Source organism: Magnolia sinica, chromosome 19, assembly GCF_029962835.1.
Source record: "Magnolia sinica isolate HGM2019 chromosome 19, MsV1, whole genome shotgun sequence".
NCBI classification, from domain to species: domain Eukaryota; kingdom Viridiplantae; phylum Streptophyta; class Magnoliopsida; order Magnoliales; family Magnoliaceae; genus Magnolia; species Magnolia sinica.
The window spans coordinates 5,693,909-5,765,513 of NC_080591.1; the positions used below are offsets into that span (position 1 = coordinate 5,693,909).

General features: G+C 41.4%; 4 protein-coding genes across 7 annotated transcripts; 2 read left to right on the top strand and 2 right to left on the bottom strand.

Moving 5' to 3' along the window:
- Window positions 1–880: 880 nt before the first annotated feature.
- LOC131235206 (nuclear matrix constituent protein 1-like) lies at window positions 881–16,481 on the bottom strand. Of its 2 annotated transcripts, none has more exons than XM_058232350.1 (8): window positions 15,762–16,481; window positions 5,723–5,932; window positions 5,316–5,569; window positions 4,907–5,177; window positions 4,742–4,825; window positions 2,301–4,387; window positions 1,947–2,205; window positions 881–1,422 (listed from the first exon to the last, which is right to left on the bottom strand). In XM_058232350.1, exons 1-8 carry the CDS (start codon window positions 16,071–16,073, stop codon window positions 1,195–1,197), a joined length of 3,705 nt encoding a protein of 1,234 aa, XP_058088333.1. In that variant the 5' UTR covers window positions 16,074–16,481; the 3' UTR covers window positions 881–1,194. The 2 variants fall into 2 exon arrangements, with proteins under 2 accessions (XP_058088333.1, XP_058088332.1); XM_058232349.1 differs by having other exon boundaries at window positions 881–1,446.
- A 14,534-nt stretch (window positions 16,482–31,015) lies between these two features.
- Window positions 31,016–40,754, top strand: LOC131235402 (alpha-soluble NSF attachment protein-like). Of its 2 annotated transcripts, none has more exons than XM_058232578.1 (9): window positions 31,016–31,614; window positions 33,844–33,893; window positions 34,029–34,101; window positions 35,017–35,096; window positions 37,833–37,993; window positions 39,193–39,352; window positions 39,449–39,496; window positions 39,673–39,804; window positions 40,315–40,428. In XM_058232578.1, exons 1-8 carry the CDS (start codon window positions 31,137–31,139, stop codon window positions 39,787–39,789), a joined length of 1,167 nt encoding a protein of 388 aa, XP_058088561.1. In that variant the 5' UTR covers window positions 31,016–31,136; the 3' UTR covers window positions 39,790–39,804; window positions 40,315–40,428. The 2 variants fall into 2 exon arrangements, with proteins under 2 accessions (XP_058088561.1, XP_058088560.1); XM_058232577.1 differs by having other exon boundaries at window positions 31,020–31,614; window positions 39,673–39,759; window positions 40,315–40,754.
- Window positions 40,755–43,532: 2,778 nt separating this feature from the next.
- On the top strand, window positions 43,533–56,653 carry LOC131234413 (uncharacterized). 2 transcript variants are annotated; one of them, XR_009165706.1, is made up of 8 exons: window positions 43,533–43,825; window positions 44,006–44,237; window positions 46,535–46,658; window positions 46,949–47,298; window positions 48,804–50,124; window positions 53,283–53,485; window positions 53,883–54,199; window positions 56,288–56,653. XR_009165706.1 is itself a non-coding variant. In XM_058231266.1 (7 exons), the coding sequence occupies exons 1-7, from the start codon at window positions 43,710–43,712 to the stop codon at window positions 53,964–53,966; spliced, it is 2,430 nt and encodes an 809-aa protein (XP_058087249.1). In that variant the 5' UTR covers window positions 43,533–43,709; the 3' UTR covers window positions 53,967–54,245. The 2 variants fall into 2 exon arrangements, 1 of the variants encoding a protein (XP_058087249.1); XM_058231266.1 differs by lacking the exon at window positions 56,288–56,653 and having other exon boundaries at window positions 53,883–54,245.
- Window positions 56,654–58,357: 1,704 nt separating this feature from the next.
- LOC131235092 (single-stranded DNA-binding protein, mitochondrial) lies at window positions 58,358–69,613 on the bottom strand. The gene is made up of 4 exons (XM_058232207.1): window positions 69,334–69,613; window positions 69,018–69,244; window positions 61,738–61,838; window positions 58,358–58,883 (listed from the first exon to the last, which is right to left on the bottom strand). The coding sequence occupies exons 1-4, from the start codon at window positions 69,568–69,570 to the stop codon at window positions 58,804–58,806; spliced, it is 645 nt and encodes a 214-aa protein (XP_058088190.1). The 5' UTR covers window positions 69,571–69,613; the 3' UTR covers window positions 58,358–58,803.
- Between the last annotated feature and the right edge of the window lie 1,992 nt (window positions 69,614–71,605).

Genomic DNA, 71,605 nt, shown 5'->3' on the forward strand with positions numbered 1-71,605 from the left:
TAATGTGTAAGGTAACTATAAGACACCATTAGTTCCGTGGCTGAATCCGGTGTTACAATGCGCATGCACGAAATGAATGGGATGAGAGGTTTGTTTATAGAGATGGGTTGCTGGGCTCATAGCCTAACTACCAGGCCACTGGACTACGGAAATTGCAAAGATGTCTCTTGGAAAATGATAAGAATGGAATTGTATTTAGTTTGGACCGACTCTTAAACTAACACAACGTTAGTGTAATCCGGTGCAATTTAACTGGCTGATTTGAGATCCTCTTCCAAGCTTTGGCTACCTGCCATCATGATGATGGCACATGTATTTTTCATTATATTTGATAAACAAACAGGCCCTAAGAGGAAGAAAAAAGTAATGAAATTAACAAGTGTTCAAAAACTAAAGAGTTGAATTTAAAAGAAGAGATTATTAAAAGGAAAAACCAATCAATTATTAGAAATAATTGGACATGGGATTTTTCAATTAAAAAGCCAGTCATTCAGAGCGTGAATCAATTTTTGAATGCTGCCCAGTCATGCTGAGTCTTCCGAGTTGACCAGCCAGCCAACACCACAATCCTTGCTGCATGGCTCCTCTTTTTCATTGTGGCTCATGAAATCTTGTTGAGTTGGTTTTTACTCACTCAGTTTACAGCTATGGTACAACTTCCATTCATCTCATCACCACACATGGATGGACCATTCTTTGAAACTCATTTACAACAATTTCCATTAATCAACTGCTTCCCACAGTTTCCATACATCACAGCGAAAATCACGCTACCGTATATCAAGTGGGCCACACGTGGGCAGACATGAGGAAAAAAAAAAAAAAAAATCATCCAAATCAATTTAAACAGAAAAAGAAATAGATGAATAAAAGAAAACAGTGGGAACCATCCATTTACTACGAGAAACCAAGCCGAGGAAGTAAAGAGTACAAAACGATAAAACAACAAATCCAAAAGATCGAAAATTACAGCAACCATCCCCCCTTCTATATCCCCTTAAAAATAAAAAAAAACACAAGTTTTCCATCCAAGACACTCCCTTCCAAATTAGAAATTACAATGGAAAACATCATCAGATGCCTCCCTAACAGACAGAAGCCACCTAAAAAAACAGAGAGAAAGAAGAAGAAGAAACACATGCAGTTGAGAGACTCCCACCCATCAATTAAAGGGCATGGTCCCCATCTAAAATTTCACGTTGTGAAGAATTTCCACAGCTTCTTCCCTATCGAAGCAGCGTGTTCCTCGTTGTCATTGTCGGGGTCCTCTTCTTCATCCCCATCTTCAGCACCACTTTCAGTGCGGTACCCGTCGCTTTCATCAGATCCTGCCTCGTCCATCCTCTCAGCTTCCACATCCTCTCGATCCAACATTACATCCCCGGTGCTGTTGGTTTCCATGCCGAGCTCCCCCCTATCAAGCTGTGACAGACACAACCCACCTCCCTGGCGTCAGATGATGGCTTAAGTTAATATATTAGGGGCGCGTTTGGATGTACAATTGGACTAAATTGCGATTATTTGCATAAGAGAAAGTAGAAATAATCAAATTGTGGTGTTCATAGCACTCATACAATGATTTTCACTCCAAATTGCAATTAACTTCAGAAAGAATTGCAATCTAGGAATTTGCTTCTGAATCCAAACACTACCTAGCACTAGTAATCTCGGCTGGTGTTCACATAACACAATGGAAATTTGGATATGGTTCGTAGGAATCCTGAATCACCAATTAACGGTTAGGATCAGCCCATCAAGAAATTTGGGATGAACTGTCCACCCACTGAGTCCGGTTATTGGGAAAAAAATGGAACTAGACCATAAGCCCCACTTGCACAATCGTAAAACCCAAGGATGCCATTAACATCACTGTCAATGCAAATGCAGGATATTGACTGTGGAAATTATCATCAGAACATCCAGAAGGAAAGGGAGAAGGATTTTACTCTGATACGCTCCCGCGAGGAGAACTCCTGAACTTCCACAATGCTCTTCATTGTCGTTTTCTGCAGCATGTACATGCTATTTTCGGTCTCACTAGCAACTCCAGCAGAAGGCACCATGGCGGGTTGATTGTTTGGAGCAACTTCCTCCGAATTCCCGCCACCTTTAGAATCCCCATTTTCAGGAACTGCCGATGATAACAGGTGATCCTCTTTCTCAATTTCTGCAGTCCGACCAGGCGAGGCTTGGGCTGCAGCAGCACTGATCGACATTCAGATGAAATATGAGATATGAATTGCCAATTGCATGCTTAGAAATGCAAATATGCTGACAAGAATACAAAAATTATTACTTACACTGTTGATCTTCTGAAGTTGTACCGTTTTGCCCCTGGAGTTTGTGCTCCTGCGGCAACAGTTTGCCGCCTCTTTCGGCGCCCGCCTGTTGTGACACTATCCGAACGGGCTTCACTATCATCAGCATCCTGCTCACTTGCTGTGGTTCTAGAAGTGTGAGCATATTGCCGCTTACGTCCACCGTATCTGCTTCTTCCATCTGCAGCATGAAGAGAATCTCCCTGACTATCCTCATTGATCTGAACAAGATCATCGGGTTTGCCATTTGGCTGTTCATCCTTGTTCGGTTCTGTGGCCTCTCCAAGGAAAGCCTTGGCTTCTTCGACCACTCGCTTCACAGAACGTGTGGTTCTGAGCTTACCACCTTTCTTGCCAGGCTTGCGCCTGCTATATTTTGGTGCCTCAGGCTGGGAGTCAGGGTTTTCGGGTGAGGCAGACATCTCCGAAACTCCTTGTGCCTTAGCAACATTGCTCTGTTCATTGATGGACAGAGCAGGTTCCCCCTCCTCTCTAATGCTGATATCGACAGAATCGTTCGCTGCCCCAAAGGATGGTTCCGGCTCATCTGCAGCCTCATCCAGTCTCTCCGAGAATGCCTCTTTTTTGTTGACTTCCACAGCAAGTGGAGATGACCCACCAGCCTGAGCTTGGGAAGCATCCTCAGATTTCTTTCCAGGGGAGAAATTAAATATCTTTGTCGTGCATTTCCGAAGCCAAGACATGCGAACGCCAGGAGCAGCAGAATTCAAATCCGTTCCCCCAGGTGATATGTCAGGGTTTGGCTTTTCAGTACTCTTCTTCAGATAGTCTTCAGCCAGCCTCGGCAGAATAGCAGGGCCAATGTCCTCGAGTTCAGGCAAAGATTGGACCTCAGGGAGAACCAATTCTCCACAACTTGGACAATTCTTGCGCTGCTCAACAAGAGCAAGGAACCGCCGTCTTTCCTTGATAAGCTCTTCGCGTTGACCATTAAGGTTCCCACTTAGAGCACGGAGCTCATCAATGTCATTCCGTATCTCAAGCTGGTCTTGATCAAGCTGCTTTCGGCTATTGGTAATTGTCTGCTTTTCTCTTTCAATCCTTTGCCGCTCCAGCTGCATTTCCTCCATTTCCCTTTGAGCTTGTTCCCTTAAGGAAATAATCCGAGTATGTTCTCTTTCTCTCTCCTCCTCAAACACCCTCTCTTTCTCCCGTAGACGTTTCTCCATCTCATCCTGCCTATTCAGCATAACAGACTCCAGTTCTTGTTTCTGGATCTCAAAATCACGAAGCATATCGTCGTGCTCTCCTCGGGCCTTTTCAAATTGTTCTGTTCGCTCATGCTGCATGGTGCCCTCAAATGCTTCTCTCTCCAATCTGAGAGCTTCAAGCTCACTCTGAATCTGACGTGTCATCTCTATCTTCTCACTTCTCAATCTTTCCTCTTCTTCATGCTTCCATTTTTCCAACTTCTCCTTCTCACAATTGATCTGATTTAGCTCTTTTGTTGTCTCGGCTCTTTTCGTGTCCAGCACTTCCCATTCTCTCTCAAAATGCTCCCTTTCCTGCTTCAGTTCCTCTCTTTCCTTTGCTAGCAATTCCCTCTCACTGTTGTAATGATCAATTTCCTCTTTCAACTTTGACTGTAGGGAGAGAAGTTGATTCCTCTCTTCTTCAGTTACTTGGAGATTTTCCTGCTCGGCAATTATTCGCTGTTTTTCTTCCTCCACCGTAGCCATATCCTTGTCGAGTTCAGCCCTAAGATTAAGCACCTTTAGTTTATCATCCTCTAACTGTTTCTTATCCTTCTCCAAGTTCTTCTCTTCAGCTTTGAGTGATTTTTCCCTCTCCTTCAAAGCTTTCGATTTAGATTCATAGTCCTTCTCTTTCTCCTTTAATTTCTCTAACTTCTTTTCTAAATTCTGCTCTCTTTTAACAACATTTCCCTCCATGCGATTGACTTCATCTTGCTTCTGCTCCACCGCATCCCGCTGGCTTTTCAGCTCTTCATCCACTGATTTTCTCTTTTGGTCCATTTCCAACTCAAACTCACGTTTTTCGGACTCCAGAACAGCATTGTGTTCATCAATGATCTGCTGAATCTCCATCTGCCAGACACCGACGCAAAAAAGAAGAAAAAGAAAAAGGATCAGACTACTTAAAAGAACTTCAAAGGAAATAGCAAGTTTAACTCACAATGGAGCACATTGAAAATGAATTTTGCTGGCAAGGCCCCCACTTAAGCGAGTCAGACTGATTCAGCCCTGCCTTGGCAAGTCCTGACTCAATTCAGTACTGAATGAGTTGAGTCGGTCTGAATCACCAAATCTCTTAGCCAAGCACTCGAGACATACAAACCCCAAGCATTCCCACCGTGGGGGCATTCTAGCAATTATACAACACAAGAAACTACGGAAACATTAGACAGGAATCATCCAAATCACATGCATAGGGCCACTCACTCTTTCTCTTGCATGGAGCTTCTGTTCGAATGCAAGTAATTCCTGCTCTTTCACTTCTAGTTTCTTTTTCCGAGCAACAGCTTCCTGCACCCAAAAGAAAGACATGGTCGGATGAGATCATGAATGGGTGACAAATCTAACAGGTCTAGAATTAGAGAAACCCACCTCTTCTTTATGAGTTAAGGCAGATGATCTCGTTCTTATATCCGTTTCCTTCTCTTTCAAACCTGTATTAGCCATCTCAATCTTCTTCTGTGCCTCTTCAAGATCCTTCTCTTTCTGATTAAGGACCTTATCCTTCTCATTTGCCTTCTCCTCTCTGTGGTTGAGAAGTCTCTGGCTCTCGTAAAGCCTCGCTTGACCGTCCTGAAGTTTTCTTTCCCACTCTCGAAGTTCTTCCCTTTGTTTGGAAAAGGTATCCTCATGTGCTTCTCTCCTGAATGACGTAATTTACAATTTCAATCAGCAATGTAAAGAAAGGAAAAGGAAAGCTGCGCCACCTGAAGGAAATTATGGAAAGAAAATACTTTGGGGTATGGAATTTGGAGACGTTGGAAACAAGCCTAAAACATACTCTGATTTTAAGGAGAGCCGCTCCCTACAAAGTAAACTTTCACGAGCCTCCAACTCTTGTAGCTTCCTTTCCACCTCTGAACTCTTTCGATTCGCTTCTGCCAGTCTGGCATCAGCAGAATGCAGCCTTGAATCCACCTCCAACGATTTCTCTTCCACACTAGCAACCAAGGCATGAGCTTCAACCAATTTCTTATCCGAATTGAACTTGATTTCTGCATATTGTGCACGCATCTCATGCAAAGCCTTTTCAAGCTGCAGCAATTATTATTATAAGGAAATGAGAACTACATAGCATCAGAAACAAGATGCATAAAAAAAATCAAGTTCAGATAAAATAACAGCCATCATGCTCTTAAGGGAACCTGCAAAGAATAAATGAAACACCAACTATGCAAAATATCTTACATCCACAACACATTGCTTTTCCACCCCCAAGGCCTCCTTCAGATTTTCCTCTCGCTTTTCTACTTCAGATATGGCGATAAAATGTTTGGACTGCTCTCGTTTGAGGGTCTCCTCTGCCTCTGCCACCATCTCCCTGAGGTCGTTGTACTTGGATGTCCATTCCTTCTTCTCAATCAACAGAAGGCCCATGTTGTATTGGTATTCATGAAGCTGCCCATAAAAAGCAAGTGAGATAAGGTGGGAAAAAACAAACACTTGGATCGAGAGCAAACCTTGGCTGCAAAAGGCAATTGAAAAAGTCAAGTACACACATGTTCATGATCACTCCAAACAGATGTAAATTTATGTATGACATATATAGTATATGACAGGTCAGGGTATGCAATAAAGCCCAGTATAACCATGTTGATGACAAGACTGAACCGACAAACTAATGTGTTCAATAAGCCTTAATGGCTAAAGTTACTACTTGCCCAATGCCAAATTAACAAATGAGTTATCTTTCAAAAATAAAAAAATAAAAAAAATCATAACTTATGAACTTGGCAACTAAAAAAGAAAAAAAAAAAAATTACAGGTCCACAATACACAAAGTTCACAAAAATCAAGGGTTTTGGAAAGGTTCCTGCCTACTGCAAAAAATCCATTTATCTAGCCATTGATCAGAGATGGGAACAATCATCCAATCAAAGTGATTTTGAGAGGGATAGGCAAGAGAACCCCACATGATGAAAGGTCCAAATCATGACAATTAGTATAATCAATATGGACCATCACGTTTCGAAATCAGCCATAATTCACTGAAAGTAATTTCAATAGGGATGGGCAATAGGTGGGTCCCACATAATGGACAATGATCAGACCATTTTCTGGAACAATAACTATGATTCATCCAATTTCTAGCCGTTGATTCAATGGCTAGAATCACCCAATCAAAGTAACTTTTTGGACGGATCAATAATGGAAGGTCGGCTGAGCAGCTCCGCATGATTGAGGATCCAAATCGTTGACAAGACCTTCTCTAGTACATTAAATATGGATTGTACATGTTCCATCGATTGATCGGATGGTTAGGACCATCTTAACAAAGTGATTTTTGAAGGGACGAGTTATCAAAGGAGGGTCCACATCATGGATGGTCCAGATCGACAAATGGGCATTTATTATAATCAATAAGGACCATCCATTTTCCTACCCATTTGTCAGATTGTCATGATCATCCCATCTACGTGGTTTTTGAGAGGGATGAGCAATCAATGGTGGCCCCGAACAATACTATATCGAAATCAATGATCAGCACTCCTCTATTACAATCAATATGGACCATCCATTTTCTTTGAAATTTATTGAATGGTTAGCATCATATGATCCAAGTGTCCTTTTAAGATGGATGAGTAATCAAAGGCAGACCAAACATGATGAACGATCCCTATCAATTATTTAAAAAATCCCATATTACAATAATTATGGATCCCTAGCCATTGATTAAATGGATTGGGTCGTCTGATAAAAACAAATGGTGTGTGTGTGTGGGTGTGGGTGTGGGGGGGAATGAAAGGTGTACACTACATTCTAAGATATCCAAATCAATGGCCTTTCCTAGAATAACCAATGCAAATCATCGAGATTCCAAAATATTGCTCATATTGCAGCTATTATATGATCAAAGTAGTTTCTGAAATAGATGGAAAATCAATGGTGGGCCCCACATGACAGGCAATAATAAAGCCTTCTTTTTTCCCTAGCAAGAAAATGTGCACCATCCATTTCCCAGCCATATTGATTGAATGGTTAGGATCATCCTTCTAAGTGACCTTTTAGGACCAAGTTATTCCAAAACGGTTATCTAAAGGCCGTTACATAACAGTAATGGTGGTAACCATTACGCATTATGGGGTCGTAAAGGCCGTTACAGAAAAAATGACCCATAACGGTCTATTATGGGGCTGAAATAGGTTTTTTTCAGAAAATAAAAATAAAAAAGTCGTAACAGCCATTACAGCTCATGTTGTAACGATAACAGCTAGGAATACCTTATTCAGGATGGATTGACAATGGACAGAGGGCACCACATTATGGACTATCCAAATCAGTGATACAACCACTTCTAGTATAATAAATATCTAGCATAATAAATATGGACACGATCCATTTCCTACCCATTGATCAGATGGTTGGGATCGTCATATGATAGTAAGTTTTCAGAGGTATGGGCAATCAAAGGTGGGCCCAAGCCATGGACAGTTAAAATCAATGACTGGACCTTTTCCAGTATAATTAAATGGAACGTGCATTCCTATAGCTATTAATCAATTGGTTAAGATCATACAATCAAATGTAGGCTCGTTATGATGGATGATCACAGTCAATAATCGGACTCTCTATTATAAATTTATAACCAATATGGACCATCCATTTTCCATCCACTGATTGGATGGTAAGAATAATTGAATCAAAGTGGTTCCTGCTATGGATGGAAATCAAAAGTGTGAAGCATGATGGAGAGCACATATGCAAGATTGGACTTTTTCTATATTATATTTGATCTGAACCATCTTCAATTTTGATGACCAATGATGGAATGGTTCGGATCATCCAATCTCAACTGATTCTAAAGAACTTGAGACCAATGTAAACTTGTCTCCCAAAATACAAAATTGATAAGGCTACCTAGGAAAAAAACTGTAAGATCATGTTTCCTTTTTTTTCTTTTTTGGAAAGATAATGATATTTTATCAGAGAGAGCACTGAAAAAAGCGCAAAAAGCCACAACCCAAACAAAAGAGAAAATCACAATCCTCAAGAGCCTTTATACAAGAGGCCCATTCCATTACATGAAGCTTTGCCCTACTAAACACCTCCGATGCCGAGCCACTCATATTCTAAAAGCATCGACCATTCCTTTCCGCGCAAAGAGCCCAAAGGGCTACCATCAAAGCCAATCTCTAAATAAACCTTCCTTCTTAGCCCAACCCTACACCATGCCATGTCAAAAGGAGATCACCAATTGTTCCTAGCATCACCCACCGCACTTTAAATAGACCTAGAAAGCTAGCTCACACCTTCTAAGCAAAAGGGTAGTGTATAATGAGATGGTCGATTGACACCGAATTTGCCAAGCACAGCCACAAACTTTAGGGATCACCATTGACCTTTTTTGAAGATTGTCAATAGTCAGTACCCTCTTTCTCCCAACTAACCAAATGCAACTACTTTTGGAGGGGCACCATAGAAACAAACATAGGACTGCTGAACGCATCTCGCCCTCACGGAACAAGACTGGAGCATCTTATAGAAACAGCGGACCAAGATGCACCCCAATTTGTCCTTATTCCACCCCATCCAATCATGCTCCCCCAAAGATGGAAAGCAACTCTGGAGGTGCCCTTGAAGCCTCACAAACTCCTCTATTTAGATACCAATTAATGAAATTCCCAAACCATGAATGTGCTAATTTTATGCATCAAAACATCCCTATACTTAATCAACTCAAAAAGAACATGCACAAGATTCTTCTTCAGAACTTCACATTGAAGTCGTGAGTTGGAACTTGGAAGTATAGCAACAAGTAGCATCAAAACCCCAAATCAATAGAGATCAGGGTTGGAAAGCAAGGGCATGATACCATCACAAGTTTGTCTTTACTAGACGATACCTTGAGATGGAATCACCTTAGATCGGCATCAAACTATGAGTTCCGCACATGAGAACCATTGCCAAAAGATACATTAGACTCTATTGCGTATCACTAGCAAAATAACTCTCTCTCTCTCTCTCTCTCTCTCTCTCTCTCTCTCTCTAAAGTAAATAATTCTCAATTATCATACAACAAACCTTCAAAGAAAAATCTAATTTTACTGTGAATTGACATGAGGGCAACATATAGACAAGGAAAATATCAAACAACATCGAATGAACCAAACAATCCAGCATTTGATTGGCCGTATGATAAGATAGGTTTTATCATCATCACTCATGTAACTTGGATGATGATAAGTATGGATTTGGAGGTCATGTAGAGAAATTGGATGATGGATTTAGTTGGATTGGCCTGGTTAACAAGATTCCAAAAAGTTGTTCCAGGAGCTCAACTGAATAATTGAAAAGATTGGATGATGTTGATTGGAATAAGCTTGGGGCTCGACTGGAGAAACTAGATGATTGAAAATGTGTTCAAATGGCTCACCTTTGTCTTGGTTAACGGATAAAGGTTTCAAGGAGGCATCATAAGGTGATATGATCTCTCCTTGCATCTTTGTCATTATTGCCAAAGCTTTGGATAGGTTGCTTGAAAAAAGCAAGGAGAAAACCTTGATTAATGGTTTTAGGGTGGAAAATGTAGATTTCCAAGTCTTCCATCTTTAGCTTATTGATGACGTGATTATGTAGTGTAATGCGGATAGGACCCAAGTTACAAACTTTAGGAAAATTATTCGTAGTGCAAAATGCAGTTTCAGGACATTAAATTTGCAAAAAAAAAAAAAAAAGGCTCCTCCCAATCAAAGTGGGAGCATCGCCTAGTTAGAAGGATCGTGCAACTAAGCTTTTGAACCAAAATAAGCTCCTCCCACATATCTTCATTATCGATAGGAAATAGAGTTCAAATTTTATTTTTTTATTTTTTTATTAAAGATAAACGATTACAGGAGGGCGGATGGTATGTGAAGATGTCTTCTCTATATAGAGCTCCTCACATTTGGAAAGCGATTGTTGGCATTAGATCATCGTATTCATGGTATGGTTGTTTTCTCGTTGAGCAACGGACATCGTATTCGTTTTTTTACAGATGTCTGGTGCGGAGACCGCGCTCTTCAAGACCTTTTCACCAGGGTCACTCGGCTCACTCCTGATCATTTCATCTAAGTGGCGAAATGTTTTTCTCAGTGAGCAGTGATTTCGAGACCCCCTTGTCATAGAGATTTGCTTGATGAGGAATTTAGGGAGTCGTTAGGCTTTTGGATCACCTCAAGATTGTTCTTCCATGTCCTTCTCGTGCAAAGTCGATGGTTTGGAAAAGCCATTCTTCAGGAAAGTTCTCCATTCAGTCTCCTTTAAAAAGCTTGGGCAAATCATTTTCTTCTCCACCTAAACCTTTCCATAGTTGGTTTTACGGAGCTCCCCCTAGGGTTGTGTTTGGTTGGTTGGTGGGGCATAAGAGGGTCCTTACTGTGGATAATCTTCAAGGGAGAGCTCTTATTCTTCCCAATATATGATCAATGTGCATGGAGTGTGCAGAATCGAGCAATCATCTGTTTGTCCATTGTGTTTTTGTTTCAAAAGTTTGGGCCCACTTTTTATCCTTGTTTCATGTTGATCAGGTCATACCCGAAACTATTAAAGATCTCTCGTGGGCTTGGCATAGGGGAGGAGCGGGAAAAGTGGGCAAAGCCACGTGGAGGCTGACTCTTATAAGGTTTTTTGGATCATTTGGAGGGCTATACATGGTAGATGCTTTCGAAATGAAAGCATGGGGGTGGAGGAGGCCATTAGACTCATTAAAGGGCTTGTGTCAAGGTGGTATATGTCTTTCCTTAGACCATCTCGGCTGCTTCTTTATGGAGTTTCTTTGCATTGTGTGGGCTCGTATTCTTTTCCCACATTTGCAGCTTCTATTAAAAAAAAAAAAAGACAACAAAGCATAAATGAATCACCCCTCGTCCACATTGGACTCAACACAAATCCCTTCCCACAAATTTTTCATCAAATGAAACAACAATTCCCACACCCAACAACCAGAACGAATTATTCACTAACACTTGAGCAGCAGCCAAGGCTCCATTTTTAGCCAGCGAATCAAGCATCAGAATTTGTATCTCCAAGACCATGAGAAAAGAAACTGGGATGTCATTACATAAATCTTTGAATTCCTCGATCATGTTCACAGCTATCAGTGGACTGGATCCCGTTATAGACCAAATAATTGCAATAGTTGAATCGACTTCAATAATGATAGGACTTATGCAATCAATAGCAATCTTTACGCCTTGAAGCATAGCAACCGGCTCAACAAAGTTTTCTTAGACCTGATTGGCAATCAGACTAGAGAAGGTGACAATGCAGGTACCCCAAATGATTTCTAATAAATCTCTCCCATACTAGCAAGCCAGGCCCCGAGTTGCCAACAGATAAGCCACCTAAATGTGATCAAGTTTCAAGCCTTCGGTAATGATAGGACTTAAATGTGATCAATAGCAATCTTTAAGCCTTGAAGAATGGCAGCCGGCTCAACAAAGTTTTCCGAGACCTGAATGCCAATCGGACTAGAGAAGGTGACAATGCAGGTACCCAAATGATCTCTAATAAATCTCTCCCATACCAGCAGGCCTTGAGTTGCCAAGAGAAAAGCCACTTAAGTTCAATCCATAGAACCCAATAGATTTTTTCCATCTTTCAGGCTTATTTCCACCCCCAACCACTTTTAATATCTTCCTGCTTATTTGAACAAAGCATTTGTCTCAAAACACCTTGAATTATCCTGCCCCTTTCAATTCAACTTGTTCTTAGATTAAAACTTATTATCGTGCTCAAATTTATCGGGTTCACAATGTTGAATGTTGTGCTCGCCCAATAGATCTAACAAGCAATGTGCAAACTTGCTTTAAATTTTTTTCTTGCGCCAATTTGTAGCATGCCCCTTTGTCCCTTCCCTAGGTTGCCTCTCAGTAATTACATATTTATCACGATGATGATGAAGTTATTTAAATGGCAAAGAGGAAGTATAAAACTATTAATGCAGCTCACAATAGGAAGTTTGCAACTCCTTCAATTTGCTAAAATCAGCTTGTTCATCAGCCACTCTAGGAATACAAACGAAAGATAACTCGAGGGACAAAACAAAAGTCTGTGTTCTGTTTAATAATAATGTATAACCTCGCCCTGATGCCAAAGCAATAGCATTGCTAGAATTGACTTCAACTATGAGTGGCCCAAAATGTGACACTTCGAAAAGTTTTAGACCCATCAAAATTGCATTTATGTCTCAACTCCCAACCCCTTTGCCAATCAAACAGAAGAATACCAGCGATATATCTCCAACATGATCTCTAAGAAACATAGTTTAGAATCTCCATGAGTCAACTCAACTCAATAGAGTTTCCAGTCAAGCTCAATGAATATACATTTCAAGTTTTTTGAGTTTCCGAGTTCTTTCGAGCTTTTAAAAGTTGAGTTTTTATTGGATTTTCCAGGTTTCTACATTTTCAAGTTTTTATTAATTTATGCATTTTACATTACACTTGTATCCAATCATTCTTAATAAACAAGTTTTTTTCCAATTTTTTTCCCAGACTCATTGGATCTACCTGACCTAATGGTTTTCAAATCGAGTTTTTGGGCTTTTGAACCATGCTAGTAACCATCCAATCCCATATCCACCCTAGTTACATCTAGAGCTGACATGGATATTCAATTTCCATGAACCCAAAGGAGTTCGCCCGATACAGTCTTACTGGGCTGGCCTCCAGTAGTTACAATACAGGCTGGCAGTAATGTTCTGGGCTCGCCACTTAAACAACACGAAACTCTTTCAACATGAGCCACACTCTTTCTTTGGACAATGTTTCGATTGACCGATTGAGGATAACCTGCTAGCTCTCAATATCCACTATGATCCCTTAGAACCATAGTTTAAAGACTCTAGAAGTCTACTCAATTGAATTAGAGTCGACTCAACGAATTCTTGTATCAAGTTTTTGAGCTTTTTCCAAGTTAATTCAAGTCTTCTGAAGTCAATTCGAGGTCTTCCTAGGTTTTATACTTTTGCATGCTTTCATTAATTTGTGCACTTTATAGTACATCTTTTTTTATAGTACATTTAAGAATAATTGTTAATTATCAACTTATTTTCAGTTTTTGGTAGAGTCATCAAGTCTTCTCACCCAATGGCCTCCTCAGGTCATCTTGAGCTCTCAGGCTTTTGAAACATGCTAAGAAACCCTACAATAACAAACCAGCCAAGGTTACCTCTAGAGCTCCCATCAACCAAAAAAAGGATAAGACCAGAATATATTCTCGTTGGGCTTGCCTCCAAAAGTTGCAGTGGAGGATAGCAATCACATACGAAGCTCACCACTAATACCAGACTTGAGAGGTAGGGTCATCTAGAGTCTTTATGGACAGTGGTCTTGTGTTTTGAGGAACTTATGGAAGCTTCATTAGGAGTCCATGTGTATGGTAGTCTTGCATTTTATAGGAACTTATGGAACTATGAACTCGAAAGTTTGAAGGGCTATTGAGGATCTTGGACATCATTCCCCTCCACCTTATAAGAATGATGATAAAATTTGTAATCCTCCCTTGAAAGGAATTATCCTCCAAAGAACTCTTTACAGCTCTGTGTTTGGCTAGTCCCACACGAACCCATGTGGCCTGTGTGCTATGGGGCTCACATGCTCACTCTCACATTGAAGCATTTTGATGGAGCCAAGAATCTTGATAAGAAGTCTCAAAGAAGGAATGGGCCTCCCAGAACAGATGCTTCGTATTGGAATGAAATGGTGGACCATCTCTTCTTTCAATGTGAGATTGCTTTGGGAGAACATCTCTTTATTCAATGTGAGTTTGCTTGGGAGATTTGGCCATTCTTCCTCCTCATGTTTGACATATTGTGGGCTCAAACATATACGGTAGAGGACCTTATCAAAGATTATACCACAGCCCCACTAAACCAAGAGAAGTGCTCCAGACCATGTTGTTGTGTGCAAACATGAGTGGGATTTGGAGTTAAAGAAATAGAAGGATATTTCAAGGCACAAGCAACCATTTCCATTCTGTAACTCACTGCTCAGAATCACACCCAGGCTCCCTAATCCTAACATGCCAAGACTTAGGGAGGCCACCTCAAACAAATCATTTAGAATAGCTTAAGCAACTTCGATGGCTCCAAAGCTATCCATAAAGACACCTAAACCTACAACAGATCTAGATCTTCATGTCATGTCATATATTGGCATCTCATAATTCTCATATGATGTTTGTACCTCGCAATTTGCAACTAGAAACTGCAAAGCAATGCTTCTACTCCGTCCTTCCCTACGCCTATGTATAAAAAGTAGTGAATTCTAGTTTATAGAAAATTCACTTAATTCACAAGCTATTGTGCCTACCCTACCCTGTTTGTTACCACTTACCAAATGAAGAAAAATCACTCGTAAGCTGCAGGGCGTGCTAAAAGAACTCACAGCTAGGTGTTGCATTCAATGATGGATCAAGAACTCTTTGAGGTTTTTTGTCTTTTACTTTTTTGATTGGGTATGCTATCATCGTCATAATCATCATCGCCTTACCCCAACTAACTGGGGTTGGCTACATGAATCTTTTTTTCCGCCATTCCACTCTATCAAGGGCCATAACACTCTATCAAGGGCCATAACTTCAGTTAGACCATAGATCATCATGTCTTTTCTTACTTCCTCCACCCATGTCCTTTTGGGCCTTCGCCTTGCCCTTTTGAAGCCTTCAACTTGTACCAATTCACTCCTAACCGGCACAGTGATTGGTCTCCGTAGCATATGATCAAACCATCTAAGTCTACTTTCCCTCATCCTGCTACCTATTGGTGCTACTCCTAAATTCCCTCGAATTCATTCATTTCTAATTCTATCCTTGTCTTACATACTGGGTATGTTATCCTCTCCATATTCAAATAGTTTAATTACAACTATAATAACAGTCTACATAAGCACAAACCTCAACAAAAATCCATATGAACAACCCCCCATCAAAAAAAAAAAAAATTAAGAGAATGAAAATACAAGAAACCAATTACATATAGAATTTAAAAACAAATAAGTGTTAGAACAAGATTGCAACTACCAATTGTTAATAAAATGAAAAAAACGAGAAAACCGTTTTCTATGGAAATTGCACAAAAACATGTTGCGATGAAACAGTGCCATAAATCTACACAAACTATGCCCAATCGATTAGCAAGAACCCAAGAAATTCTTCAAAGAAATACCAATATTCAAGAACCAATAAATTACAAACAGAAACGATTTCAAGAAAAAATAAAATAAAAGATGCCAGCTTTGTTTCTAACCTCCTGTTCGAGCCTCGATAGCCTCTCAAACAGCGCCTCCCTGTCTTTCTTCTCCAATGACACCTCATCCAGCAATCCTGCTTCCCGGAACCGCTGCCAGACCTCCATATCGCCACCGCCGTCAATCGCAGCATCCCCACCGTTCTCATCTAGAGAATCCAACGGCGGGGGCAGCAGCGGAACCGACCCTTCGACGCCCTTTCCTTTCCCACCAGCACTCTTGGGGTTCGACAAGACCAGCCCATTCCTCTGCCCGTCCGCCCGTGGCGAAATCGACCAGCCTGACCACCCCTTCCGCTGCGGCGTAAACATCACAGACCCTTCCGCAAGAATCCCAAACCCCAGATATCAGCCTCCTCCCTCATAAGCGGCAGAGACGAAACCCTAGCCGCTAAAATGCGTCGCCTTGCTAAAATGCGCCGCCTTCTCGGGAACCCTAGCCGGGACGTGTATGGAGTTCCGGGGACCTTCGGAACCCTAGAAACCCTAATCTCGGCCGGATATAAATGGAATTTTGGAAATTTGCGAAGCCCTAGAAAGTCTAATTTCCGGGGTTGGGAGAGAGAGAGAAAACCTAAGCGGACACAAGCGGAAATTTAGATCTGGCGAGGAAAAAGCTTTGAAATCCGGAGGAGATGAAAATGAAAATCCCTTTGCTTTTTTTTCTTCCGACCGCAGCCTTTGCTTTTTGTTATCCTTTTTTATTTCCTTCCCGAGTTTGTGCGGACGATGCCCGTTAGGCGCTTTTAAGTTTTCCGCATGACGAAAATGCCCTTTGGTGGGGGCCAGGAGGGTTTTAGTGCGGCACGCTCTCCATGGGGCCCGCGGATTTCCTGTGGTCGGAATCTATGTAGGGCCCACGGAGATTCCCGTGAGAAATCCACTCCGTCCATTAGTTTCTTAAACTTACAGTATGACATGACTAAAAAAATTAAGCAGATCCAAAACTCATGTGGACAACACGAAAGGAAACATTGAGAATGGAAATGCCAACCGTTGAAAATTCTGTGGAGTCCACCGTGATGCTTATATGCCATCCAAACCGTTCGTAATTTTATTAACACTGGGATAAACTGTAGGCGCAAATATCATACTGATTTAAAACTTGTGGCTCCTGCGAAGTTTCCACTAGTAGGCGTTCAATCCATGCTGTTTCTTGTCGTGTGGCCCAGATGAGTTTTGGATCTGCTTTATTTTGTAGTTTTTGTCGTAATGTGAGGTTTAGAAACTAATGGACGGAGTGGATATCACAGGGGAATCTCTGTGGGCCTCACTTATCTTCCAACGACAGGAACTTCATGTGGCCGAGGGGCACAGGCAATCAGCGTTACTCCATGGGTGTCCTGAGATGTGGACCGTCCATCACAAATGGCATGTGGACGGTTAAAATACACTTGACTGGTGGAAAAGTCAGCTGAGTGGATGAGTCTGATCGTCCAGTGGGTAAAAATTTCGGATATGGCCCATTCAGAACGGTACTCACCAAATGAGTGGTTTCGATTGCGTTGCATGGAGTACATGCATGGTGCAGATTGGAGAGATATTAGCCAAGAGAAATGCTCGCATACAACCAGTTGTATGAAAAGTTACCGTCCAACCAGCCTGTACGTCCAAACATTTCATGTGTTTGTGAAATCCAACCCATGCAATATGTTGGTTCCAGCACACAGTAATTGATTAGTACAAATATTAGCCCATTCCACCAATTAGGCGAGCCACCCCATTTAAAATAATGGATAGGCGTTGATATAACAAAGAAAAGCTACTGTGGCCCAACTAATGGGTTGATTAGGCTTATTTTGTAATAAGGTGATCCTCATGGTGGGGCCAGCCTTTCTGGATGGATTGGATGTTGAACATGACAGGATGAAAATATCCGTTGGCTGGACGACCAATTAACAGTCCAACCGGTTGCATGCAAGCATCCCTTTCGTTATACAATGCAGGGGCCAATGGAGTGGGCCTAATTATTCACTCATCTGAACCGTTGATATGATTCCAGACGTTGAATTGACCATGCACAAGAGATATCTCCTGGTGGAAAAAATCACTAACTTCCCCATGAGTGGCCAACAGATAAACGACTCAGAAAGAAGATAAGGCAACGGTTCCAAATCGACCTATATGGTTAGGAAGATATTGCAATGGTTGTGATTTCTGGTGCGTGGGCATGGAGAGTGAGTCCATACTCCCAACAGATCACTCAGAAGTGGGCCTCGTTTGAACCATCCTGGGACATTGAATATTTGATCTTTATCTGATTGAATGAGGCCCGCAAATGAAGGGTTCTAATTTGCCCATCCTCTGGAATTCTTTGCAAGGACCATCCATAGTGGGGACCAATCATATGAACGGTCTGGATCAATGGTCCGTGGGTCCACTTGCACAAACTTACAAATCTACTTAGAAAGGGTGTTTTTGGTCATTTCAGGGGTACTTGTCCGTAGGATCGACATGGAATGTCGAGCGGGTCTGGCAAACGTGCACCTGTGAAAATTTTCTTTTACGGAAATGCCCTTTTATCCATTAGCATCACGAGGATATTCGGTTCGTTTCGGGGGTGTTTTGGTAAATTCCTCTATCCTCATGGGCGAGTTTGGTGAGATGACCTGGATTTGTACTGAAATAATGCCGAAATGAAATGCGGGCAGCCACTTCCGGAATGATGCGTCCGTGGACCACTAAGTGTACTCGCGCGCTTAGGATTTATGAAAAATGCTTCCATACGCTTCTGAGAACATTGCACACGTGTTAAAGATCTGGATCATTCATTGAGTAGGAAAAAATTGTTTTGGTCATCTTATTCTACTAATTACACGCGTTTTATTCTTATGAAAAAGATGGGTGACCAGGAAATTGATCAACGGTCCATATTTGTCATTAAGATGTGAACATCTATATTTCGTATCATCCCTATTTCCTACTGATTAACGGAAAGGACCTTCATGCATGTTATCAAGTACGATGCGAAGATCAATTTCATCTCACGCCCGCGAGTGAATTTATATAGGTGGTTGAAGGAGCTTCGGGATAAGAATATTGAATATCTGTCGCGACTCACTATCGATCGTATATTGCTAGCTGCCGAGACTCACATTATCAGATACGCCAATGACGAGAACTGTTCATATCATCGCCACTGCTGTCAATAAGCTACTACCCAGTAGTTATCCTTTAATGATGATCCAATCCTTTAATTTTTATTGTTGAATATTATCCATTGAATTTTCTTTTCATTATTTTAAGTTCATCTTTAGATAATGATTTTTATAGTCATATTTTCATATTAAATTTCTTAGGATATCATTTATATTATATATTACAAGAAATGAACGGTTGAGATCATTGTACCAGTAAGCATATAGGCCCACTGGACGGCGATAAATGTTGTATGCTCAGTCGCGACAGAGGTAAAACGAACGCAAGAATATCTTCCTTCGAGTGTGTTCCGTGAAGTATAAAAACTTTGGTACTCTGCCACCGCGTGACGGACGATACGCGGGCACTTTGAATTTACTTAAATATTGCATACGTGGAAAACAATTGATTCAGATTAAAACGTGCAAATTGTGACTTCACTGTTTTAGATGTATCATGAACCAAAAATCTAATCCTATGTGAATGACTGACTTGTGGATCAGTAGATATTATTGGACGGTTAAAATGAAAAATATCCATAGTTCAATTTCAACAAACAAGTGTCCATGAATCAGAGGTTAAGATTGCTCGATAAAACTGATTTTGGGATTAGGATTTAGAAACAGCGGGATCCACGATTTAGTATGGTTCATTCCAGTTAATGTGTGCCAAGTGTACAGTTTCTGACTGCCTGCGTATCAAGCGTGGTAATCTTTCGGAGTATTAGTAACTCCCGGCTTGAAAATGGATGTGGACGTCTCTCTGGTTCAATTTACTTTGAAAGAGCTACTCGCGATAGCAACTCGCCACACGTGCCAACTTAGCACAAGTGTAAGAGATCGGGACCGTTGTGCCTTTTCCCGAGAAACTAGCTGGTGACATCATCAGGTGGGCTGTACGGGTACGATGGATCAAGACCACGCCTGATGGCCGGGTCAGCATGGTTTTTGGACCAAGGCATGTGTATGATGAAGCCCACCAAACTACTCAGATCTCTCGCATGCGTAGCAATCATCCGTGTGATTAGAACCATTGGTCTCTGGGACACGTGTATAGTCCATGAGCTACATATAACATGCCAAAGGGAGCGTTTGGATCTTAAGTTACTTATGCCTTAAATAACTTATTTTAGTTTCTACTAATAAAGCTAAACTGATTAAGTAACTTTTAAGTAGAAAAGTTATAAATTATCTTAAACTTAGGCTGTACAAGAACCGAGTTAGCTCGGTTAGCTCACTCAACTCAACTCGAAAAAGTGCGATTCGACTGACTCTGTTCAAAACTTAGTTGGAGCTGAGTTGAGCTGATTTTTTGAGCTCAAAAAAAATTTGAATCAAGTTCGAGCTTGCCCGAGCTTGACTCGACTTGGATCGAACCCCAACTCAAATTGAAATTGGATCAAACCAGCTCGGTGACTCGATTACTTTGATATTGATGTTGCTCTCCAAGTGTTTGATGAAATGACTCAACGAAGTATCGGTTGGTGGCAAGGAATGTATGTATATAAAATAAATATTATTTTTTTCTTGATTTCGATGTTGCCTACAGGGTGTTTGATGAAATACCTCTAAATAGTTGTCGTTGTTTTATATATAGTAAGAAATTGAAAGTGCACTCCACGTGTTTGTGAAAATGTTGCACAGGCTCGATCACGACTCGAACCTGGCTCGAATTGGCCTAAGCTCCTAACCAAACCGAGCCGAGCTGGCTAGTCAGATTCAAGGACCGAGCCAAGTTCAAGTTAGGGTCAACTAATGGTTGAGCTGAGATGAGTTGTGCCAATCTCAACTCATGTACACATCTACTTAAACTAAATTTATTTATCTCAAATAAATTACTTATCTACTGTTGTAAGTACAAAAAGTAACTTATTTGGTGGTATCCAAACCGCGACTTATTGTGGTGCATTATGCATTGTTGGAGCTGTAATTGCTTCACGTTAGTGAAATACAAGTTTTCTCATTCACTCTTTTCTATCTATTGGATTCTCTTACATCTTAATATCAGTTATTAAATTCAGGACTTGGCGACCGTTTCCAAATAACTCTTGTTTTAGAAAGATAATAATTCTATTGAGCCAAAAGCAAAAGCCAAAAAAAAAAAAAAGGATAAAGAATATATACAATGTTGGGGGCTTTGCACAAAACCTTAGGATCTAGCCTCCCGAAACAAACCAGAATTATGGAATAATAATGCAATGAACTAAATCAAAACATAAACCACACCACACCAGGAATTTTTACTTGGAAAATCCTTAAAGAGGTAAAAACCACGGGACCTCGTCCAGATCAACAATCCACTATAAAGCAGAACGTTACAACCGATCACAAGCACACACCGCTTGGATCAAACCTTCTTCACTCACGCAAGAGTGAATAAATAATAAGAGAAACAAAAAAGACGGAGAGATCTCACTGATTATAATGACGTGGAAGCGCTGAGATATGGTAGATCACCTCTACGAACATAGTCTCCCTTCCACAAACTTCCTCTCTCTCTTTCTCTCTCTCTCTCACACCTTTGATAACCCTAAGCCCCTTAGCAAAACCCTTGCAAAGCTTTAGGAAACCCTAGAATACCCTGGAATTACACCCCCAATCCCGCATACACCTCTTTATATAAGAATAGAAAGAGGTAGAATCCAAATAGGAAATAAAATCCGCAGAATCTGCGTTTCCGCAATCGCATCTGCGTAACTCTTCGATAATATCGACGGTCTTTCGATGACATCCTTCGATATCATCGACGGTCCTTCGATGATATCGGAACAGGACAAAAAATTGTCCAGCGACTAGGGGTGAAAAATCTAACAATTATCGATGTCATTGAATATATCTCGATAACAGCCTTCAATATCATCTAAAGTCCATCGATGATATCAACAGGACTAAAAAATTGTCCAGCGACTAGCGGTAAAAAATCCAACAACTATCGATGATATTGAAACTGGTTCGATTTCATCGAACCTAACAACGAGGAGAAAATTTCCATCAAATCTCTCCCTTTTCGACTTAGGAGGAATCTATCTTCTTCAAGCCAGCACAGTTTCTACAAACCTCAAACTTGCCCTTGAGCAAAGCCTTGGTCATCGTGTCTGACCCATTATCATCTGTGTGGACCTTCTCAAGCTGTAACACCTTCTGTTCCAAAGTATCCTTAATCCAGTGATATCGAATCTCTATGTTCTTCGACTTGGAGTGCTGACTTGGATTTTTACTCAAGTGTATAGCACTTTGGCTATCGCAATAGACCACATGCTGCTCCTGTTTTAGGCTAAGTTCCTGTAGGAACATCTTCATCCAAAGCATCTCTTTATATGCTTCTGTGACTGCACTGTACTCGGCCTCTGTCGTCGACAATGTTACGACCTTCTGTAGCTTGCTCTGCCAAGAAACTGCTCCCCCTACAAACGTGAACATGAACCCCAACGTAGACTTCCTGGAGTCCATGTCACCTACTATATCTGCATTTGTGTAGCCCTCTAACACGGGTTTTCCCGTCACCATAGCATGGGCTTAACCTGGATGAGCCTCTTAGATACCGCAATATCCACTTCACCGTTGCCCAATGCTTTTTGCCAGGATTGGCAAGATACCGGCTGACAACACTAACCGCATATGCTATGTCTGGGCGTGTACACACCATGGCATACATCAAACTTCCTACAACTGACGTGTAGGGTATCTTCTGCATCTCTTCTACCTCTTCCTTTATCTTGGGACACTGCCTATTGCTCAATCTAAAGTGACCATCCAGCGGAGTACTGACCGGCTTCGCTGCATTCATATTGAACCGCTTTAGGACTTTCTCAATATACTGCTCTTGTGACAGCCAAAGCTTCCTGTTGCTTCTGTCACGTGTTATCTCCATTCCTGAGATTTATTTAGCCGGGCCCAATTCTTTCATCGCAAACGACTTGCCCAACTTCTGTTTCAGCCTGTCGATCTTCTTGATGTCTTTTCTTATGATGAGTATGTCATCAACGTATAATAGCAGAACTAAGAAATCATCATCTGAGAACTTGCGCGTGAACACATAGTAATCCGACTCCGTTCTGTCATACCCATGCTTCAACATAAATGAGTCGAACTTCTTGTACCCTTACCGTGGAGCTTGTTTCAACCCATACAAGCTTTTCCTCAGCCTACACACCATATGCTCCTTACCTTTGACTTCGAACCCCTCTGGTTGGTGCATGCAAATCTCTTCTTCCAGGTCACCACGGAGAAAGGTAATTTTAATATCTAATTGCTCTATCTCTAGATCCATGCTAGTCGCCAACCCAAGTAATACCCGTATGGATATCATCTTCACCACTGGTGAGAATATCTCTTCAAAGTCTATACCTTTCCTTTAACCAAAACCTTTCACCACAAGTCTGGCCTTGAACTTCGTCTGTGAATCCTTTTGCTCAATCTTCTTTCTGAACACCCACTTGTTGCTCAAAACTTTCTTGCCCTTAGGCAATTTCACCATATCATAGGTGTGGTTCTTATGCAAGGATTCCATCTTTTATTGCATAGCTTTCAACCACTTTCCCTTATTCTCGTCGGCTAGGGCTTCAGAATAATATTCTGGCCCTCCCCCATCAATGAGCATAATGTACTCATGCGGCAAGTACCTCTTAGACGGTCGTCTGTCCTTAGATGACCTCCTCACCTGTGGCTCAACAAGTGGATCAAGTGGGGGCTGCTCCCCTGATCCATCTTTTCAAGGAACTCTATCGTCCTTTGCACCTTGCTGTACTCCCCCGTCATCAGGCATCACGGGAAGAATAATCAGATCCATGTCCTCTATCTCATCTGAACTAGGTTAATGCTTTTTTGACTTACTAATGTCTTTTATATACTGATCTTCAAAGAAAACCACATCTCTACTCCTGACGAGTTTCTTCTCGGTCGAATCCCACAATCTGTAACCGAAATTTTCATCACCGTACCCCAAGAACACACACTGCTTGATCTTAATATTGAGCTTGGACCTCTCGTCCTTTGGTACGTGAACGGATGTCCTGCATCCAAACATCTTAGGTACTTCTCCATTCAATGGGGATAATGGAGACCTGTTTATCAAATACATCATCGTGTGCATTGCTTCTCCCCAGAACATCTTGGACAACTTCGCATGGGATAACATACATCTGATTCTCTCAACAATGATGCGATTCATTCTCTCAGCTACACCATTATGCCGGGGGGTCTTGGGAACCATCTATTCATGCCGTATACTCAGGGACTTGCAGTACTCATGAAAGTCGCCAATGTAGTCACCACCATTGTCAGTGCGGACGCACTTCAATAATATACTTGTCTCTCTCTCGACCATAACATGAAATAATTTAAACACACCAAAGACCTCGTCCTTGAATTTCAAAGCATAAACCCAAACCCTCCTACATGCATCATCTATAAAAGTAACAAAATACAATGCTCCACCCAAGGTTTTTGTTTTCATATGACCACAAACATCAGAATAAACCAAATCTAATGCATGCACTTTATTAACATGAGAAGCAAATTTAATAAATGAAACTTTATGCTGTTTCCCTGAAAAACAATCAATACAGGTTTTAAGAGGTGTACCTGTCACGTCTTGAATGAGTCGTTTCTTTGCTAGTACCTGGAGTCCTTTTTTACTCATGCAGCCTAGATGCCTGAGTCATATGTCAATAGCTGAATCTTCCGCTGCGTTCAACTCACCCTTGCACACACTGACATTTGCATTGTAAAGGGTGCAACACTTTTTTCCTCTGGCTGCGATCAACGAACCTTTGATGAGCTTCCAGCACCCACCAGCAAACCGGCTTTCATACCATCATCATCCAGCCTTCCTGTCGACATCAAGTTAAGGCGAAGGTGTGGGATATGCCTCACATTCCTGAAAACCAACGTGCAGCCCACATCAGTCTTCACATAAATATCACCGACTCTTACGATCTTCGATACGCCAGAATTTTCCATCTTCACGCTCCCAAAGTCACCTGACTTATAGCTTGTGAAGAAGTTTCTATGTAGAGTCGCATGAAACGAGGCTCCCGAGTCTATCACCCAGTCGGTGTCCTGACTCGTAGCCATGAGACATATATCATGATCTGCTAAAAGAATAACTATAACGTCACCATCTGAAGCGACCGCAGTGGAATTTGATTCATCTTCTTTCTCTTTACCTTTTCCTTTATTGTCGTTCTTCTTACCATGACATTCATGTTTGTAGTGGCCCTTCTTGCCACAATTCCAGCAATCAACATCCTTTCTTTTGCTCGACTTGCTTCTTGGTTTATCTCGGGTCTTCCCACCCTTCATGTTCATTCATCTCCCTCGTTCCTGTGTCACAAGGGCCTCTTGCTGAGTAGACCCCTGAGACTTCCTCCTTGTCTCCTCATTGAAGAGACAAACTGGTTACCTGTTCCATGGATATCTTTCCGTCTGGCGCGGAGTTACTTAGAGACACCACCAATGTCTCCCAACTATCAAGCAATGAACTAAGCAATAGGAAAGCCTGCAATTCATCATCCAGGACCATCTTCATATAGGAGAGTTGATTCACTATATTGCTAACCTCATTCATGTGCTCGACCAGAGAACCACCATCTTTAAACTTGAGATTCACAAGTTGTCTTATCAGAAAGATTTTATTACCGACTATCTTCCTCTCATACAACCCTTCCAATTTCAGCTATACGCTAGCGGCCGAGGTCTCCATAGACACATGGTGGAACACAGAATCATCCAGCCATTGTCTAATAAACCCTACCGCCTTTCGGTCCATCTTCTTCCAATCATCATTAGACATATCCTTGGATTTTTCTGATATGCCTAAAATTAGAGAATATAGGTCCTTGCAATAAAGCAAGTCCTCCATCTTAGCCTTCCATATGGTTCAGTTAGAACCATTGAGGCTGATCATCCTTGATAAGCCACGTTCCGTAATTCAAAACCGATCATTCCCGTTCAATGAACTTAGCTCTAATACCACTTTTGTTGGAGGCCTTGCACAAAACCTTAGGATTTAGCCTCCTGAAACAAACCAAAATTATGGAATAATAATGCAATGAACTAAATCAAAATATAAACCACACCATTCCAGAGATTTTTACATGGAAAACCCTCAAAGAGGTAAAAACCATGGGACCTCGTCCAGATCAACAATCCACTATAAAGCATAACGTTACAACCGATCACAAGCACACACCGCTTGGATCAACTTTCTTCACTCACGCAGGAGTGGATAAACAATAAGATAAACAAAGAAAACAGAGAGATCTCACCGATTACGAGGACGTAGAAGCGCTGAGATATGGTAGATCACCTCTACGAACATAACATCCCTTCCACAAGCTTCCTCTCTCTCTTTCTCTATCTCTCTCACACCGTTGATAACCCTAAGCCCTTTAACAAAACCCTTGCAAAGCTTTAAAAAACCCTTAAATACCCTAGAATTACACCCCAATCCCGCATACACCCCTTTATATAAGAATAGAAAATAGGTAGAATCCAATTATGAAACAAAATCTATAGAATCTGCGTTTCCGCAATCGCATCTACGTAACTCTTCGATGATATCGATGGTCTTTCGATGACAGCCTTTGATATTATCGACGGTCCTTCGATGATATCGGAACAGGACCAAAAACTGTCCAGTGACCAGGGGTGAAAAATCCAACAATTATCGATGTCATCGAATGTATTTCGATGACAACCTTCGATATCATCTAAAGTCCATCGATGATATCGACAAGGCCAAAAAACTATCTAGCGACCAGCAGTAAAAAATTCAGCAATTATCGATGATATCGAAACTGGTTCGCTTTCATCGAACCTAGCAATGAGGAGAAAATCCCCATCATACAACACAGCCAGTTACAAAACTGGAACTAAATCAAAAGAAACCACATGAGAAAATTAGAGAAAAGGAAAAACAAAATAACATATACAACAATACAACCAACTACAAAACTAGGGTTAAACCAAAAGAAACCAGGAAGAGAGAAAAGCCAAGGGTCCCAAATCCCTGAAAGTAAGAAGAACCATATTAAACACTTCAACCATTGGTATGTTTTTATTGCAGAATCATTAGTTGTTCTTTTCTCTCAGGTTAGCCCAAAGAGCAGTTAAGAAGAATAACCTCTATTTCTTTCTTCTCGATCATCTTTCATTTAACTGAATATTTGTATGCTCCAAACAGCTTGTGAAAATGGCCAATTCATGAACATGTGATCAATTGTTTCGGCACTTTGAAGACAAAATGGATGCGTGGTGAAGAATGAAGCCCCTCTTCCACAAGTTCTTGACTATGAGGACTCAGCCCCCACCAGAAAACCAAGAGAAAGCAACTATTTTCAGGAGAGATCCATAGAACCAAACTTCACTGATAGACCATAGGCTTCTATGTAAGTTAAATGAGTACTTTTTTAACTTAGTATTATTGTAAAAGTAACTCATGCAATGAAACTAGTTACCACCGTGACTTCTTTTTTTTTTTTTCTTTCAGCTTCTCCAACCATGTGATGGATGATCCATGTCAAAGGGACCCGCATGATGGTCAGTTTACATCCAAGGTGGGGCCCAAATAATGGATGGTCCACATCAAAGGGGGGCCCCTAATGATGAATGGGTTACATCCAAGGTAGTCCCTGCATGATGGACAACCCACATCAAAGGTTGGGTACATATAATGGACAGTCCACATCAAAGGTGGGCCCACATGATTAGAACTGGACATTAGAAGTGGGTCCACATGATGGACAATTTATTTTGATGGTGGGCCATACATGATGGATGACCCACATCGAGGTGGGCCCCAAATAATATACAGTCCACATCAAAGGTGCCGATGGTGAATGGCCCACGTCTAAGGTAGGGCCCTCGTGAGTGGTGGATATTAAAGGTGAGCCCCACATAATGGACAATAACATTGATGGTGGACCCCATGTGATAGATGACCCATATCAAGGTAAACCCCAAATGAGGACATTTCACACCGAATGCATGTTAGCCCCTAGTGATGCATGACCCACATCCAAGGTGGACCCCGCTTGATGGATAGCCCACTTTTAAGTTGGGCCCTGTGTGATGAATGGTCAACATTAAAGGTGGGCCAATGTGATGGACATCTCACATCTAAGGTAGGCCCCACATGATAGATAGCCCACATCAAAGGTAGGCCTCACAAGGCATATGATCCACATTGAAAGCAGGCCCCCCATGATGGACGGTTCACATTGAAGACGAGCCAAAGTGGGCTAACATAATGAACAGTCCAAATCAAAGATTGGGCCCAGATGATTGGACAGTGGATATTAAGGGTGGACCAAACAAACTTAAGAGATAACAACTTATGATGTTGAAAACTAAACATACTTTCAACTTCCTATTTAAATACATTGAATAAGTAAAAGTCAAGATAAGCTACTTGATGCACAACTTTTGCATAGTAATGTACCATCCAAACGCCCTCTTATAGCTGTATAACTTGCATTGGAGTGCTGCCCAAGTATCTTATAAACTAACACTGAAGAGTTAGTATGCGATGTGTGCTGCGATGATATCAAGGATATAAATTTTCTATATGACTTGTATGAAACATCCAAATTTCTCAAGTCATTGTCTTGGTCAAGACCCATGCGTAAACTCAAAGAAAAAGAAAATCATTTTAAACATCCATCCTAGTCCCACCTTTGGATTGTTCAACTTTCTCAAGAATCATTTCGATCACAGGATCTTGGCATATACCCCTTTATATTTTAAAATTTTTTAAATACCCCCTAAGTTTTCAAGTTTGTGGCCACCTCCACTAACTTTCACTGACAATTCTAAGTAACACGCCAACGTACTCGCTAACAAGCTTTGCTTTTATAAATGGATGCTACTATCTTCTTATGAAGGTAAAATGAGGTTTATACTCTATTAGAAATGAAATGATGAAAATGGTGTTGCAGAGTGTGGTGGATGATATGCAAGCACCTATGAACTGTGGTTGTCCGGATTGTGGTTAAAAATTCACAATGAATGTATCAAGACCCAAAAATTATGGTTATTTGTTTATACGGTGATCTGACATTTGTTAGACAGTTAAAAAATAAAACTATCCAATGGTTCTATTTCAACAAACAAATGTATATTAAGAAGAGGTAAGGAACGCGCAACAAAATTGAATGTTGGGAATTTGAATCGATGATAATGCGTTCTACAATTTAGCTGGTTAGCTTAGTTCCATATATACAGTTCTATGTGTAAATTTTTACACATCTACATATCAAGTGTCATATGCAGCCGGAGCGTAACTCTCCTAAACCAAAAGCCTTATTATGTATATTCTTCTTCTTTTGCTTCTCCATTTTATCTTTCTTCTCTGCTTGTTCGAGAGAGCGAGAAAGAACTCGTTGAGATGAACAAAAAGAGAGGGAAAACCAGAGTGGTGAGATGATGGGGAGGAGAGAGGTGATGAGAAGTGGGTGTGTGTGAGCTGATTAAGGTTTTAAATAGAGGGAGAGAGTTTCGAGCTACTGCATTCGATGAGAGTAAGGACATTTTCATCATTTCCTTTCTACGAGGGCAGGTTTATCATTCAAGCTTCACAAGAAAACAACAACCGTAAAAGCAATGATGTGGAGAGCGACAACAGGGCGGTTATTTAGAAATTTTATAAACCACAGGGGGTACATGGAAAAATCCTTCTATCATATTTTCCTACCCTTATTTCCTTGATGCCCACATTGACTCCATTAAAAATATATTTTCACCGGTCTCAACTACCCATCACATAAGACTCGCTTTTAATTGCCCGTGCCCATCAATCATCACTTTTGCGTGATGATCCTAACCATCCAATGAATGCATGTGAAAATCAATGCTTTGGATCAATTATATTCGCAAAGGTTTGTTCCTCAGTGTGGATTCCATGATCGATTTTATTCAAGTTTTGGCTAACTTTGATTTGATGTTCCTGACCATTCAATCAATGGCCATGAAAATAGATGGTGCGATTGTTCATCTTGCACAAAGGTCTGCGGCATGGACCATCCACCTATGTAGGCTTTTCCTTCAGTGGTAGTGCATCTCAAGCATTGTTTTTTTATTCCAATGACCAAGAGAGTTAACAGTACAAATTGATCATATTAGAAAAGGCACGGTTATCCACCACATGTGGGACCCACACTTTGGATGGTTCAGATAGTTATACTTCAATGTTGTTGGGGGGACCACGGAAGCCTACCGACTAGAATCAAGTGAAGTAATCCAATTGTACCAATGCAAACATTCCAAATTTAACGTGAAAAAACACTTTCAAGAAAAAACAATGGCACACAACAACACTAAACACTATAAAAGTAGAAAATTATATGAAATAGAAATCACTCAATCCGAACAACCTTGAATCAATCCTTAAGCTATACCCCTGAATCCCTGAAATGAATTAGAAAGCCCTAAATATATCCTAATTCCAATCACACTCAAATATATAGCATTTGGAACAATCTTAATCAAAATCGGAAACAAATCTTGCAAGTTCACAATTCTACATAGCTCTTTGATACATTTGATGACACATTCAATGGAACTTTAATGTCATCAAACAAAACTTTCGATGACATCAAACCCACTCCGATGGCATCGAGATAATACCAAAACATTCTAATAACCGAGTATGAAAAATCAAATTTTACTGATGGCATCGAATAACTTTGCGTGATATCAAAACTTACTTCGATGGCATCAAACAATTTTCGATGGTATCAATCAAGACACCTAAAGTATCTAGCAACCGAATTAATTTATTCCAAAAAATATCATGCCATTTAATATATCACCAACAAACTAGTACATTACATATTTAAGGCATCTATCAACAAATGTCACATGTGGGGAATTGTCACGACCATTTTCCGATTGGTCAAAAACTAACTCTTGTAGACACTTCAATTTTCAAAATAAGAGCAGTACATGTGTGTCCTTTGTAACCATCCAATAAATGTCTAGAAATACAATAATTAGATGTCCAGAAAAGATTAAATCTTGGTTAATGATACATTTAAGCTTGCACCAATAATTTGTACGGTTAAATCCGAATTAATTATACGCCACGTATGCAATTGCTTGTAATTTTTAACTGCCAGCGTATCATCCATCACACTCAGCAGAATCTGGAACTGTTTTCTTTTCGATTTCGAAAAACCCGCGTCTAACCCATCTCCTTCCCATCCGTCTCCCACAGCGGGATCAGAAAATCGGAGCAGAGATGAATTCGGGTCCGATTCTCGAACCCATTTCCTTCCCATCCTTCTTTTTCTTCAGTGAAGAGAGGAAGATGATCAGAGAACAGAAGAAGATGATCAGAGCAGAGAGGAAGAAGAAAGGCAGGGGCGATAGGGAAGAAAGTGGACGCGAACCCGAGAAGAACGCCACAAACTTCTCTTCCCTCAGAGAAGAGAGGAATAAGAAAGGCATGGGCGTTCAGGAAGAGAGTGGACCCGGACCCGAGAAGAAAGCCACATCCTTCTCTTCATTCAGCGAAGAGAGGAAGAAGAAAGGCACGGGCGATCAGGAAGAGAGTGAACCCGAACCCGAACCCGAGAAGAAAGCCACATCCTTCCCTTCCTTCAAGGAAGAGAGGAAAATGGAAAGCATGGGCGATCACGAAGAGAGTGGAACTGACCCCGAGAAGAAAGCCACATCCTTCTCTTCCTCCAGAGAACAGAGGAAGAACAGAGGCACGGGTATGCATCCTCTTCGATCCCATCCCTCTCTCTCTCTCTCACCGCCACTATTGGGGTTTGGGAAATTTGGGGATCGAGAAAATTAGGGGCCGTTTGGATGCCCTTAAAATCTGTAAGTTGTAAAGGAAATATGAGTAATTGGCTTGAGGGTGTAACGTGTTTACAGCCTGTCCTATTTGGCTTTAAGTTCTAACGGGTTAACAACTGTCTGTGTTTGGATAAACTGAACATTAGGTGGGCTACAAAAGTGGGCCTACTAATTCAAATGCCCTTTTACAAGGAAAAACTACTGAATATAAATAATTAACCATAAAACACTAGAAGAAAAATGAAAAATACAGTTAACCATACGTCTTCAATAATCCACACACAAAACAACTATAAAAAACCACATTTAGAAAAAAAAATCTATAATGGGATTTTCTTTTCATGTCATATATGTCTAAGCTCCAGCTCAAAATTAAGAAAAAACATCAATAAATTTGGTTATCTTGTAAGGTAGCTAGGGGCCTTCCACATTTGTTTGGCTCGAAATTTGGTCGTTGGTACATGTACATGATGCCGGGCGTGCCAGAGCCTAATACGGCTCAATTCAAACCGAACGCTTTTGACCCCAAGTGCCGAGATAGACAAAGAGACCATGGGTAGTTGTTTATGACCGAGAACTAAGCAGTTCGGTCATCTATTCAACCACCTGTAAAAGAGACCGGGCGATTTGCGAATGGGAGGGTTCGTGCTCCTAATGAGTTCTTTTTGCCTTTCAGTTGAAATGACTTTTTCTCACTGTGATAGCATAGATTGATCGATTAAAATAGCGTGAGAGTATAAGGAACATAATTGCGTTAATGAAGATAAAAACTTACAAAAGAGAGATAATCCTCGACGATCTAGCGACTGCGGTGTAGATGGCGGGGTCCTAAAGCTAAAGTCTTTTGTGGTCCAATGACATGGGTGTAGACGAAGGGATTACAAAAAGAAAAAGAAAAAGAAAAAAGGGTTTTCCTTAGTTTAGCGAAGTGGGTTTAGGCAAAGGGAACTACACTACTCCTAAGCTAAGTCAGATAGATCAGCGTAGCAGCGTCGATGGATTAGATTACACTACTCCTAAACTAAAGTTGGTCCAACGTAGCAGCGTAGGCAGACTAAATTGCAATAAGCTAAGCTAAACTAAGATAAGATAAGTAGCATTACGTTGTGGAGTTGTGTTTGGTTGGGTTGGCGAGGGTTTGCAGCTCTTCGATCTTCCTCCTATTTATAGAAATTTTAGGCGGTAGCTGGAGAGAGATCTTCATAACCACTTCTCCTGTTTGCTGATGTGGAAATAACTGTCTGGGCCCGTAGACAGTTGCGGCTTATTATCCAATGCGACGTGTACTAGTTGTTTATCGTGGGTTGGCCACTGGTTGCATGCATGTCATGCACTCATTACACGAATGAAAGTTCTTCTCGTGAATGGTGAAATTGGCCAACTTGGCATCACGAATGAAAGTTTGGATGCCCCAGATTATGAAAAGTCATGACTAGCCCAAAAAGGGATAAGTGTAACTGGCTACTGTCATGGGATGCATGTCATGAATCTTGCTCACATGGCAGAGTAGACTATTATAGTGGCTGCATGACCAACAATGGGTGTCAACTAAAATACAGTCACGACTAGTGACGAATATGATCGATGTGTTATAGTATTATATAGAAGAAACCCTTACGGCCGAAACCACTTAAGGAGCATGATGTAACAGTAATGCCAAGTTGGCTGATTTTCATGGGGCATCCAAACTAACCCTTAGGGTTTGGGAATGGGGAAATTTGGGGGGTTTTGCTAAACTACGGTCGTGGGTGATGGAAATTTGGAAAATTAGTGAACCTAGGGTTAGGGAATTGGGAATTTCAGGGATTGGAAAATTTTGGGGTTGGATAATGGGCAAGAATTGGGAAATAAAGAAGAAGAAGAAGAAGAAGGCTTACACTGTTACTGTCATAGAATGGCCATTAATGGCATACCTGATCCTTCGCATCTGGCTTACACTGTTACTGTCACAGAACAGCTGCTAATGGCTTACCTGATCTTTCGCATCTTGATTCTTGATACCCACACCTGCACCTAGTTTACATAAATCAATCATTTGAAATTAGTTCACATATATCAATCATTAGAAACTGATGTAATTCATATGACTAACTAATGTTCATCGGCTTTCTAAAGCAACCAATGTACTAATGGCATTTCAGGGTATACAACGGCGGAATCATTCGTCGAATGGGCTAAAGAATTCTTGAAGGTTTGTGCTTTGCTTTTTCTTTCTTGCTTGCTTTCTTCCCCCCTCCCCACCCTCCCATGTGATTGAGTTTTTTTTCTTTGGTTTATCATCTTGTGCAATTTTATGATGCTATAGTTATCAATTACATTGTTACAGTTAGGAAAGAAGTTGGAAGCTGCTTCAGCCTTCACATATGCAGCACGCAGATATAGGGATACATCTACTCCAGGTTCTCATGAACTTTAGTCATCAGGGTCTTAATATTCAATTCTCATGAAGGAGTTTGTGCCTCTCCCCTTTTGTTATGCTGGCCATTTTACTTCTGAAATATTTTTTTACCTTGACTTCTTTAGAATGTGTAAACTTTTTGGAGCTGCTATATTATTTGGTACACAACTGAGCTTCATTCTTTTAGTCTTAGAGTTAAGATATTGCTTCTTGTGCATGCAACCCATTAGCTAGAAGGATTGGGGTCTTTCAGGATGGGATGTTCTCGCGATTTGGGGCGGAACGGTTGCTTTTCCTCTCGAATTAATGGTGGGAGTGGGACTGCATTGGTTCCGCTCCCAGATGGTGTTCTATTGAGCGGTTCTCTGATGCGCATTAAAACACCTTTAGGGGTAAAAATACATTACACTTACTTTGATTTCCCAAAAAGTGCCATTTGCCCATTCATAAGCAACCTTAGCATTCCACAATCATGATATACAATTCAAACTTCAAGTAACAGTGTGTTGGTTCTTCCTTCTTACACAAATTATGGATTCTTCTACTTATGCAATTGGTTTTTTGATGTGCCTTTCCCTTCACCGTAAATTGTTTAAATTTCAATATCGAATTTTATCTGGAAGAAACATCACCTACGGAACATTTGACATTTAACATTTAACATTTGTCCTTCACTTTGACCTGCATCACGTATCCGCCATCTTAGTTGATTTCTCTCTCTCTCTCTCTCTCTCTCTCTCTCTCTCTCTAATGAATTAATTTATTCGTTGATAAAAAATTCCATGGTTTGTGAAGTCAACAGCCACAAGTTCCTTCTAAATCTGTATTGTTAGCTGCATCTCTTCTATTACTAGAATTGCTGGAAACATTTTTTTTTTCCACTAATGATAATGGATGCTTTAAATGTGCTATCTAGATGCCATATCATGCTTCACTCAGGCTGTGGATCTTTTCATAGACATAGGGAAAGAAAAAGAGGCTGCAATATGTTGCAAGGTGAAGTCCTCTCCATGTTGACAATAATTTGACGTAATTTGGAAATATTTATTTTCGTTGAGTCATATTGGGTGGTCACTTACCATCATTTTAAGTTCCTTTGTGTCTGTCGGTGATATTCTTATGGTTTCTCTTGAAGTACTTACCGTGATTGGATTTTAATTATACATTCCTAATCCTATTATGCTAAGGGACTTGGTACATACATCCACTTGATTGATTGGCATACCCACATTTTCCATTTGGAATCTACATAGTACAAGGTCGGTCTAGCATATAGTGCCTACCTTACAATAAAGTCTCTCAAATTGTGTTTTGATCCTCAAATAGGCCTATATCTAGTTTAAAATTAGTTTATAAGATTCCTTCATGATTGAAATGAAGAAAGACGAGAAAACAATAGAAATTTTGAAAAAAAATTCAAAATGGCCCCTTTATGGCCGGGTCGGCATGTATTGACCCCATAGTAGTGTTGATACGGGCTGATATGGCCCCCTTTTTTTCCCATTACAGACCGATTCACCCAGATATCACATAGCGGAGGTGTGTCTGTGTCCATTACATGTCCATACGTGTTGATACAGTTGATATGTAACTGTTTTTTGAGAACCATGGATCTGAGTCTTTCATCCGGCGGGCAACACCGCTTTGATCTGTTGGGCATAATCACGCTGTCTGACTCCTCTGGTAGGCACAATATGCAAAACGAATGGACTGACTGTTTTAATCATCCTTGTATTTTGTGTCATCATGGCCCACCCAAGGAGTTATACGGCATGATTTTGAGGCCAGAAGATCTAAACTTTGTGGCCCATTTGGCGTGAAGGTTAGGATCATATGGGAAGATTTTTTTATATAGTATTTGTTTCTTTTATTATCTATTGCATCATCATCATCATCATCATCATCATCATCATCTAAGCCTTATTCCAACTACTTGGGGTCAGCTACATTATATTATTGATTTATATAAAAAAATGATTTTCTTGACTTGCCCAGTTGATCCGCCGAATCATGGGTTGACCTAACCCATTGAGCAACTGAATCTTGGGCCATGTCCTGGTTGGCAAACTATGGTCCTTGCTGCACTTTAAAAAAAATTATTATAATAATAATCCTTTTCTAGTATTCAATGGGTAAACCAAACAATTCGATTCAGACTCTGATTGAATTGAAGAAGCGGTTAGATGGAATGACATAAAGTTTGGCATGCAACCTCTTTAACAATATTGCCTTGTCCTTGAAAAACCAGGCCAGATCTTGTGCAATCCTTCTGAGATCCTCCTTTGTCTCCAGCTTGAAGATAAACTAATGTGAGGGCATTTTTACACCGGGCTCAAGTGGGGTGGCCTGTGGGATGCGGGGGCACGCTCGGGGTGGGCGGCCCGTATGAGGTGGGTGGCTCGTTTGAGGTGGAACCCATGCGATTTGGGGCCCACGAGGGGAGTTCAACCAAAGACCTAACCCATGGATGTGGGGCTTGAGCTATGCGATAAATGGATTAATTCGCCATGCTCTATCAGTTCGAGCTTTTAAAGCAAGTAGTTGGTTGTCCTGCATCAAATTGGTATCAAAGCGGGAGGTCTCGTGTTCGAGACTCTCTCATCGGGGGTGATTAATGCCCGAGCATTTTCACACCGGGCTTGAGTGGGGTGGCCTATGGGATGCGGGGCACACTTGGGGTGGGCGGCCCGTGTGAGGCGGGCGACTCGTGGGAGGTGGAACTCATGTGATTCAGGGCCCACGAGGGAGCGGAACCCATGTGATTTGGGGCCCATGATGAGGGTTCGACCAAAAACCTAACCCATGGATGTGGGGCTTGGGCTGAGATAAAGGGATTAATTCGCCATGCTCTATCAATTCGAGCTTTTAGAGCAAGTGGCTAGTTGTCCTGCATCATAAACATTCCGTCATCTAGTACCACAATCCTAAGAACTCTTGTTAGGCCCCCATATTTTCCTTTGCTTTCAAGATTGGGATCAGTAGTATATGCTTGGGATTCTGCCTATCAGTTTCAATTTCCACGAGCCTTTGCTTTTCTGCACCTCAAGGGGATTTAATTGGAGGAGGTCCTCTGGGTTTCTTATCCTGTAGCTTTCGTCTAGATGTGTCTGGGAGCTAATCTTCTCATTCCAGATGCCTTGGAGATTACTAGGACCCAATGCATCTAGTGTTTTCCTTCTTCCTATTGTTTCTCAGCATGAATTGCCATATAAGTTCTTTCTTCCACTTCACTTATGTGCCACTCTAACATGTTGTCTCTTTGAACTTTGCCTGTTCCCTACGCTGCTGCTCCTTTTTTGTCATTAACTGTTCCTCTCAAATGATTCCTATTCCATCTCCCATCGTCTGCCTGATTTCCTCATCGTGGCAGGGGTCCGGCGGTTTTCCTTACAAATTATTCCTCTCCTGTCTTCCATCACAAGCTGATTTCTTGTTGTTGGTTGGGGTTCCGGAGGTTGGATGATCAGATTCTCAAGGTCTCTCTCTCTCTCTCTCTCTCTCTCTAAGTGAATGTAAACCTGTTAAGAACTTACAAAAACCTATCAAATCATAATACACACCAGTCTCAGAGTTGTGACTAGTTGTTTCCATTCTCCCTTTTGGATGGTGCATATTTGTTCATTACCAATTTATCTATCATCATAATACATCCGTTGCTGCAATAATATTTCTTATGCAGTCAACAATGGTTTAAAAACAAGCTGATTCAGGGTTCTGCATCTTCATGTGTAGATAATTGGTGAATTAGCTGGGACTGAACGAAAGTTCAAGCAGGCTATGGATTACTCTGAACGTGCTGCTGATCTTTTTGAAAGTGAAGAAGAGTGTAATGAGACAATACTTGCAATCATGTGCAAGCAGATGGTTGCACAATTTGCTGCTCAACTGGAACAGTAAGTCACTCTTTGCTAAAAGTTTTTCTCCTCTCTATAATGTGAGTGCTGTTGTCATGATCTTGTCATGATAATCTGAAACTGGGTTCCTTGAGTCAGGAATATTTTTTTTCCATTGCCAGGACTTCTTCCTGTGCATGAAACAGTCTTTATCAGTCTCAGTTTGACAGGTTTGGACTTCCTATAAGACCAGGGTTCAAATATTATGGAGTAAAGGTAGCATCAGTTCAATTCACAATGATGGCCAAACCCCAATTGCGTTTCCATGTTTTTCAAGTTGGACTTGAAACAATTGTAAATTCTGATTGGGGGTTAGGCCCTCGTTATGAATGTGTGGGGCTAACCCACTTTCACCATTTCCACTTTATCAAAGCAGACATTTGCAGTCCAATGAAATCAATGATCCCAAGGCAGCCAAAGGCTGTTTTTTTATTTTTATTTTTATTTATTTTATTTAAAAATCTACACGCACTCACATCACCACAGTGGGATTTCACCACAATGGGTACTTGATCCCATGACCTCATGTTGAAACTCTTGTGAGTCTACCACCGAGGCATGAGTAAGGACCCAAGGCAGCCTAAGGCTTGTCAATACTTGATCGCTGGCTGAAACAAGTTGACTCCTGCATTTAACAAATCTCATGCCACTTCTATAAAGTTTCTGCTGAATGCATCTGGCAAACTTAATTTTTCTTTCTGTTGCTTTGGTTGCATTAAAGCTTAGTCTTTGGGTTTTTCTACGAGGCAATTTGTGCCAGTATGGCCCATTTGTGAGATCGGTGCCATTCATTGGGCTCTACTGCCCACTGTGAAGATGCCCTGATCCAAAAATCAGGTGAGTTCACTTATCAGATGGCGTAACATGTACATGGGATATGGGCAGTTGGTCTTTTTTTTCTAACCATCCATATATCTCATACAAGTATAGCCTTCCTGCTGGCTGGAGAGGCCTGATTGTTTGGTCCAGGGTGTTTTCATGGTTTGCCCAACCTAACAAATGTTCTGGATCTCGCATTTTCAGTTACTTTTTTTAATGGATAATTAGAGCAGTCCAACTGCAAGTAGAACAATTGGGAATTTTGCTTAGATTTGAAAACACTATTGATATTCAGCAAGAATGCTTATTATGGAACAACTAGAGCCCTTATTTAAGAAATAAATAAATAAATAATCTTCTTTCTTGTTCTTTTTCTTCAGATATCCGAAGGCGATCGGGAATTTTGAAGTGACTGCCAGGCAATCCATGAATGACATTTTACTGAAGTCTGCTGTTCCAACAATGCTTCTCAATGCTGGCCTTTGCCAACTTTGCTGGGGGGGTGTTGTTGCAATAACCAACTCATTAAAAAGATATCAGGTCTATGTTTGGCTGTAATTCAACATATCCAAGTTTTATCATCTGACCTATTGATAAACTTTCTTATACATATGCATGTTGCAATTTCTTGCACAGGAACTGGATCCAAGCTTTTCAAAGACATTTGAATATGAGTTTTTGGCTGTAAGTTGGTTTGAAATCTGCTTCCTTATTGTTTTCGGAGAGTGCAATACAAAAACAATTTTGGGAGTAACCTCATGATCTGATTAATTATGGAAATGAGCTCTATGTTAAAGCTGTTTACTTTCTCACAATTTCAATTCTAAGGCTAAATCAGGAATTTGTTCCTTATATGGCAGGATGTAGCAGCCTCAACTGACAAGAAGGACGTTGATGAATTTGCTGATATGATGATCAACAGACTGAGATGTGATAAGTCCTGGATGGTTAGTTTTCTTTCTGCTGGAAAGGTCTGATGAAGTATCAGTTCGGTAGGAACTTGTTTCAATTGATATTAAAGTTACATCCTAATTTGCTTATGATTCCAAAGTAGCGCTTTGGTCTGATGATTCTAACCCTATGATCTATGGCTCATAAAAAAACAAATGTTTGTAACAAATTGGCCTCGTTCATGGGGTTAGGATTAGGATCATCCGATTGGCTTGATTCTTGTACCATGCATTCCTTCCAATAGTAATATTGAATGGACCGTCCAATTGATGATTGGGTGTTTTGCACCATGTGTTGCTCCCAATGGTAATATTGGATGAACCGTCCAATTGTTGATTGGGCGTCCCATGTGTTGTTCAAAATGTTTGGGGATGTTGCTAATGTCCCTTTCATGGGGATATATATCCGTGATGGTCCTACTTGAAAAAGCTTGGATGCCCAATTCATGTGCCAGGTTCACATGTACACGCTCGTGTAGGCTTAGCAGAGCTTGTATTTCAACAAGCATTTTGTTTGCTGACCAGCTTCTATTTCTATATTTGTGCACATAGGATTGGAGATTGATGCTTCTTTCGAGGGCCAAGGATAAGCTGAAAGCAAAAGAAGTTCTGTTGAGAGCCAATACCAAGTTGAAAGCCAAAGAAGTTTCTTTTGTGAAGGTTAAGCCAGATTGAAATGCAAAAAAGAAGTTGAGAGAGCCAAGCATCTGCCGAAGTCAAAGAGGACCATCTCATCTATCTGAGCGCTATTTCTAGCTCTATGTTGAGAAAATTAAAGAATCAATCATTGAAGGGTTGTGGGACGTCCCTATCTGAGATTAGGAATGAATGTTCCAATATTCTCATGTATTTTTGAATTTTCATCTGGTGCAAGTCCTGCATTAGTGGTTTTTCTTTCTCCATGTTGTATTTTTGGATCTTTGAATTCTTTTTCTTCTAATACATTTTCCATTGCTAAAAACAAAAAGGCTCTCTGCCGCTCATTCTCTACCTTGGGTTATTTATTTGCCAACATGCATGTTGGCGTGGGACGATTTCCACCATTCCACAATACCCTCTCTTCTGCTTTTGGGTGCAAAAATAGCACAACTGTGTATTTGCAATTTTCTTCTGAATGTTTGTCTAATGTGTATACAAGATGAGGAATCAGTGGATCACCTCTTCTTTCATTGCTGTTTTGCAAAAGGGCTATGGGATAATTTCTTCGCTTTGTTCGGAATTTTATGGGTCTTGAGAAAATCTGTTAATGGCTTCTTTTTTGATGTGGCATGGTGGGGGTTCAAGGAAAACTGAGAGAAAAGTCTAGCAGTTATGTTTGCTAGCAGGCATATGGGCTCTATGGCTAGACAGAAATGATCGATGCTTCAGAAAAGGCGAGAAGCAGGTTCTCCAAGTTTTTAGCAGAGCCAAGTCTCTTGTAATAGAATGGGCATTGCATTATCTTCAAAGATCTTGGTTTTTTGGAAATAATAAAAAAATAAAAAATAAAATCACAACCAAAAGGGTTTCTTTGGATTGGGTGTGCATATAGTGGCTCCCTTTTCTACTGATGAGGTTGTGTAGTTAATGAACAACGTGTTCATAGGATGAGTGTAACTGAAGTGGGGATATTGAGATGGATGAGTGACTTGACTCTGAGGGATAGAGTTGGAAATGAATGTATTTCATGGAATTTAGGAGAAGCGTCTGTATGTAATAAGATAAGGGGAAAGTAGACTTAGATGGTTTAGTCATGTGCAATGCAAACCAATAATTACACCATTTATAAAGTATGTAGGTAGAGGTTGTAAGAAAAATAAAATAAAATAAAATTTGATGACCCACCATCTAATTAAAGTTATGGCCTTTGATAGAGTAAAATGGTGGAGGTTGTAAGGAAAAAAAAAAAAAAAAACTTGATGACCAACTATCTAATTGAAGTTATGACCATTGATAGAGTGAAATGGTGGAAAAGGTGGAGGCTGCAAGGAAAAAAAAAACTTGATGACGCACTATCTAATTGAAGTTATAGCCATTGATAGAGTGAAATGGTGGAAATATTCATGTAATTGTCCCCAACTAGTTGGATAAGATTTCAATAATAATGATGATTGATGATGATGATGAGGAAAGGGAGAGGAAAGGGGAGAAAAGAAATGAAAATCTATATCAATGTGCACTTGACATGCTATCATGTAATGCTTATGTTATATACTTCTAGAACTTGTTAAGTTTAATAACTAAAATATTGTTATGGGCTGTTGGGGGTGAGGGATTGCATGTAGGGATTTGTGAACTCTACGTATTATTTGATATATATATATATATATATATATTCACATAAATCCATTTGGGATAAATTCAAATTGCCCAAAACCAAATGATTCCAAATCCATATAATGAGAGACTTTCATAAGGGCTGTTTGTTTTTCCATTTTACATGGTAATAAATCAACAATGATGACTTCTCAGTCATTTGGAAGTGGTAATAAATCAACAATGATGACTTCTCAGTCATTTGGAAGTGGTAATAATTCTCAGTCATTTGGAAGAGAGGAAAACCATGGAGTAATTACGCCTCAAGAACTGGATTGCATCGGATCGTATTGTTGGAGTGATGTATGTGTTTGATCCATGCCATCCATCCATTTTAACAGCTTATTTTAGGTTATAAGCACAAAAATGAGGCAGATTATAAGCTTAAATGGACCACACCATGGGAAATTGGGGTATAATGACGTCTACCATTGAAAGTTAAAATTTGTGGATAGCCTACAGTGATGTGTATCCATCATCCAACCTGTTCAGACATACATGGATGAAGGGAAGACACAAATATGATCTTTCAAAACTGATGGACGACTTGGATGTAAGGCACATAGATCAAGGTGGGCCCCACAGTCAGGGATTCACCGACCAGCGAAGCCGCATCCTCACGTGTAACGGACGGCAGGAGTATTTTTGGGGATATGAAACAGTGAACGCGGATGGATGGTAGCTCACATGATTGTTAAATGGACTGGGCTGGGAATGGCCCAGACTAACTTGGAATGAAGACGAGTACCAGATTTCAAGCCGCGCCCAACCAATAGGCCAATTCAAGGGCCTGGCTGGCCCAACTGGGCGGGCCGTCATCCCATTCGCAGACCATCGTGTCTATGCTCTGTCCCAAAATAAGTGGATGCGTTTATAAATTGTGCATCTATGCCGTCCATACGTTTTTCCAGATCATTTTATAGCATGGCCCCAAAAATGAAGCAGATTCAAATCTCAGTTGGAACACATCACATGAAACAGCAGTGAATGACAATTAAAAACTTTTTGTGGGCCAAAAAAATTTAGATCAATCTGATATTTTTGTTTTCCCTTCATCCAGATTTTTATGACCTTATCAACAGTTTGGATGGAAAATAAACATTACGGTGGGCCCTATAAATTTTTTAATGGTGGCATTCAATGACAACGGTTTCCTGTGGTGTGGTCCAACTGAGATTTGGATCTACTTAAACTTTGGTCCCATACTATAAAATGATCTGGAAAAACGGATAGACAGCGTAGATATACAATTCATACATAGAGGTGGGCCCCACGGTCACGGTCCCACCCACATGCTGGTTCCGGGGTCGCGGCTATGCCGCGTCCAAAATAAGTGTGGTAAAAAAAATCAATTGTGAATATAAATCATTGGTCATCCATTCCCTAACTACCCACTTTTCTCAATCAAATGTGGCCCAGCAGATGAATGGCTTGGATCTCTCACACGTATTCCACGCTAGCGCGTGTGAGCTAATCCGCTTTTACCTCCCTCCTTTCGTCCTCTACGACATAGAAACCCGACCCGATTTCTGAAAAACCCGAACACCATTTCAACATCTCTTCCTTGCGATTTGCAGAAAGGGTTTAAGAAAAGCAGAGAAAGCAGCAGCTGCTGCTGTTCGATCGAGCATCATCCAACGCACGATCTGTCCATGGCAGCAGCAGAGGAAGAATCGGATTCTCCGGAAAAGAGATTCCACACGATCATGGACAAGCTCTTCCACGCCCCAGGAGCAAAACGCCCGCCTTCCTCCTCCTCCCCCTCCACGTCAGCAGTCCTCCCTATTCAATCTCCACAGACACACCCTTCGATATTGTACCGTTGCGTTACCCAAATTCAGAAAGAAAGGGGCGTGTCTATCAATAAGATGGGTGTAAATATTTAGCTTTTTTGTTATTAATTTTCTTGAAATATTTATTAATAATATTTATTATTATTATTTTGTAGTTCTGCTGGAATTCGATCATTGGGGGGTAAGAAGCGTTTGAGATCGAATCCAGTGTCGATTCCGGAGCCGAATTCGAGACGGGATCTTGTCGATGCTAACAGTAGCAGGCGTACCCTGGCTGTGCTTGGGCCGTCGCAGGTGGGCGTGCCGGTGTGCAGACCGTGGGATCGTGGGGATCTCCTGAGGCGATTGGCGACGTTCAAGTCGATGACGTGGTTTGGAAAACCCAAGGTTTTGATAGAATTCTCATTTCGTCTGATTCCATTTTAAGCTTCATATATCATTTCATTTGGATTTTCCCCCCTGAAATTTACTTTTATGTGTTTTGTTGTATTTCATTTGGGATGAAATTTAGTTTTATGTGTTTTGTTGTATTTCCCTTGCTGTGGCCCACTTCAGCTTTGGATCATGCTGAGAATTGCCCTTTTAGAGCTTTCAATTGAACCAAATCACTCCTAACTAGTGCAGTTCTTGGTCTCCGATAGACATGGCCAAACCGTCTATGTCCACTTTCCCTCTTCTTATCACCTATTGGTGCTACTCCTAAACTCCCTCGAATTCATTTCTAGTTCTATGCTAGAGCTGAACCGATTTCGAGTTGAGTCAAGCCGAACCGAGTTGATTTGGGGTCAAGCCGAGTCGAGCGAGTTAACCGAGCTAGCTCGGTTCGTGTCCAGCTCTATTCTATACTTCCTCGTCTTGCCCCTCATTAATTTCTCCCCTTCTATTTGATGGGTATTTGGCGATCTTCACCACCCATTTCTAATTCTACAAGCAACATCCTTCTCAGTCTATCCACTCTCATGAGTTATCAATCCAAGATATCAAAATAAAATACCCATGATAATAAGAGGTCAAAATGGTCTTGAGGGCTGACATCAAGATAATGAATGTAGGTTACTAAATGGGCATGGTCCACTAAAGCACATTGCCATATTCACATAACTCATCCTTAGATGCAATTGACACTGCACTCTTACTATTGTATACCATGGGCGTGGGTTGTGGAAGACTAACACCTCACTTGCAAATGGGCAGCTCCATTGTGTGCAGAAGGCATGGATCAGAGTTGGATTCATGTTACTCTTTCAAGAGATCATAGAAGAACCTAAGAAACATACGACATGTGGTAGGAATGAACTAAATGGCTAGGTGATGATATCCAGCCCAATGTGCTTTAGCATAGGCAGTAGGAGTTATTGCAGCCGCTGACGCTATCGAAAGTCCACGGTAGGAGATGTCATGGCCGTGCAAGGTGCTACTTGGACACAGATCAGGTGTTAGATATGGTTACCCAGGAAAACACAACACATTAACGCATCTAAACAAATATATATCAAATATATATTTTTTTAAAGATCTCAATTCCTACTGGTTGGACCATAGTTATGGTCCACCTGGTGGATAACTTCTAACTTATTTAAGTGGATGGGACATCTAACCCATTCAATAGATTGGCCCCACCATGAGGAACACTTTATGCAAAAGTCAGCCCTATCCGCTCATCAAGTGATCCTTTAAAAAAACACTCATCAAGTGGACTGCATTTGTATTTTACCATTTATCAATGGCTATACACTGTTTTCTATGGTGTGGCTCCTGCTTACTTGATGAGTGGATAGGGCTGATTTTGCATTAGGTGATCCTCATGGTGGGGCCAACCTATTAGGAGGATGGATGTCATAAGCACTTAACAGGTTGAAGGTTATCCACTGGGTGGACTGTAAACTGTGGTCCAACCAGTTGGACTTGAGACTTCTTTTTTTTTTTTTAAATCATTATTATGTAGATAAAAGACAACGTAGATAAATCCTTCCATAATTGGCCACCATCTAATGTCATGTGATTCTAACCATAACCATTAATGTCTCTTGCTCGTTAGAGGAGTTGGTAGAGACAGTGTAGCATGTGTGAGTGATCTAGGGACTTCAATCCCTGGTAGTGTTACCTTTCAAAAAGAAGAAGAAAGAAACCATAATCTAATCACTGTCATTCATTAATTCTAATATTAACTATCTATTTTAATAGAACTGTAGAAAGGACTAAACATCCCTAAATCCCACCACAACCATAAATCCTTCCATAATTAGCATAACTCAAAATCATATCAGAATCACATGATTTTAGACCAATGTGAAAGCTAACTCAATAGGCTTTCAAATGGGACCAATTTTGTGTTATTCAAATACTGTTTGATACCTGAAAAGTGGTCCACAAAATAAGTGATAAAAATGTTAAAGGGAAGCTTGCCCAACAAGTCACTAACTCTAACATTAACAACCAAATAGCTAGTGAACTTACCTAAGACTAAACCTATGGGATTGTGGACCCATTGTTTGAAAGGTTTTGATGCTTGTGGGTGCCAAACTGTCCAGACAGATTGTGGGGCCCACTCCTGGCTTTCACAGGAGCCCCACCCCTGGGTTGCATTGTCCTTGCTCTAATATTCTTTCCTTTTGAATATTCTTTGCCCAAACTGCTTCTGTTCAACAAATGGCTGGTCAACTTGAATTCTTTATCTTATGCAGGTAGTCAGTCCGGTAAACTGTGCAAAGAGGGGTTGGGTAAATGTAGAGATGGATATTATAGCTTGTGAAGCATGTGGATCACGTCTCCTCTTTTCTACCCCTTCATCCTGGACACAGCTGCAAGGTATGCAATCTTCCTTTGTTGCAGCCTTAATATTGGTATGCCCTGCTCCTTGCGTTTGAGGTAGAGCGGGAAATAGGAAGCTACCTAATTAGCAAGTGGCATAAAAACAGCTGAGAGCCTCTCTTATCTCACTTTCTCTTTGGGGGGAGTGGATCTGGTTCACATATATCATGGAACCGCCTAATGGGCCATTAATCATGTACCGATATTTTTTATTGCGTAGAGTTAAGTTTGGACTGAAATCATATTGGATAATCTCATTTTTCTAATAATTATACCATGTGACTCAGTTGAAAAGGCAGCAGCGGTATTCAGTTTAAAGCTAGATAGTGGACATAAGGTACTTTGCCCATGGATTGATAATGCCTGTGACGAAGGGCTGGCGTTGTTTCCACCAACACCTGCTCCAGCTTTAATCCAGGGTTACAGAGATCGGTCTTCTGCACTTCTGCAACTTTCAGCTCTTCCTGTAATTTCATCTTCAGCCGTTGATTACATGAAGAGCCCACAGCTCGAAAGCTTTCTTGCACAACCTCCTCATCCAGTATGCAGCTTAGATGATGGAATTCAGCCTAGTGGGTCTTCCAGAAGCGAGGCTCTAAATGAATCTGAAGCTCTTTCTGCCAAATTATACCATCAGGTTTGGAATTCGGTTCCTAGTGAGAACTACAAGTGATACCTGGCTCAACGAAAGCTTATTATATTGGATGCATGGATGGTTAAGGGAAAGAATCTAGTATTAAACCCATATATCAAAGTTTCTTATAAACATCCTATTTCCATCCTGTGGAACACATATGAAAACCATTTGTCTGCTGGGCCTGTCATGGATGGGTGGTAACCCAAAAATGACATTGATCAGATCATACTGGTTGGTGAGTTGACTTTTGCGCATTGAATGCAGACCGCTGGTCAGACCATTTTGTCTGTGTCCATTTGTACTTGAATGTAAGGTGGTCAGACTCAGGCATATTTTTGGGCAAAGCAAGCCCATGATATGTCCTAGCAGATGAATGATCCAGATCTCCTTCATGCACACCACATGTACATGGATAGAGTGCTTGATAACTAGCTGAATAGGCAGGTTTAATGCCAGATCCCTTCCCTTGCTTCTATTACCTGATTTCTTAATTCTGTCAGAGAAACTTTTTTTTTTTCCTGAATATTGGGAGGATTCATAACATGGAATTTTATTTTTAGCAGAAATTTGGAGGAAATTCTGGAATTTGAAAGCATTTTGTCATTGTTCAACCTATGTAACATGAAAGCATTTCGTTTCCCTTGGTTCTGATTGAGGCTGATGTAATGGCCAATACACTGGGAGAATATTAGGCACTCAAGTATTTGTTGGGGACTCCATTGTGTTCATGTGACTCTCCCTGTTCTCAATGAAGTTTTGTTCTCCACCAAGAAGAAAAATCACATGCCCTTAACTTGAAAAGAAAGAAAGAAAGAAAGAAAAACTACATGCCCTTGCATGTTGATTTTCCTGTTCAAGCCAGTTTAAGTTGTGTTTGGAAGTGCGGTCAAAACACATCTCTGGTGAAATTGGGTTGGCATCTGTTGGACTACAAAAACACTGTACTTGGGTAATGTGGGAAGCGCATTCTGCATTATGCAGAAAGGTTTTTACTATCAACTAGCCCTTACACATCACTCCTTGGTTCGACAAATGGCTGAAACAAGCAGAACGTCATTTCAGATGAAAATCAGTTCCACCCAAACAGAATTTCAAGAATACCAAAATACACCCTTATGTTTGAAATGCAATTTCCTTCCAATTGTAATGGCGTATGAGCTGCCTTCAGATAAAGCAATTTATCATATATTATTCTACTCCCATAACCGAGATCGATTTGTTTCTAGTTAGTGGTAGAAGTTCTTCTTGAAGTATGAATTTTGCTCTACGAGTTACCCATTGTTTCTTCCTTACATAGTTGGCAATATGTTTTCCAATTTGTGGTCTAGTTCCCGAAAGATGTAATTTCATGTGTTGTGCTAGTTCTCCATGCGATTTATTCATGGTGAACCGTCCTTTTATTTTTAATTAACAACTTTTATACTGTTTTAGGACTGCATTTTCTTTTAATTATGTCTGCAAAGATTCACAAAAAAAAGAGAGCTAAAGAATTCAAGCCCTTGCAGGCACATAAGCTCATAAGTCTATGTGGATGGGAACCCCGTTTTCTTCCTTATGTTGTTGACTGCGAGGATCGATCAATTAAGTCGGTAAAAGATTCCGATTCTTCTCCACGTGTTATCGGCAGACAGAATCCTAGTATCTTTGTCTACCCATCATCTGGTTCTGATGAGGCTGCAAGGGTAAAGGAAAACAGCCCAACTCTTGGTGAACACCAACCTGATCCTGCATCTGTTGTTCTAGACTGTAGGTTTTGTGGGGCCTGTGTTGGTCTATGGGCTTTCTCGACTGTTCCCCGGCCTTTAGAACTGTTCAGATTGATCAAATCTGTAGAGATCAATCATCAGAAAGATTCTTCTAATGGTGGTGATAATAATTTCAGCCACATGATTGAGGCACCGAATACTGTCTGCAACAGTTCTGCAGTTTCAAAGGATAGAGCCCTGAGCTTAAATCTTACAATTGCAGGTGGTCCACGGCCAACAAAACAGAACTTCAAGGCAACAGTTACTTTGCCCATCATCAGCCGACACTTGAGGGCTGGGTTGTGTTCTAATTCTGTTGCCAGAAACCGTGAACCATCTGATGTTTTATCCATTGATCTAGAAGATCATATAGACAGAACTCATACTGGACAAGTTGTTTTGTCGGAAGAGGCGGGGACATTGAAGCGCAAGAGAAATGAAGATGAACTTTGCATTGCTAGAGACAGCAGTTCCGATGCTCAATGCCATCTTAATGGGAAATCTGACAGAGTGGAGAGAAGTCTTATAAATGAGGAGATGAACGCCGATATTTCTAGTGAAGAACGACACTCCAATGAACAAGGACTTCCTACCATGCATGCAGAGAATGTGCAAAATGTGCCGCAAGATTCAGGCAGAAATGATGCATTGGTTGAAGATGCTGAAATTGCTGGAGCAGTCACTGCAGAAAGGGGGGCCACTGTTTCCCAAGTTGGAGAATGCTTCCCTACAACTCCGATTGCTAATGGCGCTGGTGGGTATGACGGAATCAGTGAGGAAAACTTAGCTGCACTGGCAGCTTATGATAGCAACCAAAAGGATATTGATTTTTGTGTTGCTGATATACTACAATGGATACAAGATCCTCAAGATGGCCTTAATGACTCTTCACATATAGGAAGTCATTCGGAAGCAAAGGCAACTGCAGATGGTACCCATGACATGGACTTCAGGAAAGGCGATGAAGATTCTGATTTCCAGTCATCTGCAGATGGACAGCCAAACAATCAAATGGTCGTGGGAGTGACGGAAATGGTGCAGTCTTCTGTCAGCAATGAAATTCTTGCAGCCCATGGACCAGGTAAGTAGTTAGTATCATTTATACTAATCTGAAAGATTTTTTAAAAAAAATTTGAAAATATGATACTCTTCTAATCAACAGATTTTGTTTCATATTGTGAAGGTAAGTGGTTCTCCAATTAAATTTGCTGCACAATTTTGTTGTGATTTCTATATTGGTTTATCCCTTGCTTCTATTATGCTGAATGAAGGCCATCATCATCATCACCATCCCCATCACCATCGCCATCGCCATCACCGTCATCCTCAACCTCATCCTCATCATCATCATTCTAAGATAGTAAGAGAGGGTGCATGTGTTTGTCTCCTGCAGTCTACTTTACCTTTTTGTGTTTGGAGTTAGGCATAAATAAGATAGTAAGAGAGGTCAGAGGGTCACTCATTTGATTAGGGGAAATAAGCCAATGCAAAACCTTTTTAATCCTATTGGCGAGAGCTTTAGCAATAATTTTACAGATGTTGCTCACCAGACTAATTGGTCTGAAGTCATCCAACTCCACTGCATCAACCTTCTTTGGAATTAAGCAAATTAACGTAGATTCATGCTTCTATCGATACGGCCTCTATTCTAGAACTCCATGATTAGTTCCATCAGTTCCTGTTTCACGATTTCTCAGCAGAATTGAAAGAACCTGATCGAAAAACCGTCTGTCCCTGGCGCCTTATCACAATTCATATTCATAATAACTCCATTGATCTCCTCTTCTTCGAATGGATGTTCCAGCCGCCGGCTTGCTCTTCTGGTAGGTAATTAAACTGGATACCTTCCAACAGAGGTCTGCAGAACTCCTCGCAATACTGATTCTTGAAATACTCCATGATCAATTGAATTGAGTCTTCCTCTGACTTGAAGGCTTCTAATGGAATTGTCCTCCTAGCATTGGCCAAGATGTGAAAGAAAGCCGTGCTGCGATCCTCTGCTTTTAGCCAAAAGGCTCTGGATCTCTCCTTGACGGACTAAGAATTTCCATTCCTTCCTGAGATCCAGCCTTTCTTCCCTCTTCCCTATTCCTTCTTGAGCTTCTTTTATATAAATTTCCTCAATGCACCGAAGGATATAATCTGACTTTGATGGCTCTATAGCCTTCAGCTCCTGGGCCCACGATTCCAGGTTGGCTTTAATGCCCTGTCGCTTTTTGCAAAATCTGAAACCAGCCCCTCCCACCACATCAATACCAGACCATTCCTTCACCATCTCGAGGAAGCATGCGATCCGAAGCCACTTATTCTTGAATTTAAACACTCTAGGGGCCAAAGTGAATATCGTCAACTTCCAGAAGCATTGGATTGTGATCCAATGTAGGCTTAGGAAGGATGGTCTGCACGGCATTGGGGAACAACCACTCTCAATCCACCAAGAAATGGTCCAACTGGGACATTGACTGGTTGGCTTGGTGGTTAGACCTAGTGAAAGGTCCCCCAATAAAAGGAAGGTCTAACAATTCATTACAATTAACAAATTCTGCAAATCAGTAATATGTTTAGATGATTTGGAGTTACCAGACTTTTTTCCACGGTTTGGATTGCGAAAAACAGTGAGGAATGCTTGATTCCATTTCTACTACATTTTTTGTCATTTAGAAATCATGATTACCTTTTACACAAAATCATTGTTTTTTATTAGTGATTACAGTTTCCATATCCTCAACTTCAACTTGGATTACTCATTATCCCAAAAATTTGTTGCTAGGTCACTCAGGCAGAATTTGGGTTTTTATGTTATTTATCCTATTCCTCTTCATTGTGAATAATCTGTTTTCCATGAGACAACGAATCACATTGAAGTTGACTGTCATTTTATGAGGAGAAAGTATTGTCCAAATTGCTGACTGTGCCATTTGTCAGGTCTGACGATTAGATAGCAGATATCTTCACCAAAGCTTCTGGTCGTTTTTGTCTTCATGGCATCTTGGGCAAATTGGGATATGTAATATCTATGCTAAAGCTTGAGGGGGAGCATAAGAGTGTGTGCATTTGTTATTCATAGTCCCACCTTTTTTGTGCTTGAGAGTTAATGTAAATTAAGAGGTGGTGAGAGGGGACCCTCTTTGTCTCCAATTTCTCGCCGCCTCTTCCTTCTTCCCTTTTCTTTCTTTTCTTCCATGGAAGTCTGCCGATATAAGCTGCCAACCCTTACATTGGCAGCTGTGGAAATATTAGATGTCCAGGATCTTCTAACCTAGGAGATCTATCACCCGGGTCCTTCCACTTCGGGGCCTACCATGTCAACAGTCCGTATCACTGAACCATGGACCCCACTCGTACAACTGCAAACTCTAGGATCCTGTGCATATCATAAAATCATATAATTTCACTCTTGTCAATCATCAATTCTTGAACTTATTTGAAGGGTTTGCTGTGCATTCATGATGTCTTGTCGACGCTTGAAAGATTCATGTACCCGGCATTATCTGGAACTGTTTTAAAAGTTATTTTGCAAGAGGGGGCAGCACATGGGTTGGGCTTAATAATAAAACTTGCCAAATCTCCTATGTCTACTTCATTTGCTCTATTGTATTTCGCTGGTTTCTTTTTTAGAAGCAGCTGCACAAAGTCAGCGAAGTCCTCTGCTTTGCCCATCTCTCCACTTTCCATATCTTGAATTTTGTTGTGATGCCTCTCTAACCATATGGCAAACAATGTCCTCTTTGGATGCACCATCAGGGCAAAAACAATGTGGAGTGTGGAATAATAGCATACAGAAAGAGAGAAACAATAGAATCTCCAAAGATATTCAAATCCCCCCAAAGGGATTGAGTGACAAATCAAAGGGGATATCATTGACTATCAACATCATTTACCAGCATGTCGGCATCCGAGATTGGCAGTGAATCAGCTAAAATCTTGGCCTAATTACTTCACCTGATTAAACATTTCATTTAACTCAGGCTGTTGTAATTTTTCATTCTTTTCTTGCTCTGTTGTTTTTCCTGTATCATTAAACGCTTAACGCACCAAGAACGGGCCCAAGATGTGCATGGGATATTAACCTTTTGAAACCATAACCATCACATCCTCAGTGCAGGCAGGTAGCCTACATGTGCAAGTCACTCATGTGCATGATTGCATTCTCACGAATACACACTTTCGTTCAGACCGTAGTTTTGATTGTTTGTTTTTATATTTAAAAGTGTAATCTTGTTTGTTATGGTGCTGTAGGAAATGACCTAAAGCTAGTTCAATGGGATAAAAAGATGGAGTTTGATCCAATACGGCAGCACCGGCATTTTTGCCCCTGGGTTGCTTCTACAGATGGTACGAGCATGCCCGGATGGAAACAAACACTTTCTGCCTTAGATCATTTGAAAGAGTCTCCTCTTGCTTTACGTGAGGACTCTCCATCAGCATTGTCCATATGTGAGGTAAGCTGGTAGCATTACTTGATGTTCAGTAAAGAGGAATTATTGGGTCCTGATGCATCAGAACATGGTAGTCTCGTACTGTGCCAATTCCTTTCAAGTGGTTCCCATGTTTCAGACTGAATTTTGAACCAATTGTTTGTTTATATGCTACTGATCCAAGGGTAAGAATCTTCCAATCTGGGAGGATTTGGGGGCATCCCTCATATATGGAGGGGACCGTCTCCTAACAGTCTGGACCATCAAACTTGTGCCCCATCTGAGTAGGCTCCTGCACATGGGGGAACAATTCACATACTGATTCATTGGGACCGACAATTCCTCGTTTGATAAAATCCCTCGTGCTCTTTAAAACCAAGTGATCTGAAACAGTTGCCGGTCCGCATTCTAATGTTTGCAGGTGGATGACCCTATTGCTTCAGTCCGGAAGCTTTTCATGTCTCCGTCTGAAAAAAGAACGAAGATGGCCCATCAATCAAGCTAAAGATCAAAGCCATCTTATTGATATGGCCCTCCGAATGCGCCAGTGACCAGGATCTCATGTGCAAAGCCACCATGTTGCACACTGCAACGTAAAGCTCCCCTGGTATTTTGGGCATTGCCATCTGAAAACTAGATATGTTGTTCCGCTTTTACTGTTATTGGGTCGGGCAAAAGCGGCCACATCAGCATCAAACGGATGTTTCAGAATGAAAGATTGGAGATCCAAATGTTGAGGTGAGTAGTAATCAGAATAATGTCCTTGATCGGGACGTATCTTGCATGGATTGGTGACTCAAAGACATGGTCCAACTCGTTTTGCCCCAAGTCGAGTTGGGACTTGGCCGACTCAGGCATGTTTGCAATGGAGACTCATGGTGCTGAATGAGAGACTCAACCAAGTCCGAGTTGATTCAGATGAGTTGTCAATCCATGCTTATCTCAAATGACCCCTGCTATGGCTACTTGCCAACTCATCTGCGGGCATGCCACTGTAATAATCAGGTGGGTTTCAAGTGCATAGTAGGTTTGTCAATTGGAATCCAGACCCACCCCAGATCCAATTTTTTGGGCCTGTTAATATATTCGGGTCTGTTTCAAGTGCATCAACCTAAACCCAGTTAAGATTGGGTGAAGGTTGGGTCTAGTTCAATTGTTTGGGCCAAGAACATGTATATGCTCTTATTTGACTTGAAACCTAGATTTGAAGAGCTGATGGGTGCCCAACCAACAAGCCAATGCACCAATGCTTGCATGTTCTTCCATTGTTCATCAATTTTGTCTGTGTGTTTTGTTAACTAACGTCGACGTCCCTAAACCTTTTGTCAGATGGGGTGGCCGTTTATTCATTCAAACCACTAGGAGCAAGCCATGGTGAAAAAATCATGCCAGCATGCCAATTCGATGATCCTGAGCTTCTTGTCAATAGCATGAAAATGGCCAGTCAAGATTGACCAGATAAACAAAAATAGGTCATCCAATTGGCCTGATTCTTGTACCATGGCTTGCTCCTAATTGTATGAACAGTTCGGATTGTCGATGGATCATCCCGTATGCCATTTACAAGGTTTGGGGATGTTGCTGGATTCAAGGAAAGCCGTGTCCTAGTCGTCGAGTCAACCTGACCCGGCTAGACCATAGTTCTAAAACTTGGTGAGTTGACTCGGTTTGATTTGTTGAGTTGGTTCACCTATTCAGTCGACTCAGTATAACTCGAAGCGATTCCCTTTAAGTTCCTGGTTTAATTACTAGGTATCGAGTCGTTGAGTCAACCTGACCCGACCAGACTTAGAAATGAGTAGGGTCTGAGCAGCTAGCCAGTTTTCAAGTGCACAACCGAGTTCTCTATCAGGTGGGTTACTCTGTTTAGATCTTGTGGCCAAGACCTTCCACTCAGGTGGGCCACTTGTATAGGGTAATCAATTTGTTCTTGATCCATTTGTTGTGCACTTGGTAGTCCACGTGGGGAGCTGATTAGGTGCAGCCTTTCCCGTGGGGCCCACTGATGTATTTATCCTATATCCACGCTGTCCATCATTTTGGGCATTAGCCACAAAATGAAGGAGATCCAAATCTCAGGTGGACCGTACTGTACTACAGGATACTGTGGTGATTGAATGCTCCACCATTAAAAAATTCCTGGGTCCCACCCTAATGTTTCCATAATGCTTATTTGCCATCCAACCTGATAATAAGGTCACACAAACTTGGATGAAGGATTAAAACATAAAGCTTGATCCAAAACTTTTGTGGCCCACAAGCAGCTTTCAATGGTCAGTCACCACTGATTCCTATGGCATGGTCCGACTCAGATTTGGAGTTGTTTCATGCCCAAAAATGATCTAGAATACACCTGGCCCATGCAGAACTGGGCCCAAAGACATACGGACTAACCCGACCCATTGGCAAGTGGCAACCCTCATCAGGACCCTACAAAGATCTCATTGGATGATGAGGTGGGGGAGAAACCATCCATTGCTAAATGCTTCTTTTGTCAATTGTTAAGCACTAAATCTTGTGAAACATGGCAAGCCGATGCAAGATCCAGGCCGTTCATTTCCTGGGCCCTACAATGGATGAGGCATATCCCAAAAATCTAAACCGATCAGATGATCATATGGCTCAATTGGAGGACCTTTGATCATAAAGGCTTCCTCCCAGCTGCCGTGTGTACACCTGGGGAGTCCAATCAATTATCTTTTTCAGGGTATGTTCATTTAAGATAGGGCTCGTTACATGAAAGATGTGGATCTCAGATACGTGTACTGCATCTACAGATATTATTGAAAGCGTGGCTCACTGACGTGAATAACATTACAAATGCAGGATCCTCTCTCATATTCAGTAGCTGAGGATTGATCCCCTACAACCAGCTGCACGACTGAAGGCATAAAGAAAAAGTGCTATAGCATACAACAATAACCATTTGTATGTAGTCTTCTTCCCTAGCCTGACTATAGCCAGGTCCGTGGCAAGGGATGTCAATGGCCTGGACCAGGGTCCAATCAGGTCTGGCCCATGCAAGAAACGGTGAGGTCCAAGCTATTGGGCCAACCTAGACCTGAAATGGACCAATGTTTATAAGGTGTGAGCCCAATCTATTTTCCAATTTCTACATGTATTTTAGTGGAAAGTATTACAGATTTATAACTAAAATACATTGGCGTAATCAGGGCCTTTGGCCTGGCACAACCAGATGGACCGTTGAGCTTGACCCGTGCGTGCCCCAGTAGCAAGTTGGGCTTTGACTTTGTAATTTATGAGTGTTTGTGTATAATTTACGAGTGTTTGTGTATCAAGCATCACACTCTGCCAGAGTATTAAATAACTCCCTTAAGGGTTGTAATTTGCAAGTTAACGTACATCCGGTTGTGGCCTATCAGCTCTCCTGCTCATATCCTCTTTCACTTGCGCTTATGGTGCCTGGTGACACATTTCGTTTATCTGAACCGTATGTGGTCGCCCAATCAAGGATGGGTGATGAAACCATAATCTTCCCCGTTGGAAAATCTCGGCCCTATGATCAGACTGCTAAGTGGCCGAACACAAGCCATTGGATTAGCTGTCCATTCACAGGCCCCAAATGGGACAGTTCAGATCTGAGAGAGGTAATTCTAGGGCCATCCACCATTGATGATGCCAACAGATGAATGGACGGTCACCAGAGGTAGGGTCACCGTTCCGAATCAACGTCACGTACCTAATAGAAAAGAGGTATTGTACAATTACTAAGGCCCATGGGCCACATGAAAGTTTGGGTTTTGGCTTTAGTGCCAACCGAGTTGCACTGATCTGAAGCGTTCATATGATGGGACACACCGTCGATAGCACAAGTACCAAAAATCCACTAAATTAGGAAATCCTGACCGTATAATACTTGCCCTTTCATCAGTTGAATGGGATCCTGCCACAGGAAAACAGTGGTGATCCCGCCCACCATTAAAAACTTCATAAGGCCCCTATAATGTTTATTTGCCATCCAACCTGCGGATGAAGTGAAAACACGAATATCATCTGGATCCAAAACTTTCGTGGGCCCAAGAACTTTTTAACGGTGGGCGTCATGACCTAAAATGATCTGGAAAATGGGTGGACGGCAGGGATAAAACACATAAATCATAGTGGGGCCCACAGAGCACCGACCAGTAGACACCTCACTACATCCCATGCATAAAACCTATATATTCACTTGCTGGAACGGCTTCAATTTCAATGTGCCCGTTCATCCTGGTGGGGCACGCAAATGGGTTGGGTGGCATGCACAACACGGTGGACCCCACTTTCCATCTGGAAGTTTCTACGGCGGCTGTCTCCTTCACCAATGTTCACTCATTGTTCCCTTTGGTGTGGCCCGCCTGAGACATGGATCAAGCTGCATTCTGGAATCTACCCATAACACTAGGGTGTGCAACTAATGGATGGGTTGGATGGAATTCAAACATCATGGTGGACCCCATAGTTCAAATATATAGTAAGTAACATTAGTTTTGAACATACCTGATGATTCCCCTTGCATGATACTTCCATGAAAAAATACAAATACAATGTAGATTTTTTTCCTCCTTTGGCCGTGTCCTCAATGGTTTTAAATAGAAACTTTCGATCACCACCCACCTGGAGACTGAAACCAATACGCTCCTACTCGATTCATTTCCATCCCACTTCAATCTGATGCCTTGTTTCAGAAGACATTTAGAACCATGATGGTCCTTTAAGATTCGAAACTCGCGCAGAAAACAAAAGCATGGCTCTTAATAAAAATGTGAATGAGAACGCCAATTGAATGTTTTTTTATTTTTTAAAGATATTTCACTTCTACAACCAAAAATCACACTATAGTCTTTCGCCCCCACGACGAAAATGAAAATCATGCTAAAGAAACACAAGGCAGGCAAGTCAACTGAATTGTAAGCCCGTTCTGTTTGCAAAGCTTAAAAAGTTGCCATTGAAAAAAACAAGAAGTTGGAATAGCTGTCCTAGAAAAATGGGAAATAAAACAAAAGAAAAGGTTGGACTGATCTAATTTTACAAGAAGTCTGTGAAGAACAACAGATTGTGCATAGTGAAGGAATGTCAGAGAAAATCTCCACCATTCATGCACTAGGTATCAGTTTTCAGCAACGTTTTCAGGATGTTGCCAAACACCAGCTCTACTGGTATGGCAACATCCAGCTCTACTGGTATACATACGCATCCACGTGATTGAAGATGAAATTTGGTAGGAGAATGATTTGGGTATCAATGATATGTTGACATTTCACTTACATGTCGATTACGATTCAAGCCACCCTCTTTTAATTGCTGTCTTGATGCTTTGTCCAAGACTTCGTCGGGCTCGGGCTTCAATAATAGCCTACACCTTTCAAGTCCTTTTCAGCTGGCTGCCCACCGCTGGTCTCGTTCCCAAGAAATACAAGGCGACCTGTGGATGATTTATCCAATCCCATTAGAGCTCATGTGCGACATCAACCATGCCAGTAGAAACCCATAACAAGTTTAACACTAACCATCCACTTCTACAAAATAAGAGGAATGATATGATTATTTGCCCAGGGATATACACAGCATCCTTGATTTTCAGATTGTCCAAGTGAAGCCTATGGTTGGTCACGACCATTGATCCACAGGCCCACTGTGGGTGGGCCCTGTCACAAAGAATCCTTGGTAGGACAACCCTAACCATTCATTTTGTGACCTGTAAATAGATGGTTAAGAAGAGATGCAGCAACTGTCTACAATCACTAAAAAAATGCCCAATATTGGTGGCTAAGATCTTCTAGGGGCATAATCCATTTATAGTGGGACAACAGAAAAAGGTCTGAATTAGTGAATCATGGCCCCACTTTTACAAACCGAAAACTTGAGACCCAAGTATCCTATGAATATTCTCGAATCAATGATCATATAATTCTTACACAAGTAATTCCTCTACTACATGCAGTGGGTACTGTTAAAAAAGGACGGCGGTGCTGATTGGTGAAGTACAGTGGGGCACATCTGAGCCTACTGCATGGCTCCAATCAGAAATATTCATTGATATTCCGAAAATTGAACTGCAAATGCAACCAAACTTTGGGTGATAGAGTGAGTTGGTTCAAGTTGAAGGCCTCTAAAAGAGCAAGGGAGAAGACCAAAAGGATGTGGGTAGAGATATTGAGAGAAGATTTGATGACTTATGGTTTAACTGTGGATATGGTCCTTGATAGAGTGGAATGGCGGAAAAGAATCCATTAGCCGACCCAATCAGTCGAGGTAAGTCTTAGATAATCATCATGATGAGGAGCAGGAAAGCCCACAAGGGGCGAGATACCGATGGTACGATCAAAACTTACTAGGCCATAAACCATCCCATGGAAGAGGCTTTCACCAATGATAGGCATGCCTTTGAGCACTTACACCTATGGGTAGCAATGGACTGGGCTGGGACAGGTTTTCAAACTGGGCCTATCAGCTGACCATAAATCTGACCATCCCAAGCCAGCCTGGCCAGGTTTTCCAGGCATGAAATGCCAACCCAGTTCGGTCTGGACATTGAGGGAAGTGTAAAGCAGATTGTCTCATATTGGCATGGGGGGGTGGGGGGGAGAGCAACGGTGGAAGTGAAATGGAGGGAAGGTGAGAGGGAGAGTGGAGCATGGCTATGGGGATGGGATTACAGTTGGCTGGCCAAGTTATCTAGGATTAGGGTTTTTTGTGGTGGTGGTGGGGTGTGCACAAATGTCAGCAATGGTGGAAGTGAAATGGAGGGAAAGGGGGAGGGAGGGAGTATGGCTATGGGGATGGGATTACGGTTGGCCGGCCAAGCTATCTAGGATTAGGATTTTTTATACGGGTGCTTTAAGCAAGAAAGCTGAGCCAAGCGGGGCTACAAATGACCAATCCCAAGCCTGGCTCTGAATTTAAACAGCCATGTTGAGCCTGGCCTTATCGGGCTTCATAGGCCTGAAATGGGTTGCTCAGGGATATCGACCGGTTCTTGCAAACGAGGAGGCTGAGGTATCCAACCTGTTCTCTGAGAATCATTCAAAGTAATGCGAACGAAAGTAGTTGTATAAATGAACAAGCCATTTGGATCGACAATAGGTCACACCGTGTGCCATTTAAAAGGCTTGGGGACGTTAACGTCCCCACGAAGGTGGCTCCATTAGCAAAATGCTATATAGTATATATGAGTTATGTATATTATGCCAATATGGACACAACACTAACAGAATATTACAGGCATCTAGGCATGCAGTGTAGTTTGCACACAGTGCCTGTTGTAAGCCATATTTTTGCATCTTGGAATTCAGGTTTTGCGAAAGGCCTCAACGACGTTTTATACCACAAACTCGAACTAGACCCTGGTAAAATTGACCACAAGTGCATGATAAAAATATCAATTCCAAGAAACCCATAACATATGGAGGATGTCCTAAAACTAGAGCACTTGCAAAGGCCCGCGCGATAGGTGGGTCAAGCAGTCAAGCACCCTTCTGCCTTCGCACTCGAGCCAATCTCCATTCCATCTGATGAAACCTATGCATGCCTCCATTGCTTCCGCCTCATAGGAACTGTCTACCACAGACTATGCCTTGGCCCATAGGTCCTGTCACAAGGTTTTAATTCTAGTTCTTCCAAAGTGGTATCTCATTGATGGCTTGGGCTTTCCTAGGAGGAGGCCTTCTTCGCCCTCCACCTAAACTGCGCAGGCAAGGCCCGAAGCCATTACCAGGGAACAGTGCCACTCAAAAACAGCAAAAGTACATCTGACTTTTATCAGCAGTGAATGAAAATTCAAGGTGTTGCTGCCTATGCATCAGAAACCCTACAAAGGGCATAATCAGGAAGCCTAGACTCCTATTACGATGTATGCGTCATAGCTATGTAGGAGGCGTGAGCAACATTATGAAGTTGTATATTTCTTGCTTTGTTGAGTAAAATCACAGGGGAGTAAACTGGAAGCCAAGACCCCCATTATGATGCATGCATTATAGCTATCTTTTTTAACAGAGAGTGGGCATGATGTGGCAGTGATTAAGGATCTCCATAGTTCTTTCGACCCTTTTTTCACTTTTAATAAAGAAACTGCTCATGCACACCACCTCTAAATACCAAACTAGTGGCTAAGAACCAGAGTCTCTCGAATCAGACCCGAATTTGAATGGTGCAAAAATGAAATGAAATTGAGATAGCATTGAACATCATGTCAGTATTCCATTATCTAGCTTGAATACAGATAAGCGGATTTGGAGAGAAATGTACAAGCAATGGGATGAAGAGAGAGAAGCACATACCATCTCGACGTATAGCAATTTCTCTTATACGCCTAACAAGGCCCGTCACTGGATCGCTGAAGATTTTGGTCTCCAAATTTCCTTCCAAATATAAAATAGACCTACAGCAGAAACAAAAAGCATTTGAATTGCAATCAATAAAGAAGGAACCTTATTTGGATCAGGAAATACATTCAAATGGGAACACGTTAAAGGAAAGTAGAAAGCTTAATAAACAATGGATGCAACACTTGAGCCTGTTTCACAATCAACAAGTAACGTTCTCAGAAACAAAAATTCTCTTCACTAACATTAAGGTGTTTTAGAGAATTTTATGGAGTTTGGATCTCCCTAGAGAAGCAAAGCGGGTGAGATTCATTTATGCCCAAATGCACATCCATCACGTCCAGGTAGGACCTGAAACACGATGGATGTTGATGTGGGGAAAAGAAAGGAGGAAAATAATAACCACATACAACGCAGTTCAGCCCCAAATGCACAGAAGAACATTAACCATCCAATCTACCAAAACATCTATTCCGTTTGCAATTTTCTGTACATCAGAACACACCCATGTACATATTCTACACGTGTAAAATGCAATATAATGAGATTGAAGCATATTAAATGAGGAAACTTGTAGCATGGATATGTTAAAGAATATCTACATGTTTTTTTTTTTTTCAAAAGCAACAGGATAATATATAAAATAATTGGGGAGAGAATACAGAAAGCACAAAGGAAAAGCAAATCTGCTGAGGTAGCAGACAGCCACTAACAGCCTAGAAAACAAAGATCACAATCATTCAACCCCTTTACAGTAACCGCCCATTCAAATAACAGCCTTTTGGCCGTAGAACCGACTGCGTTAGCAGAAGGGGAGTTGTCATTGAAGCATCTATCATTTCTCTCTACCCATACGGACCACCAGATTGCTAATATGGCCATTCTCCAAATAGACGTTTTGATTTTTCCTAATTTGAGCCCTTGCCATGTCGATAGAAAGTTGAGGGCCGAATCTGGAATGCACCAGCTAATCTTGAAACGTTGACAGAAGTCGGCCCAGATTTGGGCAATAAAGGGACAGTGCACCAGAAGGTGGTTCACCGATTCTGCTTCTTTCATACAGCATAAGCAGACGTTGATGATCTGCATTCCCCTCTTTTTGAGGTTGTCTATTGTTAAAATTCTATTACGACCCACCAGCCAACCAAAACAGCCAGCCAACCAAAACAGATGAATTTTGGGGGAGCAGGGTACCTCCAGATGAAGGGGGAAGCAGGGACAGACTGATGCGATTTTGGCATGATGTGGGAATAGAAGGACCTGACCGTGAACGAGCTGGATTTGTCTAGCGTCCATGCTCCAGATAAGTCAGTCGGGCAAGGATTGGAGCGGCGTAGCTTTGGAGATGCAATCGAGAAGTTCCATGTATTCAGATAGCTCCAAGTCGTGGAGGTTTCTTGAACATCTCACATCCCAAACTGTTTAGGCAGCTGAGACTGAGAAGCAGTCAGATATGAAGATGTTTTTGACTGGGGCGAGCCGGAAGATGTTTGGAAAGCGGGTTTGCAGCAATTCTTCACCCACCCATAGATCTTCCCAAAAACGGATGGCGAATCCGTGGCCGAGCTCAAAACTTATATTCTGGATGACTGCCTGCTTCAACCGAAGAATCCCTTTCCATAAGTAGGAGGCCCTATAGGAAGAAGAATCTTTGGTCCACCAACCACCTAGGGAGGAGCCATATTTACCTTTGATTATCGAGGTCCAAAGGGCGTCACCTTCAGCACCTAATCTCCAGGTCCACTTACTGAGAAGGGCCTGATTCATAATTTTAAGGTTTTTTACATTTGCACCGCCTTCCCGGAAGAGCTTGCAGACTTCTTTCCATCAAGGAGATGGATCTTCCTCTGATTTTCCTTCCCGTACCACAGAAAGTCTCTTCTAAGGTTGTCGATGGACTACAACACAAAAGCAGGGCATCTAAACAGGGACATGAAGTACAAAGGAAGATTGGAGAGGCTGCCTTGATAAGGGTTAGCCGGCCTCCCAAGGATAAGTAGCGACATTCCATCTTGCCAGGTATTTCTAGAACTTGCAGATAGTCTTGTCCCACAGTAATTTAGGGGGAGGGCCTATGGAAAGAGGAAGACCTACAAACGAAGTGGGAAAAGAATCTGCTGGGCATCTAAGGGTACCGGCAAAGCTGTGGAGATCCTTTGTTTGCACGTTAACACCGAACAATTTCGACTTCGCCATATTTATTCTCAGCCCAGAAACTGCCTTGAAATAGCGAAGGGTCGTGTGAAGGTTTTCGATGTAGATCGCAGCTGCTTCGGAGAAGATGAGTGTATCATTGGCAAACTGAATGTGGGTAATGGGAGGAGACAACCCTGGCATAGATATTCCTCTCAAGATGCCTTCATCCTGACCTTTAGACAGCATTTTGGAAAGGGCCTCACCTATTATGAGAAAAAGGAGAGGGGATATAGGATCCCCTTGACGCAGCCCTCTCGAGCTCTTGAAGAAGCCCTTGGGAGAGCCGTTAAGAAGGATTGAAAAGTGAGCCAAGCCAATACAGGCATCGATCCACCTTCACCACTTGACCCCAAAGCCCATACGAGTGAGCATATGATAGAGAAAGCCCCAGTCGATGTGATCGTATGCCTTGACGATGTCCAGTTTGCAGAAGATGCCCTTAAGACCTGACTTCTGGCAGGAGTAGAGGACTTCGTTAGCGATCAGGGCACAATCGATGATCTGTCTGTCCCTGATGAAGGCATTCTGGTTGGGAGAGATTAACTTTCTGATGACTTTCGATAGACGAGTGGTGAGGACTTTGGCCAGGATTTTGTACGGACTCCCAATCAGGCTTATTAGTCTGAAGTCCACCAAGGAGCTTGCACCGGCTACCTTGGGGATGAGGGCAATGAATGATGCTCCGAGACCTTTCGACAGTCTGCCTCTGCTGTGAAATTCATGGATGAAGAGTAAAACATCTTGACAGACGACATCCCATAAATGTTGGAAGAAGATGATCGAGAATCCATCTGGCCCAGGGGATTTGTCTCCTCCCAGAGAGTCTACTGCCGCCTTGACCTCTTCTTTTGTGAACTGGGATTCGAGGAGCTCAACTTCAGTGGTTTCCAGTCTGATGAAGTGGACTAAGTCAAGCCGCGGTCTAGCCCAGGTTTCAGAAGAAAGAAGGGCTTTGAAGTGATTGACGGCTAGGTCCACTATTACCTGTTTATCTTCAATGCAGGCTCCATTATCAGTGATACTGAAGATAGCCTTGGATTGGGAATGCATGTTGGCAATACCATGAAAGTATTTGGTGTTTTTGTCACCCTCGGCTATCCATCTGGCTCTTGATTTTGGCTTCCAGGAAGCTTCATCTTCCAATGCCCTGACCGATAGGGACTGGATAATTTGGATTCGCCTGCCCAGGATATCTGTCAAAATTGGATTGCCTTCAGTCTCTGAATCAATACATTGGAGTTCCAAAAGGAGGGATTCCGATTCTGTCTCTCTCTTACGGAACTCCTCCTGTAACCACTCCTTTAATTTAAGTTTGAGGAGTCCGAGTTTGCAGATGAGCTTATGACCTGCAAAACCTTCGACCTGAAAACTCGACCACCAATCTGCTATCTTGGAACTGAAGCCATCTATTTTGAGCCAGGAAGAGTTGAATCTGAATGGTTTCGGACCCAAGTTTTCTTCTTCCATCAGAAGCAACAGAGGACAATGATATGAGGTAGTTCTTGGGAGAGCAATTTGAAGGACTGAGGGGAAGGCCTCGATCCACTCAGGAGATACTAGAAACCTGTACAGTCTGGATTGGATTGGTCCAAGTGAACTTCGCCCCAGATAATGGGATGGGGCTTCTGCGACCATTGGTCCAAAGAATATCTACATGTAATTCACACCCAATAAAATTTTAAAAATAAAATAAATAAATAAATAAATAAATAAATAAGTATAGACATATTGTTTTCACCTTATTGACTCAGCCATTTGATTTGGAGTCACTCCAATAAATACAAAATTTCCCCAGCCAACACAAGATTCAAGATGCCAACAAGTATAACATAGCCTAAATGGGCATTTTCATTGGTGGACTGCTTAAGCTTTATGTCTACAAGAGTCTTCAAAATGTACATTGTCAACCAGACAATGTGATCCGCTCGAATACTGTCAGATAAGCAACGGAGGTATGTCCTAGGCTCTTAGCAAAGACTTTCATCCATAAAACTTACGTGCAAGAATCTCCACCATGATCATTTTGAAGTATTCAAGTAACATAGGTCAGGACCTCAACTCGGAGCTATGATACCTAGAAACTCAAAGATACATAACTTACCCATACTATATTTGTGTCCCATACTCCAATACAACATATGCATCATAGGGTTTAGGGGATTGAACCTTTTCATCTGCTTACAACCATTATAAGCTCATGCAAGAGACTTAATTAACATCTGGAGTGTCAATCTCTGCTGATGCAGACCATGATCATTACCACCATCATCTAAGACTTATCCCAACAGTTGGGGTCACAACACGAATCCTGTACCACAATTCCACTCTATCAAGGACCATATTCTCAGTTAAAATCATAGGTCACCAAATCTTTTCTTTCTACCTCCACTCACGTCCTTTTAGGCCTTCCTCTCACCCTTTTAGAACCTTCAACTTGAACCATAGTCTGTGGAGGATGTTGCTGGAACTTTCTCCTTTCTGCTGGAAATCTATTGTATTGTCTCAAAATCCATAGTATTTGGTCGTAAATTAATTCTAGTTGCTGGAAATAAGTGTACGGTTTTCTTTTTTTCTTTCTTTTTTTCCCGTTGAAAGATATAATTAAGTCTACAGTTTTAGGAAATTACATACAATACAATTGCTGATTTTTGTGGAATAATATTGCAGATTAGAATATTTGGGTGACTGGTGACAAACCAATTGGGTCTATCGTACACTATTCTATTCAAAGTTGCAATCGATTGCGACCATTTATCCTTTTGATTGACTGCATCATCCACCCAAGCAGTTCTCACTCAAGTACCCAAAATAACACAGACACCCTCTTTCTACTACCTTGTGTATATCAAGTTTTGGCTAACAAGCCTTACACTAGCATCGTCACAACAATTCAAGGGAACAAGCACGGAAGTATTATCTGTACAATTTCATTATGGGATCCAGCAACTAGTAACAACATGTTATCATTACAAAACATGTGACATGGAGTCCTTACTCTTCCATGGATTCCGAATCATGCAATCTGATTACATGGAATCCATCAATAAATTTCACAAAACCCATGTACATGTCATTAGGAACAGCACAAAAATGAGAAGAAAAATCATCCTTCAGAGCACCCGTGTTTAAAAATGTAACACAACGACCACGACCAACTATGATGTCTTGCATAAAGTGTCAAATGAAATAAAACTTTAGGGCCCATTTGTTTCAACGTAATTACTCATATTTTTCATGAATTTAGCATTTATTAACTACAATGGTAAATGTCAATAGCAATTAATGTATGATATTGACATCTACACGTTTTGATAGATCTTGACTCAAAAAGCAATGCAGACTATGTGGACCCCACCATGATGTATGTATTATATCCACACCGTCCATTCATTTTTTTCAGATTATTTTAAGGTATGAGCCAAAAAATGAGGCAGATCCAAAGCTTAAGTGGACCACATCATAGGAAGCAGTGGGAATAATGACGCCACCATTGAACCCACTGTTTTCTATGGTGTGGTCCACTTGAGCTTTGGATTTGCCCCATTTTCAGGCTCATGTGTTAAAATGATCTGGAAAAAAAAAAAATGAATGGATGGCGTGGATATAACTCATACATCATGATGAGGCCCACAGAGTTCCGATGACGAAATAAGGTTGAGCTTTACTGGAGTAATTCCTCTCTTTTCAAACAGAGAATAGCTGTAATTATGATGCTTTTACCATACAATTACATTTACTTACATTGAAACAAACAGGCCCAAGGGAAACAATCTACCATTAGCACCAAATAGTAAGGAAGTGGTTTTTTTTTTTTTTTTTGGAAAGTAACGATTTTATTAAAAGGAGAAAAGAAAAAGAAAAGAAAAAGAAAAGGCTCTGCTGAGAGGGCAGAGCCAGAGTTACACGCCAAAGAATGGAAGCTTACAGCCCTTTAGAGAGGAGACATTAACAACCCATTCGAAGAGAAGATTTTTGGCCCGAGATCCAACGGCTTGCACCGACGACTGGATGTTATTAAAACATCGGTCATTCCTTTCTGTCCAAACAGTCCACCAAATGGCGAGGATCGCCATTCTCCAAATCCGCAATTTGATCTTCCCGAGTGCAAACCCATGCCAGTACAGTAATAAGGAAGAGGCGGTTTCATGAGTACACCCACTAATGCTGAATCGATGGAAAAAATCCCGCAATATGGAAGAGATGAGAGGGCAGCAGACTCGTGTTGTCCCAAGAAAGAATTTCTATTCTTAGTAGAATTTCAAAAAACAGCGAAATGCAACTCGTGTTGTCCCAAGAAAGAGTTCTCCATATCCACACGAGTATCATATCTACTGGTAAACCATATCACTGTCCGATAAACCCAACGGTGATAGTAATTGGGACCTATTTGATCCAACTGCATCCTAAAAATTCAAAGAAACAAGAGCCCATTTGTCACCATCCAATTATAAGGTCCACCAATACTGAATCTTCACTGTGGGCAAACCTTTTTTTTTTTTTTTTTGAAAGATGACGATTTATATTAAAAGCAGAAAAAGATATTAAAAAAAAAAAAAAAAGAAGGGAGAAAGTCTACTGAGAAAGCAGACTGACTAGACTCCGATAAAGCTAAGATCGGTAGCCTTTAAAGAATCTACATATGTTGCCCAATCTATCAAGAGTGGGCAAACCTTATCAGGACACGCTCAAACCCAAATGCAGATAATCATTCATAAGTGGGCCCCACTTTCCACCTCCCTAAAACTCAAAGCACCACCCACTATAAATTTCCCCTATTGGTGTGAATCCTGCAAACACCGTCTGATAAAGAACCTAACAGTGATCATAACTGGGACCCACATGATCCCACCGCATCCGAAAAGAATCAAAAGCCAGCAGGGCTTGCTCATCTCCATCCAATTATAGAATTCACTGATAGCAGAATTTCATTATTGAGTATTAAACCCCAGAACATTTCCATAATATTTCATACTACAAAAGATCGAACAGACGGAATTGGATCCCAGAAAAGGAGATGATCGGTTCGAATTCGATCTTACCCGGGCTTCACGTGATTCAGCGCGACCCCACCCAGTCTCTCTGGATAGATGGTGATCCGGTGCCACTGCACGGCGCACCGATTGGCATACTCCCTGGGCTCCTCGTTATCCAACGGCCGGCGGTTGTTCCGGATCCCGCCCGTCCCAACCGAGAAAAGTGTCACCGTACGTCCGCTCTTTAGCCGCTTCTGCACCGGGGCCTGGCCCACCTGACCCACCAAAATCGCCTGCCAAAAAAGGAAAGATCAAATTCCAGGAAGGGAAATGGGTTGAGAAAAGGGAAAGCAGAAGAGACCCTGGGTTTTGATGAAATTACCCTGTATACCCCTGGGTCCAAGTTGTTTTCGAGGGGTCTTTGGAAGGAGAGGGGTCGTTGGAGGGTCGCCGGGTGAGTGTCGGGTGTATCGGGCATGTCGGGTATCGGATTGTCCGACACTTCGGTGTCGGGTTTTGTGCAGAGAGGAGAGAGAGGGTAACGGGAAGGGTATTTTGGGAAGGAAAAAACGGAGCGAGGAGAGAGAAGGCGTCTTATGGAGAGGGAGGAAGAAGCCATTGGAGAGAGAGATTTGAAGTATGTTTCTGCCTCGGGCTTAAACCCTTAAAAACCCCCTCCTTTCGCACGGACCAGAGCCCTCGGACGCGGTTTGGCTAGTGACCTCAACACCGGCCAGCTAGCTGCTGTCAAAGTTCTGTGGGCCCCACCATGATGTATGTGTTTTATCCACGCCGTCCACCAATTTTTTCATGTCATTTTAGGGTGTAAGAAAAAAAATTAGGATGATCCAAATATCAAGTGGACCACACTAAAGGAAAACGGTTTTGATTGCACGTACACCATTAAAAACTTCTTAGGGCCCACTGCAATGTCTATTTGTCATCCAACCCGTTGATAAAGTAAGACTCAGGGAAAATACAACTATCTGCTTCATCCAAAACTTCTTTGCCCCGAAAGTTTTCAATGATAAGCCTTCAATCCCTTCTATTTCTTATGGTGTTGTCCACTTGAGATTTGGATCAGTCTCATTTTTTGGGCTCATGCCTTAAAATAAGTTGAAAAAATGGGTGAACAGCGTGCATAAAAACACATACATCATGGTGGGCCCACATACCTCATGTTCATATCTTCGACCCAAGAGTCAGGTGGACCGCACCAGGGAAACAATTATAAATCACACTAAAAATCTCTAAATACACTCGGTGTGGCCCACCAGAGTTTTCGATGAGGCTGATTTTCTAGAATGTCTTTTCATCCCTGTGGGGATAGCCAGATTAACGGGTTGGATGGCGTATAAGCAACACGGTGACTCCATGAAAGTTTCTACAGTGAGTGTGTCTATCCCACTGTTTCCTGTGGCGTGGCCCACCTTGGATTTTGATCAGCGTAATTTTTGTTCGCAGGTCCTAATATGAGGTGATGCAACTGATAGACAGAGTGGATGTCACACACACGAACTGTTGACCGCATGTGCACGGTCTCGGATTCTGGTCCTCTTGGGATGAACTTGGCTTACGTGTGAAAAATCTGGGGCGCTTATCAGGTGGGGTTCAGGTGAAAATACCCTGTCCCAAAAGAACAGATGGTTGTCACCGTTTACTGGTGGGACAGAGGGGAATGTGGAAGAAAATGAATGGATGATCAGCAGCCAAATCTCTGTTTCAACCGTGCACGTGGCAGAATTGTACGGCAATCCAGATTTCCGTAATCTGACCCATGCCTGGAATGAGAAATAATATTAATAGAACGATTTCTCCCTTTGAATTTGGACTACTGACTGTTTTACTCCATATCATTTATTTGTTAGCCTTCAAGGTGTATGGACGGAAGTTACTTTTATGGCTTCTTATGACCATTGCTGCTAAATCTTATGTGGGGGTGTTTGGTAAACCACATGCTTATCATTCAAAAAGTAGAAAAAGTAGGAAAATATATTTGATATTATAAGTAATTATTACCAAAGTTAATTTAATCCCCCTTACATCCATATTCTATTGTATGGGGCTAGCTTTTGATGTGGATTGCTCATTGTGTGAGCCTCGCCTTTGATGTGGGGTGTCCATTATGTAGTGTTGGTGAAAATATTTTAAAATAATAATAATTTAGATACTGAAAAATAAATAAGAAAAATAGCTTAGAATTAGATTAAATCATGTATTAAATATATTGTCCTTGAAGCATAATGCACCCCCATCTCCTCTATATTAGAGATCGTTGGCGGGTTGCAAGCGAATTGCTTCTACAAGCCTTGCTTGATCATGCATGCATATAGAAATTATGATGGGATTGTCTTAGGAAATCAACTAATATGCTCATTGTCTTTGGTAAACTCAATAAGTAATTAGACTTGGATTTTAGTGAGCTTGAGTACTCAGTGTGTTACTGACTTGTTAAAATAAAATAAAGTGTGTTACGGACTTGTTAGAATAAAACAAGAAACACCCAGTGTTATTATAGATGAGATATATTAGATTTTTTATGCTCTGGACCTAAATGGGTCTGGTTTATATAGATGGAGTGAGTGAACTGTTGCGCTTGAGGTGATTAAAGATCAAAATGTTGCAAAAACGTTTCTCATCGGCTCATGAACCCA

Coding starts and splice junctions, on each gene's coding strand:
- LOC131235206 (XM_058232349.1), bottom strand. CDS start 16,073: ATGTTTACGCCGCAGCGGAAGGGGTGGTCAGGCTGGTCGATTTCGCCA. Junction 5,570..5,722: donor AAAAGCAATGTGTTGTGGAT/GTAAGATATTTT, acceptor TAATTGCTGCAG/CTTGAAAAGGCTTTGCATGA. Junction 1,447..1,946: donor CCTCGCGGGAGCGTATCAGA/GTAAAATCCTTC, acceptor ATCTGACGCCAG/GGAGGTGGGTTGTGTCTGTC.
- LOC131235402 (XM_058232577.1), top strand. CDS start 31,137: ATGAATTCGGGTCCGATTCTCGAACCCATTTCCTTCCCATCCTTCTTT. Junction 33,894..34,028: donor GGGCTAAAGAATTCTTGAAG/GTTTGTGCTTTG, acceptor ACATTGTTACAG/TTAGGAAAGAAGTTGGAAGC. Junction 37,994..39,192: donor TTTGCTGCTCAACTGGAACA/GTAAGTCACTCT, acceptor CTTTTTCTTCAG/ATATCCGAAGGCGATCGGGA.
- LOC131234413 (XM_058231266.1), top strand. CDS start 43,710: ATGGCAGCAGCAGAGGAAGAATCGGATTCTCCGGAAAAGAGATTCCAC. Junction 44,238..46,534: donor CGTGGTTTGGAAAACCCAAG/GTTTTGATAGAA, acceptor TATCTTATGCAG/GTAGTCAGTCCGGTAAACTG. Junction 50,125..53,282: donor TCTTGCAGCCCATGGACCAG/GTAAGTAGTTAG, acceptor ATGGTGCTGTAG/GAAATGACCTAAAGCTAGTT.
- LOC131235092 (XM_058232207.1), bottom strand. CDS start 69,570: ATGGCTTCTTCCTCCCTCTCCATAAGACGCCTTCTCTCTCCTCGCTCC. Junction 69,245..69,333: donor TGGACCCAGGGGTATACAGG/GTAATTTCATCA, acceptor CTTTTTTGGCAG/GCGATTTTGGTGGGTCAGGT. Junction 58,884..61,737: donor AATTGCTATACGTCGAGATG/GTATGTGCTTCT, acceptor AATCATCCACAG/GTCGCCTTGTATTTCTTGGG.